Below are 71677 nucleotides of genomic sequence, written 5' to 3'. Positions count from 1 at the left end.
GCAATGGGATATATTTATGTACCGCCGGTGGGTTCCAGGCACCCACCCATGCTGTGGGTGCACACGGAATTCTCATTGCGCAGTTGTACCTGCCTGGGACTATTTATAAAAAAACGTGGTCTGACTGGGGCATGCAGACACCTTGACAGAATGAATAGTGTGTGGCACATAGGTTCCCCATTGCTATGCCCACGTGTGCAGCTCCTGATGGCGGTGGCACAGGATTATATTTCTCATTGCTTCTGTACAGCATTGTGGGCTATCGCCACGCCCCTTTTATAGAGGGTCGCTGCCTAGCCGTGCCAACCCTCTGCAGTGTGTGCCTGCGGTACCTCCTCATGGCAGACACACTTATAAATAGACATGAGGGTGGTGTGGCATGAGGGCAGCTGAAGGCTGCGCAGGGACCATTTGGTGTGCGCTGTGGACACGGTGTTGTGCGCGCGGGGGGGGGGGGCAGCATGTAACCCAGGGGAAGTGGCAGCGGAGTGTCATGCAGGCAGTGATTGTGCTTTGTTGGAGGTAGTGTGGTGCTTAGCTAAGGTATGCCTTGCTAATGAGGGCTTTTCAGAAGTAAAACTTGTTGGGAGGGGGGGGGGGCACTCTTGCCGCTATTGTGGCTTAATAGTGGGACCTGGGAACTTGAGATGCAGCCCAAGATGTAGCCCCTCGCCTGCCCTATCCGTTGCTGTGTCGTTCCCATCACTTTCTTGAATTGCCCAGATTTTCACAAATGGAAACCTTAGCGAGCATCGGCGAAATACAAAAATGCTCGGGTCGCCCATTGACTTCAATGGGGTTCGTTACTCGAAACGAACCCTCGAGCATCGCGATAATTTCGTCCCGAGTAACGAGCACCCGAGCATTTTGGTGCTCGCTCATCTCTAGAGCTCAGTTAACCATTTGCACATATATAAGTACACACACACACACACACACACACACACACAAACACACACACATATATATATATATATATATATATATATATATATATATATATATATATATATATATATATATATATATATATATATATCTCCACCTAGTATTATACACCTTTAAACAAATATTGTGTACATACTTAACTTTCTCTGACTTTCTCTCTCCTTATCACTTTAGCACTTTCTAGCAACCCTTGGTCTTCCAAGGCACCCTTCTTGGTCCTAAAGACCTCCTCCCATTCCCCATATTGTAATCTACCGTGTGGGTCAATGTCACACATTTTCATAAGAGTTTTCTTACAGTTTACAAATTGGGACCCTTGTCTCTCCTCCACCAATTGATCCGCACGGCGGCGGCCCATAAGGGGATCCGTCTTCTTTAATAAGGTCTTACGCATATTAGAACAACAATAATAATAATAATAATAATAATAACACGCTCCATAGAGTGCATCCTTCTGACCCGAATTGTTAGCCCATTATATACGGCAAAACAACCAAAGGCATCTTCTTCTATGGAACCAGTCCCAAAGAGTGCATCCCTCTCAGCTAAACCATCAACAACTAACTAAACTAAAACAAAGGGTTCCTTCGTCTGTGAGACCAAATGAAAAGAAAAAGAGAAAAAAAAATTCTGCAGATACAACAAACAACCTTCACTATCATTAAAACACTACGGACTTCAAAGTACAAATAGACTACAGACTAGTTTCTGGGTGAGCAATTGGTGTGCTTATCACGGTCAGTGGTCCGTGACGGCAAACCTGAAGCCCACAAGTTACCGTGTAGAACTCTTAACCCAAGCCGTCCGGTCACAAAACACAGATAGTCCCTCCTGCTGCAAGACTCTCAGTGTAAAGCACAACATAAATATATGCTATGCCGGTCTTACCTGGAGTTCTGTAGTGTTGATCAGGCTCGGTTTGCAGCAGGACGGCTTCCCCGTGGCGTAGATCCGGGTAGACAGGGCTGCACGGCTCTGGTTTTACCCCCCCCCCCACCTTGTTGGGCGCCATTTGTCAGGGAAAATTCTGCGTACAGCACCAATCAGGCCCACCCCAATGCCCCGCTGCCGGCGGTAAAGAAGAGACACCACACGGGGGGCGGAGCCCGACCTCCGAGCGTGATGGCTGCCTGAGTCCAGCGCTCCGACTGCGAGGTGTCCCCACAGGGTCCTATCATAAGCTCTTCACAGCGGACATGCCGAAAACGGGGAAGGAGAGGAGCGCAGAGCAGCTGAGCACACCGCGGGCGCTGAAGAACCAGGTCGGGATGCAGCGCTTCTTAAAAGAACGGGACTCGCGGTCACCGCGCCAGCCGGCCAAGATGGCGCCGTCCCACGAGGCTGCTTCACCGGCTCATAGTAAGGAGAGGGGAGGGGAGTCCTCATCTGAAGAAGAGGAAGATAACAAAGCCATTTCAAAAGGCTTTATGAAGCAGCTTCTTGCTGACGCCCTGAAGCCCCTAATATCAGACCTATCTGAAATAAAGGAGGATGTGAAACATCTGGGGCGCAGGGTTGAAGACTTGGAGGTTTCTTCCTCCGCCATCACTTCTCACACCCGTGCTCTGACGCAAGTGTTGAAGGAACAACACGAGCACCTGAACCGCGCCATAATTGCCCAGGAAGACTTAGAAAACCGAAACAGGCGATACAACGTCCGCATAAAGGGGCTCCCCGAGTCATACGAGGCGGACTCCCTCCTTAAGGTAGGAGCTGAAATCTTCAAACGTCTTCTAGGACCTGAGAAAGCTCTACATATGGGTATAGAGCGCATTCACAGGGCACTTAGACCCCCTCCTCCCACAAATGAACCTCCCAGGGACATTATTTGTAAAATGTTCTCTCACCAAGACACCCTGGCTATTTTAAATTCTGCGAGAGGACACAAAGGATTAAAGTTTGAAGGGCACGCACTGCAGTTCTATCAGGACCTAGCGCCCTCAACTCTGTACAAGAGGAGACTCCTACGACCGTTACTTGAAGCCCTTAGGGCTAAAGACTTACGTTACGCCTGGCTGTTCCCTTTTCGACTTGGGATTACCGTAGGTGGGCGCAGGCTCTCTATAAGAACCCCAGAGGATCTGCCCAAAGCCTGGCCCCTGCTGGATATACCACCTCTCGACCTACCGTATTGGCTCCCGCTTCCAGGGTTCCCGAATCTGCCAAAACTCCCCCAGCCTGATGCTTGGCAACCAGCCTCTAATGCAAAGTCTCCTAGAGGGAAGCGAAAGAAGGCAAAGGAAACCATCAACAACGAGGACACTTGAAGCTCCCGTATGTTACTGTTATTGTTTGCCTTTTTACAGGCTATACACATACGGCCTGGTCATGCGCCATTAAGAAAGCGCCCGTGTTGACCCAAGCCGGAGTTTCAAGCTTCCCGGCTCCCGACCGACCTCGTCCTCACCGAAACGGTTTTGTATAGTCACTATATAGTGACGCAGCATGTTTTTTTAATATGTTTATCATGTTATAGTTGACTCCTCCGCTACTATTGCATCCCTCTCTTGTCTAACTCGAGATGGGATCCAAGACCTTATACCCCCCTTTACGGCTGTCCTTTCTAAAGGACCCTGTTGGACCCCTGCAGTTCAGGCTGTCCATAGTTGATCGGACCTTATCTGAATAAGGGTCGACCAACCCGCCTCACACCCATCTTACCCTCCCCCCCTCCACTTTCTCACGAATAGACGACCCAGTCGACGTGAGACCCTGCAGTTCTCTCCATCTGGAGGGAATAGCCTAGTTCACTCGTTTATACGTGTTTTATAGTCTACCTCCCTCCCTTCTGTCTCTGTTAAGTAAGTCCCCCCCCCCCCGGCTCGTCCCAGGTGCTCCCCTTCTTCCCTCCCCCTTCCCTCCACCCATCAGTCTCGGGTACCCAGTTAGGTGAATCCCAACGCGGGAGGTGTAGTAGTCTTTTATCTGCCTACGACTGACGCTTCTCTTTTTCCACGCTATCCAGAGTCAGGTGTGCTAGAGTTTACATTAGCATGAATGAACCACTGAAATGGACCACGTGGAACGTGAAAGGACTGAATTCCCCATCCAAAAGGCATCACATAGCGTTGCTGCTGAGAAGGTACGGTACTAAAATTGCATTCCTACAGGAAACCCACTTCAGGGGAAATAGACATTTATCACTCCCTGGAAAACATTTCACGCAGGCATACCACAGCACGCATCCGACATCCGCCGCTAGGGGAGTTTCTGTATTATTCCATCATTCGGTAACTTTTACTTGTGAAGCCCAACACTCAGATGAAGAGGGAAGGGTCCTCTTTTTAAGAGGCAAACTTCTAAACCAAAAAGTGACGATTGCTAATTTGTATGCTCCAAACGCGGGGCAGGTGCCCTGGTTGCTGGGACACCTCGAGACCTTAAAGCATTTCGCAGAGGGCCCAATTCTCCTGGGAGGTGATCTAAATTTGACTCTAAGTCCCATTCTCGATTCATCGACTGGAAGGTCCCACATCTCTCAGACTAAACTTAGAAGACTGTACCGCAGTCTCTCGGAGTTGGGTTTGGTAGATGCTTGGAGGCATTTCAACCCGTCCACGAAGGATTTTACCTTTTATTCTCATGTACACCTCTCCTTTCAACGCCTCGACTATCTTTTTATTTCCTCGTCCCTATTAAACACCGTCAACGGTGCTAAAATAGACCCCATCTTAATTTCGGACCATGCTCCACTTCACATCAGCATAGACCTCATCCCACCTTCTCCTCGTGAATGGAGATGGAAATTAAACCCCTCGCTTCTGGACGCAGAAGAGGATAAACAATATCTTCAGTCCCGATTAGAAGAATTCTTCCAACTAAATAAATCTCCAGAGGTTTCAATCCCAATGACATGGGAAGCTCACAAGGCCTACGCAAGGGGCTTATTAATTGTGCTAAGCTCTAGAATTAAAAAAAAGGCAACAAAAACAGACAGATGAAAAGCTCCAGCAAATTACTAAACTAGAACAAGCCGTAAAAAGCTCTCAATGCAAGGCCTCATTAGACAAATTAATTAGCCTCAGGAAGGAGCTGAAAAGAGACCTCGATTCAAAGTACAATAAAAAACACCTACATTTACAAAAAACAGTTTATGTACAGGGCAATAGAGGGAGTAAGTGGACCTCTGCTCTTATCAAAAAAGCTCAGAAAAGAAATTTCATTAGTTCATTAAAGACCAACATGGGCGGGTACCGTCACATCCTCTGTGGACATAGCAGCGGAATTCCAAGCCTACTACTCCCAATTGTATAATATTTGCCAATCCCTCACCCAGGAAGAGAGACAGATAGCGCACACACAGATTCAGGCTTTTTTGAGCGAGTTGGACCTCCCTTGTCTAGACGAGGATGCAGCTGTAGCCCTGACGATACCAGTTTCTTCTCAAGAGGTAGAGGACCTCCTGACTTCATCCCCTTCGGGTAAAAGTCCCGGCCCCGATGGACTACCTGCCGCGTATTACAAAGCCTTTAAATCATGCCTGACTCCTCATTTAACGGAACTATTTAACTCCCTACTCCAGGGAGATTCACTGCCCAAACAAGCGCAAGAAGCGCACATTACATTAATACATAAGGAGAATAAAGACCCTGAAGCTTGCGGAAGTTACAGGCCTATATCTCTAATTAATTTTGACGTGAAGATGTGGGCTAAACTTCTCGCTAAAAGATTGGAAAGGTATATCCCATCCCTAGTAAACGAGGAGCAGACTGGTTTCATTAGGGGCAGAGAAGGTAAAGATAACTGTATCAGACTTCTACATGCAATAAGACACGCGCAAACATTAAACATCCCTTTGGCTTTGGTCGGCTCTGACACTGAAAAAGCCTTTGGCCGAGTCAATTGGCTATACATGCAAACTGTTCTCTCCCAATTCAAAATACCTCCCACCTTCATTACCGCCATTTTTTCTCTCTACGCCGTCCCGTATGCCAGACTTAAAATAAACTAAATCCTTTCGCCCCCCTTTAATATCAGTAACGGTACACGACAGGGGTGCCCCCTATCTCCCTCGCTATTTATCCTTGCCCTAGAGCCGTTCTTACAGAAGATCCGATTAGATTCAGGTATCCGGTGTCTAAAAGTTGGCCGGAGGACCCTCTCACTGGCAGCTTACGCAGACGACATTGTCTTTCTAGTCACGAACCCAGAGGAGGGTCTGCCGCGCCTCACCACTCTCTTAGAGGAATTCGGGACCTTATCTAACTTCAAAATAAATTATTCAAAGTCAAAGGTCCTGAGTGTCTCGATCTCATCTAACCGCAGTCGGGCACTGAAGACAAATTCACCTTTCTCATGGGCAACAGCAGACATTGAATTCCTGGGTATACGACTGACTAAAAAAGCAGAGGATCTGTTCTCGGCCAATTTTTCTCCTCTCCTGCCTAGAATAAGAAACTTGCTGCATTCATATGACTTCCCTTTCCTTTCATGGTTAGGGAGAAAAAACATTCTTCAATCTTACGTTATGCCAATTTTTTTTATACAAAATGCGACTTCTCCCGATCTACATTCCCAAGTCTTTTTTCAAGTCTTCAAGTCTTTGCGCTCAATTGTCTTGAACTATGTTTGGAGGGGCAGAAGACCGAGAATAGCCCACAGTTTGCTAGAAAGGAGAAGGACAGATGGAGGTATAGACTTGCCTAACCCAAGAGATATATACTTGTCGACCCAACTAAGTCATTGGATGGAGCTAGTACATCCAGTCAAAGACCAGCTAGTGCATGACCTCGCACTGGCCTCTTACGGCCCCACCCTCCTTCAGGATTTATGGTTTCCTAAGCAGATCTTACGGAGACGGGGAAAGGTCAGTCCCCTACAGAAGGGAGCTATGGAGGCCTGGTTTAGGCTGGGGGGGGGGGGGGGAGTTGGCCCCCACCCCCTCTCCTCTCACCCCTTTAAACGCTTTACACATGACAGTGGGTCTTCAGCTTGACCCCTGTTCTGCTGGCAGCTGGCAGATTTTGTCCGATAAAAAAATATCAGACTTACAGACGAGGGCTCACTTGCCCCCCTCGGATATTCTGGGGGAACTATTACCCGGACATAAGCTACCTTTTCTAATGACAGCACATATTACACATATCATGAAAAAATTTTTGTATCTGCATAGATCGACCAGACCTCTAACTAATTTTGAGAAATCTCTTAACGACAAAAACGTTTCCAAGAGGAAACTGGCTGTCATCCGTAAACAGTTTGTCTCACCACCACACAACTCTAAACCAGTGTTCATCACCTCCTGGGAGAAGGAGCTCAAGATCTCCCTTTCGGAGAGCGACACGAGGGTCATACTCAGAAACTCATTTGGCACCTCCCTCTGCGTCACTTCGCAGGAATCACATTATAAGTTGCTATCTAGATGGTATAGAACTCCCCAGTGGCTCTCGGACCACAAACTTACATCTCAGAACTCCTGCTGGAGGTGCGACTCCGCAACGGGTTCATATCTACATCTGTGGTGGGAGTGCCCGGTGCTGACTCCTTTCTGGAAAGGTGTGGGATGCGTGCTGAGCAAACTTGCTCCAGGGTTAGTCCTTTCCCCTGAGGTGGTATTACTGTGGAAGCCGTCAGCTACCTTCCATCCGCAGAAACACAAATTAATAGCACACTTGATTGATGTTGCTAAGTCTCTCATCCCCCTTCTCTGGCGTAGTAAGGACCCCCCTTCCCTGGTTAAGTGGAGAGAGAGGGTGGATCTCCTATCGAGCCTGGAGGAGCTGACTAGCTACGCCAGAGGTTCCCATGAGAAATCCCTAGAAACCTGGAGCCCATGGCGTTCTATCAGGACAGCTCTGTAATAAAATAACAGGACCCTCCGAGTGTTTTTGGGAGGGACACCCGACCATCCTTCACCATGTTGAGCCTTGTTTCATGTTCTCCCCGCCTATTACATAGAGACCCTCCGGCTTAGCCCGCACGACTCGTAGGCTGTACCCCCAGCCGTCTTAGTCTTCTTCGTTCGGATTCTCATCATTCGCAGAGATAGATGAAGCACGAGACTATCCCCCCTCCCCCCACATTCCCCCCCTAACCTTCCCCCTTTGTTTCGTTACCTACTGTACCTGTCATCCTGTGTTTGAAGTTAATCTTGATGTTCTTTGGTGGCATCCCGGCCAGGGCGGCCGCCCTGAAGAGTGATATGTCTCCCCTAGCGGCTCTTGCCACTTTGTTGTTGTGATCGTCTCTAAACTAATAACGAGCGTTGTGCGTTTTCATTTGATCTCTTATGCACGTATGTAATTTTACTTTCATGCCACTTGAGACATTATCTTATTGTCTGTTTTCTGATTGTTGAAAAATTCAAAATGTCAATAAAAATTGGATTAAAAAAAAAAAAAAAAGAAGAGACACCACACACGGAGGTCTGGTATAGTTCCTCACACGGGGACATGACTGCACGCTTTATTACAGATTACATGGGGTCTTATACCCTTTGGTCACATCACTAGGAATGGGTAATGGTCTCATTGGCTCAAATTCACCGCATAACCATATATGTAAAATCCGGATTTCCGGCCTGAGACAGTGAAAGTTATATACGTAGTTGAACAGTCGTTATCTAGATATGGCGCTTCTGGGAAAACAGCCAAGCACGCGGCCTTCGTGTCCGATTCTTCTTTGCGGTGTTTAAGATACATTTTGTCTTCGCCTTGCAAGGCCTTTGGAATATCTGATGTAAGGCGACAGATTAAGTTTTTTCTCATTTGGAATTGAATAGAACTTGCATATAGGTATAAAAGCATAAAAAAGATATGGCAATATATACATATACCCACACACTGTCTTCAAGAACCCCAACGGTCCTTCTTAGGGCTACATCTGACCGTGTGCATTTTACTGGGTGGATGATGGGAGTTGTAGTGCTTCCATTTTAGTATTACACAGCTAGGCCTGTTTGCAGCCTGTCGTGTTATTTTTTTCTGGCTGCAGTGTGCAGTAAAATACCACTCTCACGATAAACAGTACTGTAATATCACCGGGCTATTGCGAAGTACTTCAGCTCAGCCGCTGTGCAGAGCGTCTCATAATACCCTTTCCTTGGTGGGGTTGAGATCGCCGCAGTTACCAGCACTCTCCACTGGCTTTACAGTCTTTTCCCACTCCACACAGCCTCTATTATCTACAAGTCTCTGCGAGCAGTAAATTACCCCTAGGTATCAGCACAAGACAGCGGGTTACTTTTTTCAAGCCACAGAAAAGAGCCTCCACTATCTACAAGTCTCTGTGTGCGGTGAATTAAGACCAAGTTGCCAGTGCTGTACAGTGGGGTAATTTATTTCGCCCCTGCTTTATTCGTAATCCGCCATGATGAGGAGTAGGTGTAAGGGTTGAGGAGGTGGGCGCGGACATCCAAGTGAGGGTGTGGGCACAGGCCGAGTTCCTGGCCCAGGTGAATCACAGCCGGCTGCTGCGGGATTAGGAGAGAGGCAAGTTTCTGGGGTCCCCAGCTTCATATCACAATTTATGGGTCCATGTGGTAGACCTTTATTACAAACAGAGCAGTGTGAGCAGGTCCTGTCGTAATGGGCAGAAAGTGCATCCAGCAATGTATCGACCGCCCAGTCTTCTACGCCGTCCACTACTCCCAGATAGGGACTGCAACTCTGATTCCTCTGGCTGCAACTCCTCCTTTCTCCCAGCCTCCTCACTCCATGAAAATGACATATTATGAGCAGGCAGACTCCCAGGAACTGTTCTCGGGCCCCTGCCATGAGTGGGAAAAAATGGTTCCTCTCTCACCTGAGGAGTTTGTTGTGACTGATGCCCAACTTTTGGAAAGTCCCCGGGGTCTGGATGATGAGGCTGGGGACTTCCGGCAACTGTCTCAAGAGCTTTCAGTGGGTGAGGATGATGATGATGATGAGACACAGTTGTCTATCAGTGAGGTAGTAGTAAGGGCAGTAAGTCCAAGAGAGGAGCGCACAGAGGTTTTTGAGGAAGAGCAGCTCGACGATGAGGTGACTGACCCTACCTGGTTTGCTAAGCCTACTAAGGACAGGTCTTCAGAGGGGGAGGCAAGTGCAGCAGCACTGCAGGTTGGAAGAGGCAGTGGGGTGGCCAGGGGTAGAGGCAGGGCCAGAGCGAAGAATCCCCCAACTGTTTCCCAAAGCACCCCCTCGCGCCAAGCCTCCGTGCAGAGGGCTAGGTGTTCAAAGGTGTGGATGTTTTTCAGTGAGAGCGCGGATGACCGGTGAACAGTGGTGTGCAACCTGTGTCGCGCCAAGATCAGCCGGGGAGCCACCACTACCAGCCACCCCACCACGAGCATGTGCAGGCATATGAGGGCCAAGCACCCCACAAGGTGGGACGAAGGTCGTTCACCGCCTCCGGGTCACACCACTGCCTCGTCCCCTGTGCCCCAACCTGCCACTCAGATCCACCCCGCCGCTCAGGACACAGACACGTGCGCCTCCCGGCCTGCACCCACACCCTCAGCTCCACTGTCCTCCACCCCATCCAGCAATGTCTCTCAGCGCAGCGTTCAGCTGTCACTAGCAGAAGAGTTGGAGCAAAAGCGCAAATGCGCTACCACACACCCGTACGCACATGCTGTAAACGTGCATATTGCAAAATTAATCAGCCTAGAGATGCTGCCGTACAGGCTTGAGGAAACGGAAGCTTCCAAAACACGATGGTGGTGGCGGTCCCGCGCTACTCGGTCCCCAGTCGCCACTATTTTTCCCGGTGTGCCGTCCCAGCCCTACACCAGCACGTCTCCCGCAACATAAATTGTGCCCTCACCAACGCGGTTACTGGGAAGGTCCACTCAACCACGGACACGTGGACAAGTACTGGCGGGCAGGGCCACTATATCTCCCTGATGGCACATTGGGTAAATTTGGTGGAGGCTGGGACCAAGTCAGAGCCTGGGACCGCTCACGTCCTACCCACACCCAGAATAGCGGGTCCTACCTCGGTGCTGGTATCTGCGTCGGTCTATGCCACCTACTCTAAACCCTCCTCCTCCTACGCAACCTCTACCTCTCATTTAAGAAGTGTGAGCAGCACGTCGCCAGCAGTCGGTGTGGCGCGGCAGTACAGTGGTAGGCAAGCGTCAGCAGGCCGCGCTGAAACTACTCAGCCTAGGTGACAAGAGGCACACAGCCCACGCACTGTTACAGGGTCTGACAGAGCAGACCGACCTCTGGCTTTCGCCGCTGAGCCTTTAACCGGGCATGGTCGTGTATGACAATGGCCATAACCTGGTGGCGGCTCTGCAGCTCGGCAGCCTCACACACGTGCCATGCCTGGCCCATGTCTTCAATCTGGTGGATCAGCGGTTTCTTAAAAACTAGCCTCACTTGCCTGACCTGACCAGCTCGTCTGCGCACATTTCTGCAAGTCCACCATGGACGCTGCCACCCTGAGGACCCTGCAACATCGGTTTAATCTGCCAGAGCACCGACTGCTGTGCGACATGCCCACATGGTGGAATTCTACGCTGCACATGTTGGCCTGGCTCTATGAGCAACGTAGAGCAATAGTGGAATACCAACTCCAACATGGGTGGCGGAGTGGTAGTCAGCCTCCCCAATTCTTTACCGAGGAGTGGTCCTGGGTGGCAGATATCTGCAAGGTCCTTGGAAACTTTGAGGAGTCTACCCAGATGGTGAGCGGCGATGCTGCAATCATTAGCGTCACCATTCCTCTGCTATGCCTGTTGAGAAGTGCCCTGCAAAGCATAAAGGCTGACGCTTTGCGGTCTGAACAGGAGACGGGGGAAGACAGTATGTCACTGGATAGTCAGAGCACCCTCATGTCTATATCTCAGCACGGTTTGGAGGCGGGGGAGGAGGGGGGGAGCCTCAGGAGGAGGAGGGTGAAGAGGCAGCTGGGCCTAGTGCAGAGGGTACCCATCCTGCTTGCCTCTCATCTGTTCAGCATGTATGGCCTGTGGAGGAGGAGGATGATCCAGAAAGTGATCTTCCTAGTGAGGACAGCGATGTATCGTGTACAGGTACCCTGGCACACATGGCTGACTTCATGTTAGGATACCTTTCTCGTGACCCTCGCGTTAGACGCATTCTGGCCACTACGGATCACTGGGTGTACACCCTTCTCGACCCACAGTATAAGGAGAACCTTTCCACTCTCATTCCCGGAAGAGGAAAGGGGTTTGAGAGTGATGCTAAACCAGAGGGCCTTGGTGTACAAACTGATGGTAAACTCCCCATCTGACAGCGCTAGCGGCAGAAGGCGCAGTTCCGAGGGCCAAATAGCAGGGGAGGCGCAGAGATCAGGCAGCATGTACAGCACAGGCAGGGGAACACTCTCCAAGGCCTTTGCCAGCTTTATGGATCCCCAGCAAGACTGTGTCACCACTCCCCAGTCAAGGCTAAGTCGGAGGGAGCACTGTAAAAAGATGGTGAGGGAGTACGTAGCCGATCGTACCACCGTTCTATGTGATGCCTCTGCTCCATACAACTATTGGGTGTCAAAGCTGGACACGTGGCACGAACTTGCGCTGTACACCCTGGAGGTGCTGGCTTGCCCTGCCGCTAGCATCTTGTCAGAGAGGGTATTTAGTGCAGCTGGGGGAATCATCACGGACAAGCGCACCCGCCTGTCAACTGCCAGTGCCGACATGCTTACACTCATAAAGATGAACAAAGCCTGAATTTCCCCAGACTTCTCTTCTCCACCGGCGGAAAGCAGCGGTACCTAAAGATTATTTTCGCTGCAACCATATAAAAAAGCATTCCCTGTCACCAGAAAAAAAGGGGGGGATTAGCTTTGCCAATCACTCTCGGATATTAGTCCTCCTCCCCCTGAAACAACATGTCATCATGCTGAACTGCCAATTTTTCTGCGTCCCAAAAGGCTCTGCTTACATTTTTGTTTTTACAATTGTTCAACGTTTCAAAAGTATTGGTACTTTACCAGAACCCCCCCCCCCTCCCCCCACTGGGCTGCCTCCAGGCTCCTTTGCAAATTAAGCAATAGCGAGCTGTATCTTTAAAAAAAAAAATATTTCTGGGTTTCACCTGCCTCTCGGTTGATACATTTTCAGAGGTACACTTGTGCTCTTGTTACACTAATTTTTCTGGCCTTCGCCTATACTGTTATCTAACTATTTTTTTCCGGACTTCGCCTACACTAATGGTACACCAATGTTTCAGGGGTTCGCATATACTTCTGCTACAGAAATGTTACTGGGGTCTGCCTATACTGTTACTACAGAAATGGTACTGGGGTCTGCCTATACTTCTACTACAGAAACGTTACATGGATCTGCCTATACTGCTGCTACAGAAATGTTACAGGGGTCTGCCCATACTTTTGCTACTGGAATGTTACAGGGGTCTGTCTATACCATTGGTGCACAGAGTCTTCCCATTACAGTGTTTTACCTATCTGGCCCCAAAACACTGACTGACTAGGGCATGAATTGTGGGCTGAGGCCAACATGTATTTTCTCTCGCGTTACCACAGTTATCCGCGGCACTGGTTTGGGCCAAACAAGAGGAGCGATACTGCACAAATAAGACGTTCACAGCTGCACTAGCATTGAAGTCCGCTCTATGCCCGCCATTGCTGAGGGTTTGTGCAGAGGCCTATGTCATGATGGAAATGCAACTGTGCCAGGTTGGGCCCGTGGAACTTGGCCCTGGTTAATCCAGTCTTTGGAACGGTGAAAGCAACCGCAACAAATTAAATGAGACGTTCACTGCTGTACTAGCATCGGAGTCCGCTCTATGCCTGCGATTGATGAGGGTTTGTGCAGAGGCCTATGCCCTCGGTGCAGTGAAAGTCTGCCATGTTTGGGCACTCTGATTTCTTCATGGTTCATGTCTTGGGATTCCTTGGACTCACCTATGCTGTGGGTGCACACAGACTTCCCATAGCGGTGATTTACCTGTCTGGCACAAAGACACTGACTGACTTGGGTAGGGGGCAGAGTGCAGATGGCTTTCCCCTTGCATTGTCAATGAGGTATCTGACACCCAAACACAATGAGTAGTGTGTGGACACATGGAGTCCCCACTGCTATGTCATTGGCGGTACCTTGGGTCACACAAAATGGAGGCTGGGACCAAGACTGACCCAGGGCCCGCTCACATACTTCCCACGCAGAGTATTGCTGCATTGTGGAAATGTGTAGAAGTGTTGGTCTTGCACCTGAGTCCCATTTATGCCCACGTTTGCGACTCCTGACAATTTTGCGACGGAGGTGGCACGGGATTGAAATTCAAAAAGGGTTGCTGCCTGACCCTGCCAACCCTCTGCAGTGTGTGCCCCCGGTTCCTCCTCATCTCAGACGCAATTATAAATAGGCATGAGGGTGGTGTAGCTATGAAGCGAGCGTGTGGCATGAGGGCAGCTGAAGGCTGCACAGAGAAACTTTTGTGTGTGCTGTGGACGCCTCTTGTGGCAGGCTCTTGTCCCCATTGTGGCTTAATTGTGGGACCTGGCCTACTTTCCACCACACAAAGATTTCCATTCCTTTCCTCGAAAAACTTTAATGCCCCCTCCTGCATGTTTAGTGCCATTTTTTTTTTTTTTTTTTTAGCCACTAAACACGCAGGGGAGGCATTACCACTTCCTGCTGAGACGTTCCAACCCCGTGCGCATCTACAGCAGTGAGTGGCTGGCCGGATCAGGTGAATGCTGAGTACTTAAACTGTTGCCGCCCGCGACTCGCCTCAGATGCATGCTGGCAGAGTTTAGAGATAGAGCTGCTGAGATAGGGAAAGTGTTAGTGTAGGGATTAGGTAGCAGTTAAGCAGGGACCCTGACTACATGAACCCAACAGTCCTTTCTAGGACTACTCTTATTGTGTGCTTTAGCATTTTGGCTGGCTGGGACCAGTAGTGCACCATTTTTTTATTTTTTTTCCAAGCATCCCAGCTGTATTCTGCCCACTGTTAGAGGTTTTATGCTGTGTACTACTAGGGGTTTATATTTAGTTTTTGGGAGGCTCTAAGTGTTGTTGCTGTATTGGAGCATTCTGTATCTTACAGTCTATGCATGCTTTGAATTAGCCCTAGTTCTCAGCACTATACAGTGGGTTATTTTTTTCTGGCCCAGCTCAAGGCCTCTCAAATTTACGAGTCTCTGTGGGCGGTGTATTAGGAATAGATTTCAGTGCTTTACACTGCTTTAATTTTTTTCTAGCACCGCATTGAGCCTCTCATATCTGCCAGTCTCTGTGGGCGGTGAATTAGGCCTGGATGTCACTGCTTTACACTGGTTCAATAGATACGTGGCACAAACTGGTGCTGTATGCCCTGGAGGTGCTGGCCTGCCCTGCCGCTAGCATATTATCAGAGAGGGTGTTTGGTGCTGTTGGAGGGATTATCACGGATAAGCGTACCCGCCTGTCGACTGAGAGTGCCAACAGGCTTACACTCATTAAGATGAACAAAGGCTGGATTTCCCCTGACTTCTCTTATCCACCGATGGGGAGCAGCGGAGCATAAAGATTATTTAAGCTGGAACTAAAGAACCATGCATCCTATATCACCCCCAAAAATGGAGGGAAGTAGCTTGGTCTATCCTTCTCTGATCTTCCTCCTCTTCCACCTTCTCCTAAACCAGCATGACATCACGCTAAGCAGCTAATTTTTCTACGGGCAAAACGGCTCTGTAAAAACTATTGTTTTTTTTGTTTTTTTTTCGGAGGGCTAAACACATTTTTCAGGGGTACACCTGTACTCTTGGTACACTATTTTTTCAGGCCTACACCTTTACTCTTAGCAAACTATTTTATTTTTTTCGGGCGTCGCCTATACTCTTGCTAAACAAATGTTTCCAGGTGTTCGCCTGTACTCTTGGTCCACCAATTTTCCAGTGGTTCGTCTAAACTCTTGTTAGACAACGGTTTCCCAGCGTGGTGTTCAGCTATCTGACACATACACAGATTGAATTGCCTTGCTTTGCCCATTAACATTTCTTCATGTTTCATGTTGTCTTTGGAGTGATGAAATGAACCGTAACTGATTTTCTGGCCCTGAACAGAGTCTCTCAAATCCCCAAGTCTCTGTGTACAGTAAATTACTACTTGGTATCATCGCTTTACACTGGTTCATTTTTTTTCTGGCCTTGCTCAAAGCCTCTCAAGTCTATAAGTCTCTGTGGGTGGTGAATTAGCCCTGCTTCTCAGCGCTATACACTAGTTAATTATTTTCTGGCCCTGCTCAAAGCCTCTCAAATCTACAAGTCTCTGTGTGCGGTGTATTAGGAATAATTTTCAGTGCTTTACACTTCTTTAATTTTTTTCTAGCACTGCATTGAGCCTCTCATATTTACCAGTCTCTGTGGGCGGTGAATTAGCCCTAGGTATCAGCGGTATACATTGATTTTTTTTTTTTTCTGGCACTGCTCAGTCCTTTACCCTACACAACGAGGATTAGGGGTAAGGGTCGAGGACGTGGACGCGGGCATTAGAATGAGGGTGTGGGCACAGGCCGAGGTCCTTGGCAGGGTGAAACAGTGCCTGCTGCTGAGGGATTGGTAGAACGCCGCTTATCTCCACTCCCCAGCTTCATGTCATATTTTGCAGGTCCGCATGGTAGACCATTATTTAAAGCACAGCAGTGCGATTAGGTACTGACGTGGATAGTGGATAACACCTCCAGTACTTTATCCAATACCCAGTCTCCCACACAGTCCACTCACGCCACCCAAGGGACTGCACCTCTATATCCTCAGGCTGCTCTTCCTTCCTCCCAGCCTGGTCACCCCAGGAAAAGGGGAGTTTTTGTTGAACAGGCATACACTCAAGAACTCTTCCTGCGTCCCTGCCCTGAGTCTAAAAAAAAAACTGGTTCCACAGCAATGTGAGGAGTTTGTCGTAACCGATGCCGAAAATGTGGAACTTTCACAGACTCAGGGTGATGAGGGTGGGGACTTTGAATAACTGTCTCAAGAGCTATGTGTGGATGATGAGGATGAGACAATTGTCTGTCAGCAAGGTGGTTGTTAGGGCAATAAGTCTGAGGGAGGAGCAGACTGAGGAGTAAGAGGAAGAGCTGATGGACGATGAGGTGACTGACCCCACCAGGCTTGCAAACCCCACTGAAGACAGGGCTTCAGAGGGAGGGGGGGGGGGGCAAGAACAAGCAGCAGAGCAGGTTGCAAGAGGCGGTGTGGTGGCCAGGGGGAGAACCAGCTCCATAGTAAATAATCCACCAACTGTTCCCCACAGCACCCCCTCGTGGCAAGACTCAATGCAGAGGGATAGGTGTTCGAAGGTCTGGAGGTGTTTTATTGAGAGCGCAGACGACCGACGAACAGTGGTGCGAACCTGTGTTGCACCAAGATCAGCCGGGGAGCCACCGCTACCATCCTGACCACCACCAGCATGCACAGGCATATGATGGCTAAGCACCCCCACAAGGTGGAAACGCAAGCCATTCACCGCCTGCGGTTCACACCACTGCCTCTTCCCCAGTGATACATCCTGGCACTGAGATGCAACCCCCCTCCCAGGACGCAGGCAGGAGTGTTTCCCGGCCTGCACCCACACCCTCACCTCCACGGTCATCCACCAATGTGTCCCAGCGCACCAGCGCAGCGTTCAGCTGTCGCTAACCCAATCGTTGGAATGAAAGCGGAAATACGTGGCCACCCGCCCACATGCACAATCTTTAAACGTGCATATCACACAGCTACTTAGCCTGGAGATGCTGCCATGCAGGCTAGTAGAAATTGAGGCTTTCCGCAACATGGTGGCGGCGGCAGTCCCTCGGTACTCGGTCCCCAGTCACCACTATTTTTCCCTGTGTGCATGCCCGCCCTACACCAGCACGTCTCACTCAACATAAACCGTGCCCTCACAAACGTGGTTACTGGAAAGGTCAACTTAACCACCTACACGTGGACAAGTGCTGGCGGGCACATTGGGTGAACTTCGTGGAGGCAGAGACCGAGTCTGACCTTGGGTCTGCTCATGTGCTACTCACACTGAGGATTCCGGGTCCTACGTCCGTGGAGGTTTCTCTGGATTGGGATAGAAGAGGCACACCACCCAAGAGCTGTTGCAGGGTTTGACAGAGCAGACAGATCTGTGGCTTTTGTGCTGAACCTCCAACCAGGCATGGTCGTGTGTGATAATGGGCGTAACCTGGTGGCGGCACTGTAGCTTGGCAGACTAACACAAGAGCCATGCCTGGCCGACGTGCTAAATCTGGTGGTTCAGTGCTTTCTGAAAAAAACTACCCCCATTTGTCTGACCTGCTCAGCAAGGTGTGTCGCGTGTGCGCCCATTTAAGGAAGTCCACCACAGATGCTGCCACCGTCAAGACACTGCAACATCAGTTCCAGCTGCCAGAGCACCGACTGCTGTGCGACGTGCCCACATGCTGGAATTCTGTGTTGCATATGTTGGCCAGGCTGCATGAGCAGCATAGAACCATTGTAGAATACCAGCTGCAACATGGCCGGCGGAGTGGTAGTCAGCCTCCGCAGTTCTTCACAGAGGAGTGGGCTTGGATGGCAGACATCTGTCAGGTTCTAGAAAACTTTGAGGAGTCTACACAAATGGTGAATGGTGATGTGGCCATTATCAGTATAACCATCCCGCTGCATTGCCTGCTGAGAAGTTTGCTGCTAAGCATAAAGGCCGACGCTTGGCGGTTATGACAGGAGATGGGGGATGGCAGTATGTTGCTTGATAGCCAGACCACCCTCATGCCTGTTTCTCAATGCGTATTGGAGGAGGAGGGGGTGGAGGAGGAGGAGGAGAGGGATGAGACTGCCGCCCACACTGCATAGGGTACCCATGCAACTTTCCTCACATCTGCTCAGCGTGTATGGGCTGAAGCGAAGGAGGAGGACGAGGATCATGAAAGTCATACTCTTAGTGAGGACAGTGATGTGTTGCGTACTGGGACTCTGGCATACATGGCTGACTCCACGTTAAGCTGCCTTTCCCGTGACCCTCACATAAGATGCATTATTGCCAACCAGGATCACTGGCCGTTCACCCTTCTCGACCCACGGTATAGTGAGAAGCTTTCCACTCTCATTCCCGAAGAGGAAAGGAGTACGAGAGTGATGCAATACCACAAGGACTTGGTGGAAAAGCTGATGCTAAACTTCCCATCTGACAATGCTAGTTGGAGAGGACGTACTTCAGTGGGTCAAGTAGCAGCTCTACACAACTATTTGGTGTCAAAACTGGACACGTGGCACAAACTTACGCTGAACTCGGGGACCATGCACCCTCTATCACCCCCAAAAAGGGGAAAAGTAGCTTGGTCTATGCCTCTCTGATCTTCCTCCCCCTCCTCCTTCCTCCTCATCACGCTGAACAGCCAAGTTTTCAGAGGGCCAAAAGCCTCTGTTAAAACTAAATTTTGTGAAGGGCTGCATCCAGGCTCTGTTACAAATTAAGCAACTATGAGCTCTATCTTTAAAAAAACAAAAAAAAAAACAGTTTCTGGGTTTCACCTGCACTCTGGGTAAACCAATTTTTTTTCAGGGTTACACCTGCACTCTTGGTACACCAATTTTTCAGGGGTTCGCCTATACATTTGGTAAAGACATTTTTTCAGGTGTTCGCCTGTACTCTTGGTACAGAAATGCTTCAGGGGTTTGTCTATACTCTTGTTACACAACGGTTTCCCAGCGTGGCGTTCAGCTATCTGACACATACACAGAATGAATTGTCCTGCTTTGCCCATTAAAATTTCTTCATGTGGGGGGCGGAGCATGACCGCTGAGAAGAATGGCCGCGTGAGAGTACAGCTCCCTCGGCAAGACTCCCTTTTAGGACCCTCAGCAGCTTCCAGCAGCGCAGAAATGAGAAGAGTCGGGAAGGAGAGGGGCATGGAGCCCTCAGGGACGCCGCAGACGAGCAGAGGACAGGCGGATATGCAGCGCTATCTAAAGGAGAAGAGCTCCCGCTCTCCGCTGTTCCCAGCTAAGATGGCGCCGGCCCAGCTTTCGGCCGCAGCACACAGTAAGGAGGGGGAGGAAGGGGCTGCCTCGGATAGCGAACATGGTGAAGCAGTGTCCAGAGGCTTCATGAAAGACCTCATTATGAATGCCCTGAACCCCATTATGACAGAGCTGGGGGAGATCAAGGAGGATATTAGGCACCTGGGTCGACGAGTGGAGGACTTGGAGACTTCCACCTCCTCCATTATTACACACGCTACAGAAGTGGCGCACACTTTACGGGAGCACCACAACCATATCAACAAGGCCCTCTTGATGCAGGAGGACTTAGAGAATAGAAACAGACGCTCTAATATACGCATCAAGGGGCTGCCGGAGTCGTGGGCTACGCACTGCCTTCCCAAGGTGACTAAAGAAATTTTCTCACTCCTCCTCGGAGCTGAGAGGGCAGCCCCTATCATGATTGAAAGGATTCACAGAGCCCTTAGACCCCTCCCGGCTAATACAGAACCGCCACGGGATGTCATATGCAAAGTCCTTGCCTTTCAAGACGCATTTGCTATCTTAAGGGCAGCCAGAAGCCACAGAGACTTGAAATATTCTGAGGTACCTATACAGATCTTCCAAGACTTGGCCCCGTCTACCTTAGCAAAGCGCCGCCTTCTCCGCCCGCTCTTGGATGCTCTGAGAGAAAGGGGAATTAAATATGCTTGGCTGTTCCTCTTCGGCCTGGGTATATCACACAAGGGCTGAAGGCTTAATATCCATTACCCAGAAGATCTCCAGGCATGTTGGCAGTTTCTAGAGATGGAGCCGCTAGATCTTCCCTGCTGGCTCCCACTCCCGGAGCTACCCAAATTCACAAATCTTCCATCCATAACCGACTGGAGTACGGCGGGCCCAGCCAAATCACCTAAGTGGAAGAAGAAGAAGAGTCGAGACCCCACTCCGGCAGGCGAATGAGGATCTGCTCCAGCCCGCTTATTATCTGGGCTAGAAATCTTCCCATCTGACCTCTGAGGTCCTGGTGCCACAGCTGGATCGAACGAGTTCAGGTCCACACAGGGACAATGGCGAACTTTGGGATCATTTCCCTCTTCCCCTTTCTTTCTTTCATTTGGAAGCACCGCCGCCCCGTGGGTGATCCCCTCGCAGACTCACTAGCTCGTCAGCTTATAGCTAACATGTTGTTTCCCCCCCTGTGCTCCCCCACCCCCTCTCTTCTGACTTAATCAAGTCAAATTTCATAGTTAGATTTATTCTGTTAACTTTAAACGGTCCTTAGGAGTCGTTCAGGGCAGGTATAGTGCAACTCGGTCTCCATCTGGTTAGCCCGTGAGCTCCAGTTTCCACTCTTGTGGTGAACACCGCCTTGGACGCCACCCCCACTGACCATCTCCGGAGGAATTGGTCTTTTTCATCACAAATACTTTGTTTTCATTGTAGCGTTACTATCCTTTCTGTGTCTTCCACCTTCCCTTAGTGTTTGCCCCCCCACGGCCCTCCTTCCCTTTTTACTGACAAAGTGCACTTTGTTTTGTTGAGCATTTTGATTCTCTTTACAACAGCACGTCTCTCGGACCCTCTATGCCCCCTCCGCCACCTGCTGGGGATGACCACTTCCGTCTCTCCTCTTTCAACGTGAGAGGACTCAATTCTCCCTTCAAAAGACACAACGTAGCGTAACTACTACGAACATATGGCGCCAAGATCACCTTCCTACAAGAGACCCACTACAAGGAGGGTAAGTGCCTATCGTTGCTGGGCAGACAGTTTCCCCAGGGCTTCCACAACCCTCACCCGACATCCGCCTCAAAAAGGGTGTCCATTTTGTTCCATAGATCCATTACTCCATTACATTTAAGTGCGAGGCACAGCATACTGATGGAGAGGGCAGAGTCATCTTTCTAAGGGGACGCATAAATAACTTCCAGATTACCCTGGCCAACCTTTACACTCCAAATTCTACTCAAGTGGCGTGGCTGGTCGGGCAGTTGGGGATCCTCAGGGAATTCGCGGTAGGTCCCATTTTTCTGGGAGGGGACTTAAACCTCACGGTAAATCCTCTGCTCGACTCGTCAGTCGGACGTTCCCAGATATCACATCCTAAACTGAGACGCCTGCTACGTTGCTTCTCGAAGATGGGATTGGTGGATGCATGGCGCCAGTGCTCACCTTCCGCCAAAGACTATACCTATTTTTCACATGTCCATGCCTCATTTCAGAGGCTGGATTACATCCTTATAACCTCTAACCTCCTCCCTCTGTTAATAGACTCTTCCATCGCTCCCACCACTATCTCTGACCACGCGCCGTTACACGTGGACCTGAGACCTCTATGCAGCTCCCCCTGGGAGTGGAGATGGAAGCTGAATGCTTCTCTCCTGGACTCCGCGGAAGACAAAGCCGCGATCTCTAATCAATTAAAAGAATTCTTCGAGCTTAATGGGTGGCGGTGATCAATCAGTCCCAGTGGTGTGGGAAACGTACAAGGCATTTATCAGAGGGGTGCTGATAGCTTTAGGTTCTAGGAAAAAGAAAAGCCAACAAAAATATATAGATGACCTACTGAAGCAAATCGCCAAATTAGAATACACTACCAAACTCTCTGCTAGTAAAGAAAACCTTTCCAAACTCTCCACCTTTAGAAAAGAACTGACTCTCTGCTTAGAATCAAGATTTAACAAAAAGTGCCTATACCTCAAACATATAGCCTTCGCCCAAGGTAATAGAGGTAGCAAATACATGACAGCTATGATCAAGAAAGCCCACACTGGGGCGTGGCTTGGGGAGAACCCGAGACGGCCGTGTCTAGCTAGACTCCGCTCGGTACCATCACTCAGCGTCGGTTAAAGCATACCGGAGGGCTCGCTATCACCGTCATTGGCAAGGAGAAGTGCCAGGGAACATGGCAGTGACTAGACGGAGGACTTCTAAAGCCCAGCCGACGCGCCTGGAGGAGTTCTTTGTGCCGCGCGCTCCTCTCCCTGTCATGGCGGCGGAGGAAGAAGATGCAGCGGCGGCTGACACTCCGGTAAGAGGATCCCCTGAGTCCCGGGAATTGCAGCCCCCAGGCGACCTGACAAACCCCAACGCCAGGGAACAGCAGGGAGGACTGGGACAGAGGGAAAAACAGATTAAAGGAGACTTTAAGCAGAAGTCAGACCTCCCCACCGGCCGCAGCATGAAAAACAAAATGGCGGTGACGCCATTACAGGGAAGTCAGACGTCCTCTGCCTCCAGCAGCCCCGCCAAACAGCGTCAGAAAATGACAGAAGGGGGGGATGAGGAAAGCTTGGAAAATGCTTCCTCCGTGCCTGCATTAGATGGCAAAATAAATAATCTAGCAGCCACAGAAAGACCCGCCTCAGAATTATATATTAAGGAGGCTATCCTGGCCTTAAGGCACACGATCCAGACCGACTTGAAAAGTCTAACCCAGCATGTGGACTCCTCGGTGCTGGAAGTCAATAACAGAATTAACAACACGGAACATAAAATGGAGGAGATGGTCAAATCGCATAATGCCCTCATCGATGCCCATTACGACCTTGAAGGCCTGGTTACTAAATTACAGAATAAAATAAATGACTTTGAGGACAGAAACCGGCGTAATAATGTTAAGATAAGAGGTGTTCCTGAAAATATCGCGAATTCTGACTTGATGGATTATGTTGTCCGCAGGAACTTAGGATCGATAGGGCGCACAGGCTTCCATTGCCTAAATTTTTGAGGGAAAATAGCCCAAGGGACACTATTGTCCGTTTCCATTACTTCAGCACAAAAGAGGCCCTTATGATCTCTGCAAGGAAATTGGGGGTATTGCCAAGCCCGTACACAGATATCCACCTGTTTATTGACTTGTCTCAAGCCACGATGGAAGCGAGGCGTAGTTTTGCAGGAGTGACTTTGGCCTTGAGAGAGGCGAAAATTCTGTATAGATGGGGTTTTCCCACTAAGATCATCGTGCCAAGCTGGTTCACCCTTTTATGGAGCCCGACCGTAAAAAGTTTGCGCAGATTTGAGTGATGTTCCCCACTCTCCCGCGAACTGTTGCACCCCGAAATAAGTCTGCAAGTGTTTGCTTGCTTAATTCTTTTAAGTATGCTCTACTGTGCTCTTCTGACCGCTGATAACATGCTAATATGTTCTCTAATTGTTTTCTATGGTTTTATCTCCCTTTGTTTATCTAGAAATGGTATTTCTAGTTTTGTTTACAGTTTCTTTTCAGGCATCTCTTATTATGATGGTTCTCTAGCTCCTAGCTCCGCACAGCTATTGACAGGAAAATGGCGTTGAAGGTGCTATCTCTGAATGCCAATGGATTGAATTCCCCGATCAAAAGGAAGGCTGTGTGGAAAGAGGCGCTCCATCACAACGCTGACCTTGTATGTATCCAAGAAACACATTTACTTGCAACAGACTGTTCCCATATGTCGCATAAGAAATTTCCCCAAACGTTATTTGCATGTGCACATAGGAAACACGCGGGGGTGATGATTGCGGTTAGAGATTCCACAACATTCACAGTCGATACCCAAATGTGTGATCCTAAGGGTCGTTATATAATACTAGTGGGTACTTTGAGGGGCTCGCAAATTACATTAATAAATATATATGCCCCTAACACGAAACAAGTTCACTTTCTAAATAAACTGATGAAAAAAGTACACAAAATTGCAAAGGGCCCACTTGTTCTGTGCGGGGACTTTAATTCGGTGCCTGAGAGCAGAATAGATTCCACCCATTGTCACAAAAGAAGGGACCCCCCCCGTTGGGTTGCTGGATGCGTGAGAAGGCCCTGTTTGACACTTTCCGCTGCTTAAACGCATCGGCAAGAGAGTTCACTTTCTATTCCTCTCGCCATAGGACGTTCTCACGCATCGATCTGTGCCTGGTGGATAAACAATTGATTACCTCTGTATCGGAGGAGGCCATTGGAACAGCCACATGGTCGGATCACGCCCCTACAATTACGTCAATTCACATAGGCAGCCCTCATAGGGGTGCAAAAATGTGGAAAAATAATCTTTTTCTCATGAAAGTCCCTGAATATAAAAAAGAAATTATAAAAAACCTAGAGGAGTTTTTTGACATGAATGACACCCCTGACGTAGATTCCAGCACTCTTTGGAACGCCCATAAAGCGTTCATAAGAGGGGTGTTTATACAGTTAGGCGCCAGGTATAAAAGACTGAAACGCGATAAGACTGAGTCCCTGATGACAAGCATTCAATCCCTCGAAAAAGAATTACAGACTTTCCCCTCCACTTCTACCCACAACAAATTACTCCATACACGACTGGAACTCCGCAAAACTTTGCAAGGTGACTTCGAAAAAGAAGTCTCCATAAATAAAGCTAATTTATACTCGTCAATAAATAAACCAACAAAATTGATGGCCAACCTGACAAAAAAAAAGGTAGTCAAATCTAAAATCCCCTTTGTATGGAACTCAAAAAGGAGAGACTTCAAGATTTCCCACCCGAAGCAAATCGCTGATAGATTTAGCTCTTACTACAGCGATTTATATAACCTGAAAGGGGATGTATCCACAATTCAACCACAAAAGGAGATGATAGAGAAGTTTCTTAACAGGTTAAATCTTCCTAAAATTTCTAACTCCCAGAGAGCTGAATTAGATAAAGAAATGTCTCTGTCAGAAGTCTTGGACACTATTTCAATAATGAAAAATCAGAAAGCACCCAGCCCCGACGGCTTTTCAGCCGAATACTATAAACTATTCCAGGGCCTGCTGTCCCCACACCTAGTACGCCATTTTAACCTAGCTATGCAGAGGGGTACTTTCCCAGCAGAATCCCTCTTAGCTACTATTGTAGTATTACCTAAACATGGAAAAACCCCTGATGATCCGTCTAACTTTAGGCCAATTTCACTGTTAAATGTGGACGTAAAGATATACTCTAAAACTTTGGCGAGGAGATTGTTGGAAGTCCTCCCAGAGGTTATCCATCCCGATCAGGTTGGGTTTGTGAAGGGTAGACAGGCTTCAGATGCTACGCGTAAAATAATAAACCTCCTCCATTCTCTGAAATCCTCACGTCTCCCAGCGATCATGGTCGCTTTAGACGCCGAAAAGGCTTTCGACCGCGTCCACTGGGACTACGCATTCATGGCCCTGGAGAGGTTTGGCATGGGTGAGGGAGTACAGAGAGCTATTCGAGCCTTGTATTCCACGCCCTCAGCCAGGACTCTAGTAGACAGGACTCTGTCCGAGCCGTTTAAAATAACTAACGGCACGAGGCAGGGTTGCCCGTTGTCTCCTATACTATATGTCATTTCGATTGAACCTTTGGCCGAAGCTATTAGAGCATCATTAGAAATAAGAGGGATCCCTCTAAACCTCCGCCAACACAGGGTCGGGTTGTTCGCGGATGATGTGATTCTGACCTTGACGAACCCCCTAAGCTCTCTAAGAGCAGTCCATCACATCTTGCACGAATTTAGTCAAGTCTAGCAATATAGACTCAATATAGATAAGTCCATGATTATGGGGATAAACGTCTCTAAGGATTTGAAAGATTCTATAAAAAAGGAATTCCCCTTTGAATGGCGGGACAAAGACCTCCCATACTTGGGAATAAGCCTGTCTCCCGACACAAACGACCTGGAGAAAACTAACTTTCCCCCATTACTGTCCTCCATACAGAAGGAACTGGACAGACTGGCAAAACTTGGTCTGTCATGGTATGGTAGAGTCATGATATTTAAAATGTTACTCTTACCCAAGATACTATATGTCTTTCGAGTCTTGCCGATTGATGTCTCTCCAAGTACGTTATCTAAACTCCAAAGACAAATATCACACTTTATATGGGAAGGAAAGAAGGCCCGCCTGGCTTTACCTATATTGGCCATGCATCGGTCCAGGGGTGGAGCGGACATTCCAAACGTGGAGAAATACTTTAAGGCCTCGCTCCTGAATCAGTCCAGAGGCTGGCTTTTACAAATAGACAAAATGGGGTGGGCAGGTATAGAAAGCAACTTTGTAAGGCTTAGTTCATGCAGACCACTGCTTATGGCGGCGTCCTTGGAAGCCATGTCGTACCGCACGGACCCAATAAATAATCTGAAAATTCATACAAAAAATCTTTCCCCTACTACCTCTGCCTCCCTGAGAGTTTGGAGGGAATTGACTGTAAAGCTAGCCACATACGATAAGTTGGAGTCTCCACAGATCCCTTTAGAGACACTGGGTCTGTTCCTCCCAGACTTGGACTTGGGGCACTGGAAAGCCAGAGGTGTGTTAAACGTATCAGATCTAATGGTGGGGAATGCATTGTGGCCCTTCGAGAGGCTCACATCTCGGTATGACCTGCGCCCACAAGACCTATATAGTTATACAAGACTTGCCCATTTTTTACATAAATCACAAGTCCATCTGATTAAAATCCCTCACGAAGTCATAAAACGAATCTCTTCCAACGCGGTGTTGGAGAGGTCTGAGACCAGACTCTTTTATGATATACTAACATGTAACAATACTTTATCCAAAAGAGTTCATATGCTTAATTGGGAAAAAGAACTGAAGAAGACCATTCCAATAGATAACTGGCATAACGCATTTAAATTAGCGGGAAAAGCTACTAAAGGGATGGGGATTTTGGAAGTACAAATTAAGGTCAATATGCGTTGGTACTACTCACCGGCATTAATTAACAACAGATTCCGAAAAGGGGATGGAGCTTGCTGGAGAGAGTGTGGAGGCAGAGGTACCCTTTCCCACATTTTCTGGTCGTGCCCTAAACTGAAGGCCTACTGGCGCGAAATATTACATTTACTAGACAAGACCTTACATATTCGGGTCTGCAGGGGGGCAGAGCAGATTCTGCTGCTGGTGGGCTTGGAGGAACTAGCCCAACCGTTCAAAAAACTGGTGGGACATGCCTTGATGACGGCAAAAGCCTTAATTGCGAAACACTAGCTGAAAGTAGATCCCCCGCTATACCAGGAGTTTGTGGATAGAATGGCGGAACAGAAGGTATTTGAAAGATGGTTGGCGTTCAGAGAAAATAGCACTCTGAAGTATGAGGAGATGTGGAGCGTGTGGAGAGAACCCATCTAACTAGGTATAAATGTTTATCTCATGATGCCTTTCTTTGTTTCTTGGTTGCTTTGTTTTTACTGTGTTATGTCTCCCTTGGCAAAGCGCAATATTTCTCTACGTATATTCGTACTATGAGTCGACGAGACCAAGGTTTCGCAGATTCTCAGGAGACTCGTTCCCTAATTCTTTACGGTATTTGTTTTCTTTATTATAAAGAGGAAATGCTAGATCTTTAGACAGAGTGATGTACTAATGTTTGCACATTGCCATGTGTTGATATTCTGTCTTACAAATGCTTTGATTGATGTCCATGTGATTTCTTTATTCCTCAATAAAAATCTAATAAATAAAAAAAAAAAAAAAAAAGAAAGCCCACACTAAGAACCAAATTGACGCAATAAAAACTCATTCAGGCTCCCGAGTCACTTCATCCAGCTGAATTCCAACATTTCTACTCCCAACTCTATAACTTACGCCCGCAGCAGGACCAAAATGATATGGGTGAATCTAATAAACAATTAAAGGACTTTCTAAATAAGCTATCCCTACCCAAATTGGACTCGGAGACAGCCAACCAACTTCTGGCCCCCGTAACAGAAGCGGAGGTCGACAAAGTGATAAACTCCCCCCCCCCCCCCCCCCGGGCAAAAGCCCAGGTCCGGACGGCCTTCCCCTTATATATTATAAATCTTTTGGATATCTGGTGGATAGGGAGCAGGCCGGCTTTGTGAGGGGGAGGGAGGGGAGGGATAACTGCATCCGCGTCCTGCACGCAATGCACTATGCCCACTCAAAAAGAATTCCACTCGCCTTAGTAAGTACTGACGCCGAAAAGGCTTTTGACAGAGTTGATTGGCAATACATGAAATCTGTCTTACTCCACTTCAACCCCCCCCCCCCTCCTTTGTCGCGGCCATCTTCTCCCTGTATGCCGAACCCTTCGCTAGGTTGAAAATAAATAATATCCTCTCACCCCCTTTGAAATAAAAAATGGCACACGCCAGGGTTGCCCCCTTTCCCCTACTATATTTATACTGGCCCTGGAACCCCTTCTCCAGTATATCAGGATGGACCAGGAGATACGGGGACTAACAGCGGGTGATTGTTCTTTGTCCGCAGCTGCCTTTGCAGACGACATCATCTTCTTAATTACTAACCCTGAAACGGGCCTTCCCAAACTCACTGCCTGCCTGGAATATTTTGGGACTCTTTCGAACGTTAAAATAACTTTTACCAAATCTACAGTACTCAATGTCTCGATCCCAAGAGCTCGCTGTGAGAACCTGATGTCCGGCTCCCCTTTCTCCTGGTCCAATACTGCAATTGACTTCCTGGGAGTGAAGTTGACAAGGAAGTTAGATGATCTCTTTGCAGCCAATTTCCCCCCATTAATCACTAAAATTAAAACTCTGTTACATAACTACGACCTCCCCTATATCTCCTGGTTTGGGAGAAAAAACATAATAAAATCCTACATACTCCCAATAATGATTTATCAAATCCGGTCCCATCATCCATCTCCCAGCTAATTTCTTCAATACTATCCGCAAGATGCTTACCAAGTTTATCTGGAGACAAAAGAGCTCCAGACTGCCTTACAGCCTTATGACGAAGAGAAGAGAGGAAGGAGGAATGGGTCTGCCAAACATTTCTGACTTCTATACCGCGTCTCATATTAACTACTGGTTGAGACTGACCGTGCCATCAGGAGACCCCTCCTGTTTCAGATGACTACTGCCATGTACGGACCCTCTTTAACGGAGGTCCTGTGGTTCCCTAAAAAAGCTGTCTATAGAAGCAGGAAATTCAACTTGCTCCTGAGGGGACCCAGTGAGGCCTAGGACTCACAGGCTGAAGTATTGGCCCCGATACCCTCCCCAGTCTCCCCACTGTGCATTCTTCCCACTCTTATGGGCCTACCGTCAGACCATTGCACGGATAGGCTCTGGCAAAAATTTGGTAGCAAACCTCTGAGCGAGCTACAGTCCCTGATTCACTTGAACCCTAGGGAGATAGTGGAGACTCTACTGCCTGGCCAGCCACTGCCCTTCCTCCAACAGGCCCAAATAGAGGGTGTAATTAAGGACTTTAAGAAGACTTCCATATCCACAAGACCCCTCACAGCCTTCGAGAGGGCGGTAGGGGTGAGGAGTTTGTCCGCCAGAAAAATCGCATCCCTTCGCAAGCTATGCTTTCCGCCCTCCCTAACCTACAAGCCTGCGTTCCTCTCCTCATGGGAGAAGGAACTAAGCATAACCCTGTCCACCTCGGATACCCAACTAATTCTAAAGCTTGCATACGGGCTATTCTCGTGCATCATTAACCAAGAAGCCAACTATAAGCTACTAGCTCGCTGGTACAGGACACCGCAGTGGCTGACCGACCACAAGCTAGCGGCCACCAGCACATGCTGGAGATGTGAGAATGACACAGGTACATACCTCCATATTTGGTGGTCCTGTCCTCTCCTTTCTACCTTCTGGCAAAAAATAACAGACTCTCTTAAAAGAATACTACCCAACTTTACACTAACACCAGAGGTGATGTTTCTGTGGAAGCCCTCGGGTGACTTTAACCCCCTGAGGCACAGACTACTAGCACACGCAATCGGCGGGGCCAAGGCACTTATCCCCCCCCCCCTTGTGGCTGCAAAAGTCTCCTCCCCTCTTCTCTCAGTGGAGGGACAGAATGGATCAGACCTACAACCTGGAGGAACTCTCCAGTTGGTCAAAAGGCTCACATGAGAAATTCTTAGAGACATGGGGTCCCTGACGTAGAATATGCTCTGAGCTTCCACTCTAGACCCTCAGAGGAGGAGAGACTGAAGTTGTGCTTTCGGTTAGGATTATTTCGAGAGGACCCCCCGGGAGGGAGAATGCCCCCCCCTCTTCCCGGACATCCCCCCCCCCCTCTTATGTATGTCATTGTTTGTTTACCTGTTTTGTCTAGACATAGTCATATATACATATATATATATATATATATATATATATATATATATATATATATATATATATATATATATATATATATATATATATATATATATATATATATATATGGCAAAGCAGAACCAACACTATATGCCGTGATTCCCGCCTGTTATTTTACCGCTGGACTCATAATTCTGACTTGTCTGTTTGTTTACCGTAAGTACTTTGTTTAAAACTCAATAAAACTTGGATTAAAAAATAAATAAATACATTTCTTCATGTTTCATGCTGTCTTTGGAGTGATGAAAGGAACTGTAACTGATTTCATGAGACTTTCACAGAAGTACTAGCATCCGAGTTTGCTTTAAATAGCCTGAGTGGTTTGGTTTTGGTCTGATAGACACCCGCACATCCAATCTCTTGCCCAAATATTCAACCTACACTTCAGACATATTGCCAAATTATGTCCGTTCCTCACCACAGACACGCTAAAAACACTGGTGGTTGCACTCAACCACTCCTGACTCGACTGCTGCAACTTGCTTCTCATCAGCTTCCCCCGCACCAGACTCGCTCCAATCCATACTAACCATGGCAGCTAGGCTCATTTTTCTATCCAGCCATTATTCAGGCACCTCTGCACTATGCCAGTCGCTGCATTGGCTGCCCATCCGCTGCAGAACTAAATTTAAACTCCTCAACCGCACCCACAAAGCTGTGCATGGTGCCGCACCACCATGCATCACCTCCCTCCTTTCCGTACACCACACAGCCCTCTCACTCCCATCCGTTAACACACTCAGACTAAACACCCCTCTAATACAAACCTCACATGCTCGCCTTCAGGACTTCACCAGAGCAGCACCCATCCTCTGTGTTATTAGACCACACCGGTACCGATCTGATGACCTCGTTGCCAGGTGCCAAATTGGTAGATACGGAAGCCCGTGAGGAGAAGATTTGCTAGCAATTATCAATCAATAGTGTCCTGAAATGTAAAGTGTTAAGTTTCAGAATGCAATAAGTTTATGTTTCTTACCTTGTATTGGACTATTGACCCTTAAATAGAAGACTGAAACCTATGCTTTGTAGTGCCGGGAACTAGGACTTTAAGATAAGAAGTCAACAGACAAATTAAATAAGGCTGAGCTATGTTAACAGAGAAGACACACAACTATTGCAGAAATGTTGTCTATTGCAACAGCAATATCCTGACTTAGGTAATTCTGTGTCTGAGACGGGCCTTAAGAGCTTTGAGAATATTTGGTAGATGTCAATAAGTCTTATGATCAATAAGTATTTTCACCTTTGTAACAGTAAGCTACGTAACACTAATCTTTGTACCAAGCAACATTTGGATACGCCCTCTTCTTCCTGTATAAGAGTTGGCAATGTTCATAATAAAGTAGAATTTCATTGAGATTCTCATTGGAGAAGTGTCTTGACATAACATGGAGTGATTTCATGCTATTGATAGATAATTGTTCATCACAAGCTTCCATATCTACCAATTTGGCACCTGGCAACAAGGTCATCAGATCGGTACTGGTGTGGTCCGATAACAATAGCATGAAATCACTTCATGTTATGTCAAGACTAGAGATGAACGAGCACCAACATGCTCAGGTGCTCGTTGCTCGAGTCAAACTTTCCGCGATGCTCGAGAGTTTGTTTTGAGTAACCAACCCCATTGAAGTCAATGGGCGACTCGAGCATTTTTGTATATAACCCATGCTCCGCTAAGCCTTTCTATGTGAAAATCTAGAAAACCCAAGAAAGTGATGGAAACAACACAGAAACGGATAGGGTAGGCGAGGGGCAACATGCAGGGCTGTATCTCAGGTTCCCAGGTCCCACTATTAGGCCACAATAGCGGCAAGAGTGGGCACCCCCCCTTACAATTTTTACTTCGGACAAACCCTCATCAGCAAGGCATACCTTAGCTAAGCACCACACTACCTCCAACCAAGCACAAGCACTGCCTGCGGGACACACTCCTGCCTCTTCTCCTGAGTTACATGCCCCCCCCCCCCGGGTTACATGCTGCCTAACCCAACACCCCCCCCATCCCGTGCCCGACCCTGCGTCCGCAGCACACACAAAAGTGTCCCTGCGCAGCCTTCAGCTGCCCTCATGCCACACGCTGGCCACATAGCCACACCGCCCTCATGTCTATTTATAAGTGTGTCTGCCATGAGGAGGAACCGGAGGCACACACTGCAGAGGGTTGGCAGGGCCAGGCAGCGACCCTCTTTAAAAGGGGCGGGGGGGGGGGGGGATAGCCCACAATGCTGTAGAGAATCGATGAGAAATTGACGTTCAATCTTCATTCCAATCTTGTGCCACCTCTGTCAGGAGCTTCAAACGTGGGCATGAGTTACATAGCTATGGGGAATCCATGTGCACACACATTATTCATTTTGTCTAGGTGTCACATAGCTCAATCGACACTGCAAGGGGAAAGCCATCTGCACTCTGCCCCCTACCCAAGTCAGGCAGTGTTTGTGTGCCAGACAGGTCATATACTGCGATGGGAACTAAGTTTGCTCAAACAGCATGGGGAGGTCCTAGGCAACCCAAGACATAAACAATAAATAAATCAGAGCGGCCAAACATGGCAGACTTGCACCGCGCCGACGACATAGGCCTTGGCCCAAAGCCTCAGCCATCATAGGCAGGAAGCGGACTTTCACTGCACCTAGGACATAGGCCTCTGCACAAACCCTCAGCAATCGCGGGCCTACTGCGAACTCCAATGCTAGCGTAGCTGTGGACGCCTCATTAGCGCTGTATTGCTCCTCTAGTTTGTCCCAATGCAGTGCCCCGGATAGCTGAGCTAACGTGAGATAAAACACAGGTTGGCTTCGGCCTGCACTGCATGCCCCAATCAGTCTGGGTAATTTTTGGGGGGGGGGCATGTACGGTGAATACCACGATGGTAACACTTAGTGCACCCATAGTATGCACAGACCCCCGTAATACTCCTGAAGCAAAGGTATAAGCTGACCCCATTAACAGTTATGCTGCAGAAGTCCAGGGAGACCCTATTAACACTTCTGTAGTAATAGTATAGCCGCACCCCAGTAACATTTCAGTAGCTGCAGTATAGGCAGAGCCCAGTATCAGTTACATTTCAGTAGTAACAGTATAAATGGACCCCAGTAACATTTCAGTAGCTGCAGTATAGGCAGAGCCCAGTATCAGTTACATTTCAGTAGTAACAGTATAAATGGACCCCAGTAACATTTCAGTAGCTGCAGTATAGGCAGAGCCCAGTATCAGTTACATTTCAGTAGTAACAGTATCGACAGACCCCTGTAACATTTCCGTAACAGCAGGATAGGCAGAGCCCAGTATTAGTGGGATTTTAGTAGTAACAGTATAGACAGATTGACAACACCTATGTGGAAAAGCTAGTATTTTCTGAGACAAGAGAGGGGCATTTGATTGCAATGACAATGATACTCAAGGTACTGAAAGTCTGCACTCCTCCTCATCTCAAGCTGAAATATGGAAAGGCTTCATTCATATGGTTTCCGTTGTCCATTTCAAAGTGTTAGCAAATAGCAATCCAAGTTTCCGGCTACTACCACACATCTTTCTTAGGAATTACCAAAGATGATCACAGGTAAAGGCCTCAACATCAGTCAGTCCAAAATCATTCAGGGAGTATGTGGTTCTCAGCTGGCCTGCTTCCACCAAGGATCGGTGCCTGCTGTTACTCTGTCCCTTGCCCTGCAGGGATGCTGTGTTCTATAGTCACCTGTATTCCGACCTCAGCTGTACGCTTATCTTTGGACTTAGCAGTGGCAACAAGTTGGAAGCCACCATTGCTCTACCAGTCGGCAGAAAGGTTCAGCTAGGGATAACGGACTAGTACCACAGTTTTATTTAGTTGGTTTTTGGAATGTGGCCAGGATGAAGTTGTGGAGTGTCGACCTAGTAGCGCGGTTGTATTTAGTTGGTTTTCGGAATGTGGCCAGGATGAAGTGGGTCGTGGCGGGGGAGGGGGGGGGTAGCGATGGTGGTTGGGGGCATTCTTATTGTGTCTGTCGTTTTAGGTAAAATTCTTGGACTGCCGCCAGACGGACCACTGCAAAAGCATTTGCCAAGAATATTTTCATTGTTGTAGGAGGAGGAGGGGAATGTTTTTGAGGCAGTACGTGTCCTGTACACGTGTCCGTCGTTATATGCACCTTCCCAGTAACCGCGTTGGTATAAAAATTGCCGCGACTGTGGACCTACTAGCGCGGCCTCGCCGCCATCATGTCTTAGGAAAGCCTCAGTTTCCACAAGCCTGTAACATTGCAGTAGCAGCAGTATAGGCAGAGCCCAGAATTAGTAACATTTCAGTGATAAGCGTATAGACAGACCCCAGTAACATTTCCGTAGCAGCAATATAGGCAGAGCCCATAACATTTGAGTAGTAACAGCATAGGCAGACCCCAGTAACATTTCATTTGCAGCAGTGTAGGCAGACCCCTGTAACATTTCAGGAACAGAAGTATAGGCAGACCGAAGTAACATTTCTGTTGCAGAAGTATAGGCAGACCCCATGTAGCATTACTGTTGCAGAAGTATAGGCAGGCAGACCTGGGTGACATTTCTGTAGCAAGAGTGTAGGCCAACCCCGGACACATTGGTGTACCATCAGTGTAGGCGAAGGCCAGGAGAATTACTTGGATTACAGTGTAGGTGAGGGCCCAAAAAATTGCTGTACCAACAGTACAAATGTACCCCAGAAAAATTGCTCAACCAAGAGGGCAGGTGAAACCCATTAATATTTTAGCTTATTGTGTCTTAATTTGTAACTGAGCCTGGAGGCAGCCCTGTTAAAAAAAAATTGGTTCATGTTGAAGTTTCAATGCTTCAGTTAGAAAAGTCGAAATATTGTTAGACAAAAGTTATATGAGCCCTTTGGGCCGCAGGAAAACTGGCAGTTCGGCGTGCTGACAGGATGTTTTAGGAGGAGGAGGAGGAGCAGGAGGAGGAGGATTAATATCATAGACAGATTGACAAAGGTAAATGACCCCTTTTTTACGGTGATAGAGAAGAGTGCTTTTATCTGCGGTTGCAGCAAAAAGATTGTTTAGGTACTGCTGCTCTCCGCTGGTGGAGAAGATAAGTCTGGGGGAATCCAGGCTTTGTTCATCCTTATGAGTGTAAGCATGTCAGCACTGGCAGTTGACAGGCAGGTACGCTTGTCCGTGATGATTCCCCCAGCTGCACTAAACACCCTCTCTGACAAAACGCTAGCGGCAGGGAAAGCCAGCACCTCCAGGGCATAAAGTGCAAGTTCGTGCCACGTGTCCAGCTTTGACATCCAATAGTTATATGGAGCTGAAGCATCACGGATGACGGTGTTACGGTCGGCTACGTACTCCCTCACCATCTTTTTACAGTGTTCCCTCCGACTCAGCCTTGGCTGGGGAGTCGTGACGCAGTCTTGCTGGGGAACCATAAAGCTGGCAAAGGCCTTGGAGAGTGTTCCCCTGCCTGCGCTGAACATGCTGCCTGATCTCTGCGCATCCCTTGCTACTTGGCCCTCAGAACTGCGCCTTCTGCCGCTAGCGCTGTCAGATGGGAAGTTTACCATCGCTTTTTCCACCAGGTCCTTGTGGTATTGCGTCACTCTCTAACCCCTTTACTCTTCGGGAATGAGAGTGGAAAGGTTCCCCTTATACCGTGTGTCGAGAAATGTGTACACCCAGTAATCCGTAGTGGCCAGAATGCGTCTAGCGCGAGGGTCACGAGAAAGGCAGCCTAACATGGAGTCAGCCATGTGTGCCAGGGTGCCAGTACGCAAGACATGGCTGTCCTCGCTAGCAAGATGACTTTCAGGATACACCTCCTCCTCCTCCTCCACAGCCCATGCATGCTGAACAGATGAGAGGCAAGCAGCATGGGTACCCTCTGCAGTGTGCCCAGCTGTCTCTTCCCCCTCCTCCTCCAAAACACGCTGAGATATAGACATGAGGTTGCTGTGACTATGAAGCGACATACCCTCTTTCCCTGTCTCCTGTTCCGACCACAAAGCATCAGCCTTTGTTCTTTGCAGCAAACTTCTCAGCAGGCATAGCAGAGGAATGGTGACGCGAATGATTGCAGCATCGCCGCTCACCATCTGGGTAGACTCCTCAAAGTTTCCGAGGACCTGGCAGATGTCTGCCATCCAGGCCCACTCCTCGGTAAAGAATTGGGGAGGCTGACTACCACTCCGCCGCCCATGTTGGAGTTGGTATTCTACTATTGCTCTACGTTGCTCATAGAGCCTGGCCATCATGTGCAGCGTAGAGTTCCACCGTGTGGGCACGTCGCACAGCAGTCAGTGCTCTGCCAGATTAAACCACTGTTGCAGGGTCCTCAGGGTGGCAGCGTCCGTGGTGGACATGCGGAAATGTGCGCAGACGCGGCGCACCTTGCCGAGCAGGTCAGGCAAGTGAGGGTAGTTTTTAAGAAACCGCTGAACCACCAGATTGAAGACGTTGGCCAGGCATGGCACGTGTGTGAGGCTGCCGAGCTGCAGAGCCGCCACCAAGTTACGGCCGTTGTCATACACGACCATGCCCGGTTGGAGGCTCATCGGCGAAAGCCAGAGGTCGGTCTGCTCTGTCAGACCCTGCAACAGTTCGGGGGCCATGTGACTCTTGTCACCTAGGCTTAGTAGTTTCAGCACGGCCTGCTGATGCTTGCCCACCGCTGTGTTGCCGTGCCACACCGACTGCTGGTGACGTGCTGCTCACACTTCTTAATTGAGAGGTAGAGGTTGCGTATGAGGAGGGGGGGGGGGGGGGGGGGGTTAGAGGAGGTGGCATAGACCGCCGCAGATACCAGCACCGAGGTAGGACCCGCTATTCTGGGTGTGGGTAGGACGTGAGCGGTCCCAGGCTCTGACTTGGTCCCAGCCTCCACCAAATTCACCCAATGTGCCGTCAGGGAGATATAGTGGCCCTGCCCGCCAGTACTTGTCCACATGTCCGTGGTTAAGTGGACCTTCCCAGTAACCACGTTGGTGAGGGCACGATTGATGTTGCAGGAGACGTGCTGGTGTAGGGCTGGGAGGGCACACCAGGAAAAATAGTGGCGACTGGGGACCGAGTAACTCGGGAGCGCTGCTGCCATCATGTTTTTGAAAGCTTCCGTTTCCACAAGCCTGTACGGCAGCATCTCCAGGCTGATTAATTTTGCAATGTGCACGTTTACAGCTTGTGCGTACGGGTGCGTGGTGGCGTATTTGCGCTTTTTACTCCAACGCTTGTGCTAGCGACAGCTGAACGCTGCGCTGAGAGACATTGCTGGGTGGAGTGGAGGGCAGTGGAGGTGAGGGTGTGGTTGCAGTCCGGGAGGCGCAAGTGCCTGTGTCCTGAGCGGGGGGGGGGGGTTGGATCTGAGTGGCAGGTTGGGGCACAGGGGGAGGCGGTGTCCCGGAGGCGGTGAACGGCCTCTGCCCCACCTTGTGGGGTGCTTGGCCATCATATGCCTGCGCATGCTGGTGGTGGGGAGGCTGGTAGTGGTGGCTCCCCGGCTGATCTTGGCGCGACATAGGTTGCACACCACTGTCCGTCGGTCGTCTGCGCTCTCTCTGAAAAACATCAACACCTTTGAACACCTAGGCCTCTGCAGGGTGGCTTGGCGCGAGGGGGTCCTTTGGGAAACAGTTGGGGGAGTCTTCGCTCTGGCACCTGCCTCTACCCCTGGCCACTCCACTGCCTCTTCCAACCTGTCCTGCTGCTGTACTTGCCTCCCCCTCTGAAGAACTCTCCTCAGTTGGCTTAGCGAACCAGGTGGGGTCAGTCACCTCATCATCCAGCGGCTCTTCCTCCGAATCCTCTGTGCGCTCCTCCCTCGGACTTACTGCCCTTACTACTACCTCACAGATAGACAACTGTGACTCATCATCATTGTCCTCCTCACCCACTGAAAGCTCTTGAGACAGTTGCCGGAAGTCCCCGGCCTCATCACCCGGACCCCGGGAACTTTCCAAAGGTTGGGCATCGGTCCAACAAACTCCAGAGGTGAGAGAGGAAGCATTATTTCCCAATCAAGGCAGGGGCCCGAGAACAGTTCCTGGGAGTCTGTCTGCTCATCAGAATGTGTCATTTTCATGGAGTGTGGGGGCTGGGAGGAAGGAGGAGCAGCAGCCAGAGAATTGAGAGATGCAGCAGTGGACGGCGTAGAAGACTGGGTGGTCGATAGATTGCTGGATGCATTTTCTGCCATCCACGACAGGACCTGCTCACACTGCTCAGTTTCTAATAAAGGTCTATTAAGTAGACCCCAAAATTGTGATATGAAGCTGGGGACCCCAGAAACTTTCCTCTCTCCTAATCCTGCAGCAGCCGGCTGCAATTCACCTGGACCAGGAACTCGACCTGTGCCCACACCCTCACTTGGACCTCCGCGTCCTCGACCCTTACCCCTACTCCTCATCATGGCGGATTAAGAATAGAGCAGGGCCAAATAAATTACCCAACTGTACAGCACTGACATAGTAACATACATAGTAACATAGTATTTAAGGCCGAATGAAGACAATGTCCATCTAGTCCAGCCAGTCTATCCTACTGTGTTGATCCAGAGGAAGGCAAAAAAACCCCAAGGCCAGAAGCCAATTAGCCCTTTTGGGGAAAAAATTCCTTCCCGACTCCCTAATGGCAATCAGACTGTTCCCTGGATCAACCCCCAATAGTTTCTACCTGCCTGTATACCAGGATTGACATTTAACCTAATATTTATATCCTGTAATATCCTTCTTCTCCAGAAAGACATCAAGTCCCCTTTTAAACTCCTCTATGGATTTTGCCATCACCACTTCCTCAGGCAGAGAGTTCCACAGTCTAACTGCTCTTACAGTAAAGAATCCCCTTCTATGTTGGTGATGAAACCTACTTTCTTCTAGACGTAGCGGATGTCCTCTTGTTACCGTCGTGGTCCTGGGTGTAAACAGATCCTGGGAGAGATCCATGTGTTGTCCCCTCATGTATTTATACATGGTTATTTGGTCGCCTCTTAACCTTCTTTTTTCTAGAGTGAATAGTCCCAATTTTGATAGCCTCTCTGGGTATTCCAGTCCCGTCATTCCATGTATTAGTTTAGTTGCCCTTCTTTGAATCCCCTCAAGCACTGTGACATCTTTCCTGAGCACCGGTGACCAGAACTGTGCGCAGTATTCCATGTGAGGCCTGACAAGTGCCTTATATAATGGAAGGATAATGTTCTCGGCCCTCGCCCCTATACCTCTTTTAATGCACCCCAAGACTTTATTTGCTTTTGCAGCAGCTGACTGGCATTGGTTACTCCAGTTTAGTCTATTATCCACTAATACCCCCAGATCCTTTTCCATATCACTTTTCCCTAGTGGTACCCCATTAAGTGAATATTGGTGACATCCGTTCCTCCTGCCCATGTGCATAGTCTTACATTTATTAACATTGAACTTCATTTGCCATTCTCTCCCCCAGCCCCCGGCTTATCCAGGTCTGTTTGTAGCCGCACATTGTCCTCCGTTGCATTAATTATATTGTATAATTTTGTGTCATCTGCAAATATTGATATTTTGCTGTGCAGCCCCTCTATCAGGTCATTGATAAATATGTTGAACAGAGTGGGGCCTAATACTGAACCCTGTGGCACCCCACTAGCGACTGTGGCCCAATCAGAGTATGAGCCATTTATTACCCCCTCTGCTTTCTATCATTGAGCCAATTTTTTACCCACTTACACACGTTTTCGCCCACTCCGAGCTGCTTCATTTTGTATATTAGCCTATTATGTGGCACGGTATCAAAGGCTTTAGAGAAGTCCAGATATACGAGATCAATAGACTCTCCCAGGTCCAGCCTAGAGCTTACTTCATGGTAGAAACTGATCAGATTTGTCTGACATGAGCGACCCTTCATGAATCCATGCTGGTGAGGAGTTATTCCCTTAATCTCCTTGAGGTACTCATCGATGGCGTCTCTCAGAATCCCCTCGAAATTTTTTCCCGTTACTGAAGTGAGACTTACTGGCCTGTAGTTACCAGGCTCACTGTTGCTCCCTTTTTTGTAAATTGGAACCACGTTGGCAATGCGCCAATCCAATGGTACTACACCGGTCTTGATAGTGTCTAGAAATATTAGGTATAGCGGCCTAGCTATCTCGTCACTTAGTTCCCTTAATATCCTTGGGTGTAATCCATCTGGGCCCGGCGATTTATCAATTTTAGTTTTCTTTAGACGCTTCCGCACCTCCTCCTGCGTTAGGTATGATATATTTTGTGAGGGGTTCATTTTATTCCCCTGCATCTCGTGTGGCATTTCCTTTTCTTTGGTGAATACTAGAGATGAGCGAACACCAAAATGTTCGGGTGTTCGTTATTCGGAACGAACTTCCCGTGATGCTCGAGGGTTCGTTTCGAACAACGAACCCCATTGAAGTCAATGGGCGACCAGAACATTTTTGTATTTCGCCGATGCTCGCTAAGGTTTTCATGTGTGAAAATCTGGGCAATTCAGGAAAGTGATGGGAATGACACAGTGACGGATAGGGCAGGTGAGGGGCTACATGTTGGGCTGCATCTCAAGTTCACAGGTCCCACTATTAAGCCACAATAGCGGCAAGAGTGCCCCCCCCCCCCAACAACTTTTACTTCTGAAAAGCCCTCATTAGCATGGCATACCTTTGCTAAGCACCACACTACCTCCAACAAAGCACAATCACCGCCTGCATGACACTCCACTGCCACTTCTCCTGTGTTACATGCTGCCCAACCGCACCCCCTCCCCCCCCACAGCGCACACCAAACTGTCCCTGCGCAGCCTTCAGCTGCCCTCATGCCACACCACCCTCATGTCTATTTAGAAGTGCGTCTGCCACGACGAGGGACCGCAGGCACACACTGCACAGGGTTGGCACGGCTAGGTAGCGACCCTCTTTAATAGGGGCGGGGCGATAGCCCACAATGCTGTACAGAAGCAATGAGAAATATAATCCTGTGCCACCGCCATCAGGAGCTGCACACGTGGGCATAGCAATGGGGAACCTATGTGCCACACACTATTCATTCTGTCAAGGTGTCTGCATGCCCCAGTCAGACTGGTTATATGCACCTTAACAGTAACCGCGTTGGTGGTAATGTGGTGGTGACTGCGGACCTAGTACCACGGTTGTATTTTGTTGGTTTTCGGAATGTGGCCAGGATTAAGTGGGCCGTGGCGGGGGGATGGTGGGGGGGGGGCTCTCTTGTAGTGTCGGTAAAGGTGAAATTCTTGGACTGCCACCAGACGAACCAATGCAAAGGCATTTGCCAACAATGTTTTCCCTGTTGGAGGAGGAGGGGGATGTTTTTGAGGCACTACGTGTCCTCTCCACGTGTCCGTGGTTATATGCACCTTAACAGTAACCGCGTTGGTGGTAATGTGGTGGTGACTGCGGACCTAGTACCACGGTTGTATTTTGTTGGTTTTCGGAATGTGGCCAGGATTAAGTGGGCCGTGGCGGGGGGATGGTGGGGGGGGAGCTCTCTTGTAGTGTCGGTAAAGGTGAAATTCTTGGACTGCCACCAGACGAACCAATGCAAAGGCATTTGCCAACAATGTTTTCCCTGTTGGAGGAGGAGGGGGATGTTTTTGAGGCACTACGTGTCCTCTCCACGTGTCCGTTCCATGTAAGCAATAGTAGCACTCAAGACAGGCCCCAGTAACAATTCTGAAGCAGCAGTATAGCGGGAGCGCAGTCTTCGTTCCATGTAAGCAATAGTAGCACTCAAGACAGGCCCCAGTAACAATTCTGAAGCAGCAGTATAGCGGGAGCGCAGTCTTCGTTCCATGTAAGCAATAGTAGCACTCAAGACAGGCCCCAGTAACAATTCTGAAGCAGCAGTATAGCGGGAGCGCAGTCTTCGTTCCATGTAAGCAATAGTAGCACTCAAGACAGGCCCCAGTAACAATTCTGAAGCAGCAGTATAGCGGGAGCGCAGTCTTCGTTCCATGTAAGCAATAGTAGCACTCAAGACAGGCCCCAGTAACAATTCTGAAGCAGCAGTATAGCGGGAGCGCAGTCTTAGTTCCATTTCAGTAGCCTTAGTATAGCCAAGGCACAAGTGACATTTATGTAGCTAAAGTGTAGGCCAACCCCACACACCTTTCTGTACCATGAGTGCAGGCGAAGAACATAGAAATTACTATGATTACACTGTAGGTGAGGGCCCCCAAAAATTGGTGTACCAACAGTACTAATGTACCTCAGTAAAAATTGGCCATGCCCAACCAAGATGGCAGGTGAATCGCTTTGGTTAATGTGGCTTAAGTGGTAACTAGGCCTGGAGGCAGCCCAGTGTAACGAAAAATTGGTTCAAGTTAAAGTTCCAACGCTTTTAAGCTAATTGAAACTTATAAAAATTGTTCTGAAAAATTATTTGAGTGAGCCTTGTGGCCCTAAGAAAAATTGCCCGTTCAGCGTGATTACGTGAGGTTTCAGGAGGAGGAGCAGGAGGAGGAGGATGAATATAATACACAGATTGATGAAGCAGAAATGTCCCCGTTTTGGATGGTGAGAGAGAACGTAGCTTCCATCCGCGGGTGCAGCCTACGTATTGCTTAGGTATCGCTGCTGTCCGCTGGTGGAGAACAGAAGTCTGGGGAAATCCAGCCTTTGTTCATCTTGATGAGTGTTAGCCTGTTGGCACTGTCGGTTGACAAGCGGCTACGCTTATCTGTGATGATTCCCCCAGCCGCACTAAACACCCTTTCCGACAAGACGCTAGCCGCAGGACAAGCAAGCACCTCAAGGGCATACAGGGCTAGTTCAGGCCACGTGTCCAGCTTCGACACCCAGTAGTTGTAGGGGGCAGAGGCGTCACCAAGGATGGTCGTGCGATCCGCTACGTACTCCCTCACCATCCTTTTGCAGTGCTCCCGCCGACTCAGCCGTGACTGGGGAGCGGTGACACAGTCTTGGTGGGGAGCCATAAAGCTGGCCAGGCCCTTAAAGACTGTTGCACTGCCTGGGATGTACATGCTGCTCGATCTACGCACATCCCCTGCAACATGGCCCTCGGAACTGCGCCTTCTGCCACTAGCGCTGTCGGCTGGGAATTTTACCATCAGCTTGTCCGCAAGGGTCCTGTGGTATAGCAACACTCTCGAACCCCTTTCCTCTTCGGGAATCAGAGTGGGCAGGTTCTCCTTATACCGTGGATCGAGCAGTGTGTACACCCAGTAATCCGTCGTGGCCAGAATGCGTGCAACGCGAGGGTCACGAGAAAGGCATCCTAACATGAAGTCAGCCATGTGTGCCAGGGTACCAGTACGCAACACATGGCTGTCCTCACTAGGAAGATCACTTTCAGGATCCTCCTCCTCCTCCTCCTCCTCAGGCCATACACGCTGAAAGGATGACAGGCAATCAGCCGGTGTACCGTCAGCAGCGGCCCAAGCTGTCTCTTCCCCCTCCTCCTCATCCTCCTCATGCTCCTCCTCCTCCTCCTGTACGCGCTGAGAAATAGACAGGAGGGTGCCCTGACTATCCAGCGGCATACTGTCTTCCCCCGCCCCCGTTTCCGAGCGCAAAGCAGCTGCCTTTATGGTTTGCAGGGAATTTCTCAAGATGCATAGCAGAGAAATGGTGACGCTAATGATTGTAGCATCGCCGCTCACCACCTGGGTAGACTCCTCAAAATTACCAAGGACATGGCAGATGTCTGCCAACCAGGCCCACTCTTCTGAAAGGAATTGAGGAGGCTGACTCCCACTGCGCCGCCCATGTTGGAGTTGGTATTCGACTATAGCTCTACGTTGTTCATAGAGCCTGGCCAACATGTGGAGCGTAGAGTTCCACCGTGTGGGCACGTCGCACAGCAGTCGGTGCACTGGCAGCTTAAAGTGATGTTGCAGGGTGCGCAGGGTGGCAGCGTCCGTGTTGGACTTGCGGAAATGTGCACAGAGCCGGCGCGCCTTTACGAGCAGGTCTGACAAGCGTGGGTAGCTTTTCAGAAAGCGCTGAACCACCAAATTAAAGACGTGGGCCAGGCATGGCACGTGCGTGAGGCTGCCGAGCTGCAGAGCCGCCACCAGGTTACGGCCGTTGTCACACACGACCATGCCCGGTTGGAGGCTCAGCGGCGCAAGCCAGCGGTCGGTCTGCTGTGTCAGACCCTGCAGCAGTTCGTGGGCCGTGTGCCTCTTATCGCCTAAGCTGAGTAGTTTCAGCACGGCCTGCTGACGCTTGCCCACCGCTGTGCTGCCACACCGCGCGACACCGACTGCTGGCGACATGCTGCTGCTAACACATCTTGATTGTGAGACAGAGGAGGAGGAGGAGGAGGAGGAGGGTGCTTTAGTGGAGGAAGCATACACCTCCGCAGATACCAGCACCGAGCTGGGGCCCGCAATTCTGGGGGTGGGTAGGACGTGAGCGGTCCCAGGCTCTGACTCTGTCCCAGCCTCCACTAAATTCACCCAATGTGCCGTCAGGGAGATGTAGTGGCCCTGCCCGCCTGTGCTTGTCCACGTGTCCGTAGTTAAGTGGACCGTGGCAGTAACCGCGTTGGTGAGGGCGTGCACAATGTTGCGGGAGACGTGGTCGTGCAGGGCTGGGACGGCACATCGGGAAAAGTAGTGGCGACTGGGAACTGAGTAGCGCGGGGCCGCCGCCTCCATGATACTTTTGAAGGACTCCGTTTCCACAACCCTATACGGCAGCATCTCAAGGCTGATGAATTTTGCTATGCGGACGGTTAACGTTTGAGCGTGCGGGTGCGTGGCGGCGTACTTGCGCTTGCGCTCGAACACTTGCGCAAGCGACGGCTGAACGGTGCGCTGAACTACACTGCTGGATGGGGCCGAGGACAGCGGAGATGAGGGTGTGGGTGCAGGCCATGAGGCGGTAGTGCCTGTGTCCTGAGAGGGGGGTTGCATCTCAGTGGCAGGTTGGGGCACAGGGGGAGAGGCAGGGGTGCAAACCGGAGGCGGTGAACGGCCTTTGTCCCACCTTGCGGGGTGCTTGGCCATCATATGTCTGCGCATGGTGGTGGTGGTGAGGCTGTTGGTGTTGGCTCCCCGGCTGAGCTTTGCGCGACAAAGGTTGCACACCACTGTTCGTCGGTCGTCAGGTGTCTCTGTGAAAAACTGCCAGACCTTAGAGCACCTCGGCCTCCGCAGGGTGGCATGGCGCGAGGGGGCGCTTTGGGAAACACTTGGTGGATTATTCGGTCTGGCCCTGCCTCTACCCCTGGCCACTGCACTGCCTCTTGCAACCTGCCCTGCTGATGCCCTTGACTCCCCCTCTGAAGACCTGTCCTCCTGAGTAAGCGTTGCACACCAGGTGGGGTCAGTCACCTCATCGTCCTGCTGCTCTTCCTCCGAATCCTCTGTGCGCTGCTCCCTGGGACTTACTGCCCTTACTACTACCTCACTGCAAGACAACTGTGTCTGATCGTCATCGTCCTCCTCACCCACAGAAAGTTGTTGAGACAGTTGGCGGAAGTCCCCAGCCTCTTCCCCCGGACCCCGGGAACTTTCGAATGGTTGGGCATCAGTGACGATAAACTCCTCTGGTGGGAGAGGAACCGCTGCTGCCCAATCTAAGCAGGGGCCCGAGAACAGTTCCTGGGAGTGCTCCCGCTCCTGAGCAGGTGTTATTGTAGTGGAGTGAGGAGGCTGGGAGGAAGGAGGAGCAGCAGACAGAGGATTCGGATTGGCAGCAGTGGACGGCGCAGAACTGCGGGTAGACGATAGGTTGCTCGAAGCACTTTCTGCCATCCAGGACAGGACCTGCTCACACTGCTCATTTTCTAATAACCGTCTCCCGCGTGGACCCATTAATTGGGCGATGAATGTGGGGACGCCAGAAACGTGCCTCTCTCCTAATCGCGCAGCAGTCGGCTGCGACACACCTGGATCAGGAGCTTGGCCTGTGCCCACACCCTGACTTGGCCCTCCGCGTCCTCGGCCGCGTCCACGTCCTCTAGGCCTACCCCTACCCCTCAGCATGCTGTATTACCAGTGATTTGATTTCACAGGCAGGAAATAAATTGGCGCAAGACTGCAGGCCAAATATAATTTTTGCCCTTTTTGGAAAACGAAAGGCCCCACTGCCTCTAGTGAATGAATTATCTAAGTTTAATAACTGTGCTGTGTCCCTGCTTATGTGTCACAGAACGTGAGGGTAGCAGAGTTATTATAACTCTGGCAGAGCAGGTATTTTTTTTCCCAATTAAGGAAAGCAAATGGCGAAGCCAGCAGTAAAGCGTAGCTGGGTGCGTATGATTTAGCACTGTTCTTCACGCAGCTCACACGTCTCCACCGCCCGTAAGGACGGACAGAGGCTGGACAAATAGATTTGTTTTCAGTTTTTTCCCACCAAAAGGCAGCACTGCGTATATTCAATGAACATGAGAAGTTTAATAACTGTGCTGTGTCCCTGCTTATGTGTCACAGAACGTGAGGGTAGCAGAGTTATTATAACTCTGGCAGAGCAGGTATTTTTTTTCCCAATTAAGGAAAGCAAATGGCGAAGCCAGCAGTAAAGCGTAGCTGGGTGCGTATGATTTAGCACTGTTCTTCACGCAGCTCACACGTCTCCACCGCCCGTAAGGACGGACAGAGGCTGGACAAATAGATTTGTTTTCAGTTTTTTCCCACCAAAAGGCAGCACTGCGTATATTCTATGAACATGAGAAGTTTAATAACTGTGCTGTGTCCCTGCTTATGTGTCACAGAACGTGAGGGTAGCAGAGTTATTATAACTCTGGCAGAGCAGGTATTTTTTTTCCCAATTAAGGAAAGCAAATGGCGAAGCCAGCAGTAAAGCGTAGCTGGGTGCGTATGATTTAGCACTGTTTTTCACGCAGCTCACACGTGTCCACCGCCCGTAAGGACGGACAGAGGCTGGACAAATAGATTTGTTTTCAGTTTTTTCCCACCAAAAGGCAGCACTCCGTATATTCTATGAATAATAACTGTGTTGTGGCCCTGCCTATACAATTCTTTCCCTGCAGTATCAATGGAGGGTGGAATGCTCTGCAGAGGCGATTTTGAGAAGCCCAAAAAAAATGCAGCACAGCTAACAGCAGCCTGGACAGTACTGCACACGGATAAATATGGCCCTAGAAAGGACCGTTGAGGTTCTTGAAGGCTACACTCACTCCTAACACTCTCCCTGCCTATACACCACTTCTGTTCCTAATGCCGGGTGCAACGGTCTGCAGAGGCGATTTTGAGAAAAAAAAAAATGCCACTGCTAACAGCAGCCAACACACAGCTATCAGTGGCCCTAATAAGGACCTTTGGGGGGTCTTGAAGCCTACACTAACTACCAATTCTTTCCCTACAGCAGCTCCGGTACAAACAGCACTGTCCCTCATCTAACTCACACGGCATCTGAGCCGAACCGCGGGAGGGGCCGACTTTTATGTTCGGGTGACACCTGATCTTCCCAGCCACTCACAGCAGGGGGGTGGTATAGGGCTTAAACGTTGCAGGGGGAAGTTGTAATGCCTTCCCTGTCTTTCAATTGGCCAGAAAAGCGCGCTAACGTCTCAGGGAAGGAAGTGAAAGTAACCAGAACACCGCATGGTGTTCGTTACGAATAACGAACATCCCGAACACCCTAATATTCGCACGAATATCAAGCTCGGAAGAACACGTTCGCTCATCTCTAGTGAATACACATGAGAAGAAACTGTTTAGTAGATTTGCTTTCCCTTCGACAACTGGGCCTTAATTCACTGCACACAGAGACTTGTAGATAGCGGAGGCTCTATGCTGTGACTTGAAAACATTTACCCGCTGTCTTGTGCTGATACCGAGGGGTAATTTACTGCTCGCAGAGACTTGTAGATTATAGAGGCTGTGTGGAGTGGGAGAAGACTCTAAAGCCAGGGGAGAGTGCTGGTAACTGCGGCGATCTCAACCCCACCAAGGAAAGGGTATTGTGAGAGGCTCTGCACAGCGGCTGAGCTGAAATACCATGCAGTGGCCCCGGTAATATTACAGTACTGTTTAGCGGTGAGACCTCTGTCTAATGCACTGCAGACACAGAACGGTATAACTGAAGTCGTTTGCTGTAGGCTAGGAAATGTAAGAGTGCAGTTTCATGGTGATAGCTGGTTGTACGGCACTGCAGGCTGAGAACGCCTATTACTGAAAGGCTGGGGACAGGCCTAGATGCGTAATACAAAAATGGATGCACCACAACTCCCAGCAGGCCACAACTAATGCACACGGTCAGATGCAGCCCAATGGAGGAGCTTTGGGTTTTTTTTAGACAGGATCCTACTCTAACACTTTCCCTATATCAGCAGCTCTTTCCCTATACTCTGTATAATACACTGCAGACTTAGAACGCTATAGCTGTAATGGCGTGCACAGACCGGCGGGGAGGGGGGGGGGGTGCACTACTGCTCCCAGCCAGCCACAACAGTAATACACACGGCCAGATGTGGCCCTAAGAAGGACAGTTGGGGTTCTTGAAGACAGGATCCTACGCTAACCCTATATCAGCAGCAGCACTGTCCCTATACTCTCCCAGCGTGTGTCTGAGGCGAGCCGCGGGCGGGACCGCTTTAGGTACTCGGCGGTCACCTGATCTCGCCAGCCACTCACTGCTGGGGTGTGGGATAGGGCTGGCGTGCCACAGCAGGAAGTGGTAATGCCTTCCCCGCATGTCTATTGGCTAGAAAATGACACGAAACATGCAGGGAAGGACATGGAATTGACTGGAGGACCGTGTGGTGTTCGTCTCGAGTAACGAGCATCTCGAGTACCCTAATGCTCGGGCGAGTGTGCTCGCTCATCTCTCGTTATTACCTTAATTATATCAATGTGGATTCTATCATTTATATTGATTACATAGTACAGGGTGGAGCACGGTAATTTGCTAATTTGGGAGTGAAATAAAAAAATAATGAACTTGTAAAAACGTTATTTTATATTTTATTTACATTGAACAGTAGTGGAATTTCAAGACGTTCTCTCCACCGGATTCTTCATAGGGAACTGAATTTTCCCCCGTATACAATGTGCGTGGTCCAACAATTGTCAGCACGGGGTTATGTTACACGACGAACATCTTGTGAAGACATGCTTGCATCCATACCTCGTGACGCAATTGTGTTCTTTTCTGCTGAGGCCCATGTTCACCTCAGTGGGTGTGTAAACAAACCAAACATGCGGTACTGGAGCGATACAAACCCCAGAGAAGTTCACCAGAGACCTCTGCATTCGGACCGCGTCACTGTGTGCTGCGCCTTATCACGAGTAGGCATCATTGGCCCTTACTTTTTTCCGGCAACTGTGAATTCCGAACGTTACTTAACTATGCTGCAGGATTTTTTCCAGCCAGCACTCGAGGCAATGCAATTAGAGGATACATGGTTTCAACAAGATGGTGCCACTGCACACACAGCGAGGGTTACCAGGAATGTTTTGAGGCAAACGTTTCCTGAACGGCTTATCTCTGAGGGGTGATCTTAACTGGCCGGCACGCTCACCAGACTTAGCCCCATGCAATTTTTTTTCCTTTGGGGTTACCTGAAGTCTAAGGTGTATTGCAACCGTCCCAACACCCTGGAAGACCTAAGGAACAATATTGACGCTGAGATTGCCAGAATACCAGTCGACATGCTTGAAAGAGTGCATGAGAACTTCAGAAAACGTATGCAGCAGTGTGTGGATAGCGAAGGTCAACATTTGCCAGATACAATATTTAAAACCAAATAATTTGTAAATTCCACTACTGTTCAATGTAAATAAAATATAAAATAAAGTTTTTACAAGTTCATTATTTTTTTATTTCACTCCCAAATTAGCAAATTACCGTGCTCCACCCTGTATATCCAAAGATAGACAGACAGACATAAAAAAAACACATTGCATGCTAATGAGCCCACCTGTCTGGCAGTTGACTGTGCATTGTGATGTCCTCAATCTGGTGTGACACGGGCAGTACAGAATGATGAATACTAGAGCTTGGTGGCCATCTGAAGTCAGTCTCCACTTCGGACGGGTTACAGATTAAACAGTATTGTATTGTCGTAAATGTGCCCGGTCATATCTCCGCTTGCTGCATGCTGTGTGCTATATTGTTGCAGCGTGTGCATCTTCCATGCTGGCACTTATAGGATCCTGCCGGTGGGGTAGATAAATTGCCCCTATGTTTTTGATGTGTCCTTACAGAATACTATATTGGGCCTGGGGGTTATGGTATCTATTAGGCAAATATCACTTTTAAGTATCTCCCAGTGTTTACTGAAGATCATTCTAAAGGCCCATTTAGACACAACGATTATCACTCAAAATCCACGCACACGGCAGTTCATGGGACAGTTTTGAGCGTTCGCTTTGCATAAGCGTGTAAATGAAGGCTCAAGCTGTATGCAGAATACAAGCGGGACCGCTATCTTCTCCATACTGCTGTTGTCTTCTCGGAGCGCTCAGCTGATATCCCGCTAAGAATGCAGCATGCAGCATGGATAAGGCTCATCGTTGTCTTTCAGCTAGCTAAATGGGCCTTTATTGAAACATGTCTGCTTGTTGTAGCCAGTATAGCTACTAGGGAAGGACAATCATTTTAATTAGAGATGAGCGAACGTACTCGGTAAAGCACTACTCGTCCGAGTAATGTGCTTTATCCGAGTACCTCCCCGCTCGTCCTGAAAGATTCGGGGAGCGACGCGGAGCGGGGAGCTGCAGGGGAGAGCGGGGAGGAACGGAGGGGAGATCTCTCTCTCCTTCTCTCCCGCCCGCTCTCCCCTGCTCCCCGCCGCAACTCACCTGTCAGCAGCGGCGCTCCCCGAATCTTTCAGGACGAGCGGGGAGGTACTCGGATAAAGCACATTACTCGGACGAGTAGTGCTTTACCGAGTACGTTCACTGATCTCTAATTTTAATAAGACGCTTTCTTATTGAGGGTAGGGGAGGCGAGGAGAGGGAGAATAGTGCCCGTGTAGTCATGCATGCCATGTATTTTATGTGGATGTGCCGTGCTAAGGGTCTAGTACTCTGTTGTATGCATTGCACAGCTGCAGCATGTAAGGGGCTAATGTCTGAAAGTGGCTGGAATATGTCTGCAAAAGAGTACCAATATCTGTACCGTCACACGATGTCTGCCTTCTATAAATGCGGGTGATTGAGGTGTAGTTGGAGTCCATCCTCTTCAACGGTTAGGAGTGAAGGGTCCTGTTGTACCCTGATGCTGTTGGGGCATGGTGGTCTGGACGCAGGTCAAGACCTGTTGCCTTGTTATGGAGGACAGGGGTTAATGCACCATGTGAAGAGACTGCTGGTGCTGCCTGTCTTTGATGCATGCTAGATTAGTCATGCCTAGGAGTAGGGTGATGTTGTGTTGTTTTCCATTCACTCTGCCAGTTCCCATGTGCATAGTGGCTATATATTCTCACGCCTCCCCTTGCTCAGTGCTGCTTATTCTGTTCCATAGTGGAGTCCCTGGAGTTTGGAGCTCTTCTGTGCTGGGTGTATTTCTACTTGCAGAGGAGTAGCTGTGGGTTCCTTTTCAGTTGCATTTCTGTTTTTCATTTCTGTGTTGCTTTGCTGTTCGGTTCATCTCTCCAGGGGTCCTTTCAGGGACAGACAGGGCCCAGGAGGAAGACCGTGGGGCCGTCTCTATCGAGGCTACTACTCTTCTTTAAGGCGGGGCCCCTTCACCTCCCTTACTAGGTTAGGGCCAGGCTTCATCCTCCCTGTAGCGGTGCTACCATTCAGCATAGCATGGTGTGCGGCTCGTTCCTACAGCGCATGCGTTCCCTGTCGCCGTGCTGAGTGTGTTACCCTGGTGTCGCACAGGCTTTTCATCAGGGTTATGCATTTCAGTTGTGGTGCACACTGTTCTTCGGTGCATATCTATCTACTAGAGTAGTTGTGAACATCACCCTGCGCCGGTGCTGAGCGCAGTGCTTGTGAACCATTGGGGCGTCACACCCGCAGCAGTCAGGAACACGGCGATCCACGGGCAACCATATATATCCTGGCAATGGTAATGATCTCACCTATGTTGACTCATGTTCAGTCTATGATCTATTAGTATACCCAAGTCTTTTCCTTAGATAAGTGTACATTTCAGTCACTTTGGTTGATGCCTGTTAGACAGCCATTCCTCAGCCTCAGGCGGAGAGGAGAAGAAACGTGTCCGGTCCCCATCCACCACTCGCAGTCGCACAGGATATGCCATGGAGTATGGCAGCTGGAGATCTCAGAGTTGCCTTTTGATCCCAAAGAAGGGCGCTCTCTGCTTTTGTAGATCTGCCGAGAAGTCCGGGAAGATGGATTTTGCAGCATTGTTGCATCTGAGAGGGCCTCCTGTTCTGGCAGCTTGTAGGATCACCTCTCTATCCCAGGAATTGAGCAGCTTTGCCAACAGGGGTCTAGGAGGAGCGCCCGCCTGGTATAGGTGGTTTCATGGGTACTCGGTGTGCGCGCTCCACCACAAAGACCTGTGTGACAGGGAAGCATTCAGGTAGTCTCCGTCGCATGATCCCCTGCGGTCTCTGCCCCGCAGTGTGTTTTGGCAGGCCCACAACACAGATTATTCCGCCGTGAACCATTTCCCAAGCCGCCCGCCTTTTGTTTCCAGATTTCTGCTTTTGGCGTAAGCTCTCGCACAGTCGCTGCCGTCGGGGATACGGTATCATCCAGCACAGAGATCCTGTCCTCTGTACTAGTGACCCGGTTGGTCTCTTAGATTCTGGGTGGCTTGTCTCAACAGGCTCACATCCATTCGGATCTCGTGGATTTTACCCGTAAGGGCAGCAGTAGCTGTCTGCATCGCTGATAAGAGCCGATTGGACAGTCATTGCAAAGTCTGAAGCAACCCAGCAAGCGAACTCAAACAGGCGGTTGGTGCAGAGGCCACGTCTCCTGATGCAGATGATGTCGTAGGCTCCGTGTCGGGGGGTTCCCCCCTCGCAAACATCTTTAGTTTATCACTGGGAGAGTTCTGTCTAGTGGGTCCCATAGCAGAACCACTTCTGTGTTTCCTGCCTTTGTAGGGGATTTTGCAAATTGCTTAAAGCTCCTTAAGTAGACCTGTAAAGGCCCCTAAGACATAAGGAGTATACAGCAGTGCCTGGCAGCAGTCACACAGGGAAGTCGTTCGGTTTGCACTTCATTGATGACTGTAATGAGGGACTCCGGGTCTTGAGAATCTGCAGAGTGTTGCACAGCATGGTGGCCACAGCAGAGGAGGAGTAATGCTGGTGCTTCTTGGGGTAGCAGTAGAAGTGCCACTGTATGCCCTGTGCCGGGGACTGTCACAGGTTATGGGGCCTCCTTGTTATACACGGTGCCCTGATGTTCCTGCCGCCCACAGCTGTCTGTTGTGGCTCCTGAGTGTCTCTCTGCTCCGGCAGGGGAGCGCTGATGCAGCAGAGCTCTAGTACTCCCCTTCACCGAAGCCTCCCTGCGCGCTCTCCCCTCGCCCCCACGTGTTTGTGGCAGCAGCTGCACTGCTCGCTTTACAGGAGGGATTCACGCTCCAGCGGCTCTCTGCTGCCTGGCCCTTGTCTCCGTCACCCCTCCTCCGTCTTCTCTCCCACTGCTTCAGGAGCTGCCAGGCCAGTCGGCTGCACAAAATGGCAAGGGCTCTTGTATTCAGCCAATCAGCAGGGAGAGGGGATGGGCCTTCACGCTAGACAACTAAAAGAAACGCCCCGCAATGACGGCCCTGATCAGTAGTTCCCTCTCTGGTCCGCAAACTGTCTATATAGACAAGGGCTCTGCGCTGAGCAGCTATCGCTTTCTGCTTACAACGTAGAAGATGTCTGGTCGCGGTAAAGGAGGGAAAGGTCTTGGGAAGGGCGGCGCTAAGCGGCACAGGAAGGTGCTCCGTGATAACATCCAGGGCATCACCAAGCCTGCCATCCGCCGTCTAGCTCGCAGGGGAGGCGTCAAGCGTATCTCCGGCCTCATCTATGAAGAGACTCGCGGCGTCCTGAAAGTCTTCCTGGAGAACGTGATCCGCGACGCCGTCACCTACACCGAGCACGCCAAGAGGAAGACCGTCACCGCTATGGACGTGGTGTACGCGCTCAAGCGCCAGGGCCGCACTCTCTACGGCTTCGGAGGTTAATAATTCTGCTCTTTCTCCATACCACAAAGGCTCTTCTCAGAGCCGCCCACCTCTTCCAAGGAAAGGCTGTAATACAACTCCTTGTGGGGGGTTGCCGCTGATTCAGTCTGATTGCCAGTCTGATAATTGGAATGTCCCAGGTGAAGGAAGAGCTTCCTGACCCGCGCGTACTTCAGGCTCTAGTCCCTTTTCCCTCCTACCGTTAGAGAGGAGGAAGCAGGCTGCGGCGCACTGATTGTATGCCCTCCTTGGACTAAAGCATACGGCCTGCCCGCTAATCCGTGTAATGCTACCATATTGGAGGCGTCCTGCACGGCCGTCCTCTCATATAGAAGTGCTGCAATGGGTCTGTTAACCCTTCACCGCACTCATTAATTCAGGCCCAGCTCATCGCGTATTATTAACATAACCTGCCTGCCCTAAATAGGTTAAGGGGTTTAAAAGCGTGCCGTGACCGCAGCCTGAAGCGCACCCTGACGGGGAGGCTGCTACACCCCGGCTGTATCATGTCAGAGCGCATAGACCATCACCGCTGCTGACGACCCCACAAGGAGTTGGATTACAGCCTTTCCTTGGAAGAGGTGGGCGGCTCTGAGAAGAGCCTTTGTGTTATGGAGAAAGAGCAGAATTATTAACCTCCGAAGCCGTAGAGAGTGCGGCCCTGGCGCTTGAGCGCGTACACCACGTCCATAGCGGTGACGGTCTTCCTCTTGGCGTGCTCGGTGTAGGTGACGGCGTCGCGGATCACGTTCTCCAGGAAGACTTTCAGGACGCCGCGAGTCTCTTCATAGATGAGGCCGGAAATACGCTTGACGCCTCCCCTGCGAGCTAGACGGCGGATGGCAGGCTTGGTGATGCCCTGGATGTTATCACGGAGCACCTTCCTGTGCCGCTTGGCACCGCCCTTCCCAAGACCTTTCCCCCCTTTTCCGCGACCAGACATCTTCTACGTTACAAGCAGAAAGCGATTGCCAACCAGCTCAAGCGTCCTCCCTTATCTACGCGACGAGCGGACCAGATTGAAAACAGCAACAAATGACGCAAGTTTAGGCGTTCCTATTGGGGCAATTACATGTTGGCCACTCCCCTCTCCTTGCTGATTGGTTTAACACAGAACCGTTTGGAATTTTGAATTTACCGCATTTCTTAACAGTTTCCCGGCCGGTTATCAATCTCATTATGCGGTATTAATTAGTATAGTTTTGTGTATTGCTGTCTTTCTTCTTCGTACAATGAGATAATATCCACATAAATACATGCTCAACACTAATCCCTTCCCGGCCCACAGGCACAGATAGATGCCTCATACGGACACGTTTGATCAACCACGTTCATAACAGTCTGCCGGGGACTCAAATCTCTTTCTACTACATTTGAAAGATGAGAGAATGGCATGAATTAATTGAGGAACTGACTAGGTCACTGAAGGGGTTAACAGACCACCTCCTGCTGACGAGAGAACATTATTGGGAAGAGGCGGCACCAGGGTACACGGCGGCGCACCCGAGTGGGGAATCGGAAGAATGACAGCGGAGGACAGGATGCAGCTCGTTTGAGGAGGATTTGGTGGCTCTGAAAAGAGCCTTTGTGTTCCATGCGGTGCCCAGAGCAGATCTAAGCCCTCTCTCCGCGAATCCTGCGGGCCAGCTGGATGTCTTTGGGCATGATGGTGACCCGCTTGGCGTGGATGGCGCACAGATTGGTATCCTCGAACAACCCTACCAGGTAAGCCTCGCTGGCCTCCTGCAGGGCCATGACCGCTGAGCTCTGGAAGCGCAGGTCAGTCTTGAAGTCCTGGGCGATCTCTCTCACCAGGCGCTGAAAGGGAAGCTTACGGATCAGCAGCTCGGTGGACTTCTGGTAGCGACGGATTTCACGGAGAGCCACTGTACCTGGACGGTAGCGGTGAGGCTTCTTCACTCCGCCGGTGGCAGGAGCGCTCTTCCTGGCGGCCTTCGTAGCCAGCTGCTTGCGGGGAGCTTTCCCTCCGGTGGATTTACGAGCGGTCTGCTTGGTTCTGGCCATAGCTCTACTGTAGAGATGCCCACAGATGTGATATGATGGGAGCCGTAGAAAGAGCAGAGCCTTTATACCCTACTTGCTCTTCCCTATTGGCTCTTAGAAACAACGCCCCCTACATCTCATTGGCTTTTTCAAACAAACCACTAGCCCGCCAAAACGCTTGATGCCCGCGACCAATCAGCGTTCGGCAGAGGCTGGCCCACCTCACCCTATCAGGCCACTGCATGATAGGTACGGGTGTCTGTGAAATCATGTTCTCAGCTGCTTCCCTGCATTGATATGTCCGCAGAAACACGCACTCCACGCTGCACGGCAGTCTCCCCCATTAGAAGCTGCGCTGATTTTATGGGAAATGCATTAGGTCGGCGAGTCCCCTCCCCCTTCACACTCAGCCCGGCATCCATACACGCGTTGTATAGGTCACACTCCCCAACAGGAACGGGGATGATGCGGCGACAATGTCTCGTATTACTCCCCCTCTACAGCCTCCCCCTCGCTCTCTAGACTCCCAACTGATATGAAGTACCCTGTAGCCGCTATGGGGCCGCTGCTATCTAGAACAGAATTCGAGGCAGTGATAATACAGCTCTGCGGTGAGAAGGTGGCGGCTCTGAAAAGAGCCTTTGTGGGGTAAATGCATGGGCGGCTTCAGCTTATTTCTTAGACGCACTCTTCTTGGCTTTAACAGCCTTCTTAGCCGGACTCTTGGCAGCTTTGGGTTTGGCCGCCTTCTTAGCCGGACTCTTCGTCACCTTCTTGGGCTTTGGGGCGGCCTTCGGCTTTGAGGCTTTCTTCGGGCTCTTGGCCACTTTCTTGGCGGCGGCCGCTGCAGGTTTCTTTGCTTTTTTCGGGCTTTTGGCCGGAGCCTTCTTGGGCTTCTTAGGAGATTTCGCCGCTTTCTTGGCTCCAGCGGGCTTCTTGGGCTTGGCCGCAGACGCTGGCTTCTTTTTGGCCGGCTTGTCCTTAGGCTCCTGCTTCTTGTTCAGCTTGAAGGAGCCGGAGGCGCCGCTGCCTTTCACCTGGAGCAGGCTGCCCTTGGTGACCAGAGACTTGACGGCCAGCTTCAGGCGGCTGTTATTCTTCTCTACATCGTACCCTCCGGCAGCCAGAGCCTTCTTCAGGGCGGCTAGAGACACCCCGCTGCGCTCTTTAGAGGCGGACACGGCTCTGACGATCAGCTCCGACACGCCGGGACCGGAGGACTTCTTGCTTTTCTTGGCGCCCCCTGCGGCGGATTTCTTCGGCTGCTTCTTGGATTTGGCAGCCGGTTCGGCGGCAGGAGGAGCGGCGGCTGGCGCGGTTTCTGCCATTGTGTGCTGCGGAAATCAAATAATAAAACTCTCCTGGAAGAGAAACTCTGAGAGCGGCGCTGGTGGCGCCTCTTATATGTACAGCGGCCGCGCTCTGATTGGCTCGTGAGCAGGCCCGTCCTGCGCTGCTATTGGCTGACACTGAGCACAGCTACTGCCTTATCCCATCCGGGCCTCCTCTCCGCTCCGTTCTCCTCTTGTGCTTCCCTGCCCGGAATAAGAGTCCGTCACCGGTCAGAACCGGACAGGAGAGCTCGCTTTCAACGTGACTCCTCACTCTCTGACATCTCATGCAACCGTTTATAGCCGCTGCTGGCGGAGGTTCCGGGGAGGAGCGGAGAGGAGGCCACGAGATCTTCGCCATAGTTCTCCCGATCTGCACATCACCGCGTATCTGCGGAGATAAAACCGCTGCGGGAGCGCCTTCCCTCTATTCCCGGCCCTTGTCACCATCCCCGGGATCTACTCCACAATCCCCATCGTGCAGAAGCTGATTGCACAATATGAGGACGACCAGGAGCTGCCGAGAGCCCAGAGGTGTAGCACAGGCGGCGCCTCCGCTCACTGCCAGCTCCCGGGTGCTGAATGTATACTGTATATACTGCAGACTTCTCTATACTGCGGCGCAATGTAAGATGAGGAAATCCAGTACCCCCCTGTACACTCAGACGATCGGGAATGTCACACGTTATCGTCCCTTTAATACCCCGGACATGATGGGTGTGGTTGTCCACAAGAAGAAGCGATTCTTCTTCTCTGCAGGTGCATCTCCTCCCGCGGGCTGCTGTCCGTTCTATATCATCCCAGGGATATCATGTGCTGGACGTGACGGCCATTGCATCGGCTCTGTAGTTCCCATCAATCGTTGACGGTGAAGATGGAACTTGGGATTCTGCTGAAGAGCGGTGGCATCTAACAACGCTCTAATCGGGATGTAGATCGCCAAGAAATGACGCCTGAACAAAGCCTTCTACCCGCGGGTCTCCTGCAGCCGGCGATGGCCTGTCAGTCACTGATGTCCGAGAGGAGCAGTGATACAGCGGGACTCTCAGCGCCAGATCCAGTGCCACAGTCGGTGACATCGTACAGAACCCGCAGGGAGGGTTGCACTGTAGATCCCCGGGGCAGCAGATGTTGTACAGTGTCCGCTGGGATTCCTACGGGAGAGCGTGTTGGTCCAGAAAGCTGAAGGACCACCGGTACTGTGAGACCCCCGCTTCCCCCACAACCCCGTCCTCTATACCCTTCCAGATCGCTAATCAGCTCTTCTATTTAGCGCCCAAGGAGGCGACCCAGAAAGAGAGCAGTGTCAGGGGCAGCTAGTGGAGCTCTTGTAGGCAAGCCGCTGCTCCGGCCGAACAGCAGCTCACAGTCATCGGCAGAGCTGGCCACCAGCGGCGCCATGGGCAGCGAGAGCGGGGTTCGCCGTGGCAGCGGCGCCAGTGCCATCGGTATACGGGAGCGGAGGCCAGCGCGTAGGGTGACAGCGGCGCCGGCTGCTGCGGCCGACGGGGACAGGAGCTGGGAGCAGACAAAGCTGTCCAGCGAGCGCCCGGGGGGAAACGAGAGTAGATGTCAATCCGGCGGGGAGATGTGTGAGACAGGACCAGAGATGGGAATCCGCCTGGGAGATATGTGAGCTTGCCAGGGGAATGGGCGGTACATGTGGGGAGGTGTGTGTGCGGCAGCCGGTCCACCGTCGTGCCCCTCGCCTAGACGTACCATCTAACTCGGGGCTCCCAACCCATGTTTCCACCCTTACATCCGCTGGAGACATAATGCACCAGGGCCGCTCAGCTGTAAGTGAATAGGAGCAGCGCAGATGGTACGGCATCAGTACAACTGTAGCTGAGCTCCGTCTCCCGGCCGGCCTCCAGCTTCCTTCTCAGTGCAGTAGGGTCACTCCGGCTTTGCTGCACCTCATGCCCTCCCATGAACCCTCCTCCGGGCAGGTGTGAGGGGAGGGGGCAGCGCTCTCTAGGACGGGCTCTCCTAGCTGCCTCGGACGCTGCTCTTGTTCTATGTCTATGTGATGCCTCCGTGGGGAGGAGGGGATAATAAATACCATCGGGTGCCATCAAGAAGCTTCACGGAAGACAGCTCCCTGTCCGGGCTGCCCCATGCGTGACTTCCCACGGGACACCGGCCTAGCTATGTACATTTAACCCTTAACCCACTAGTCTCCGGTCACTGTATCTACCTGCAGTCATACATGTAAAGGCAGTAGCCGCAGTACACAGTGCGGCCGGTGGGTCAATAATCTGCTCACAATGAACAACATGGACATACAATGGAGAACAATACAATAAATGAGTTCTGAATGTACTGTTTATGTAAAGGTCACCGTGTCCGTACAAAGGGTCTAGTGTTCTTGTGTCACATTGTGTGCAAGTAGTAGCGGTAAAGGGAAATAGTTAGGCTGATAGCTTGTCACGGAGTGTTGTTCAATCTTTGGCAATCTGGTCTGATGCCCCAATAATAGTCGGCCCTGATATATGCACCCCGTCTACCCTGATACCCTGCCTCCATGACCTTCACATCTTGGTGGGATCGTCCACCTTGCTCATGGCTGAGGGCACCAAGGTTTTCCGGGAAGTTACCATGATGGCTGAGCAGAAAATGCCCCTCGATGCTGATGTTGTAGCATTGTGTAGCTCCAGACAAACTCCGGACAAACCCTCATTAGCAAGGCGCACTTTAGCTAAGCACCACACTACCTCCAACCAAACACAAGCACTGCCTGCGGGACACACCGCTGCCTCTTCTCCTGAGTTACAGTATAGTCAGACCCCAGTAACATTTCAGTTTCAGCAGTATAGGCATAGCCCAGTATTAGTAACATTTCAGTAGTAACAGTATAGACAGACCACAGTAACATTTTAGTTGCAGAAGTATACACAGACCCCAGAAACATTTATGTAGCAGCAGTATTGGCAGACCCCTGTAACATTTCTGCAGCTGAAGTATAGGCAGGCTCCTGTAACGTTAATGCAGTTACGCTCATCTCATTTGGCCCAAACAAGTTTCTCCGATAACTGTAGTAACACTAGAGAAAGCACATGATGTGCATTGCTGATCCCCTGACCCCAAGCGGGAGGAGGTGGCATTACAAGGCCAAGACACCATGACCAGGACCTGCTATAGTCTGTGTGGGAAGCACGTTAGCGGGCCCAGGGTCAGGCTCGGTTCCAAGCCTCCACCTTTGTGACCCAAGGTGCCCTGAGTTACATAGCAACAAGAAATCCATGTGACACAACATAGATAGCTCAACACTGGAAGAGGCAGTCTTTGAGTTCCTTGGCCTAGCCTATGCTGTAAGTGCACAAAGATGGTATTACACAGGAAGTACTCGGAGTGCCCAACCATGGGAGAGTGTCGCCCCGCCAAGCAACTTGGCCTCGGACAGCAATTCAGGCCTAGTCAGCCACTGTACTATTTGTGCCACATAGGTAAAGCACCGCAATGGGAAGACTTAGTGCACCCATAGTATAGGCAGACCGCTGTAACATTCCTGTAGCAAAGGTATAAACACACCCCAGGAACATTTCTGTAGCAGCAGTATAGGCAGACCCCTGTAACATTTCTGTAGCAGCAATATCAGCAGACCCCTGTAACATTTATGTAGCGGAAGTATAGGCAGACCCCAGTAATATTTCTCTAGCAGCAGACCCCTGTAACATTTATGTAGCAGAAGCATATGCAGACCCCAGTACCATTTTTGTTGCATCAGTATAGGCTGTGAGGAAGGAGGAGCAGCAGCCAGAGGATTCAGAGTTTCAGCAGTGGACGGCGTAGAAGACTGGGTGGTCGATACATTGCTGGATGCTCTTTCTGCCATCCACGACAGGACCTGCTCACACTGCTCTGTTTGCAATAAAGGTCTACCACATGGACCCACAAATTGTGATATGAAGCTGGGAACCCCAGAAACTTGCCTCTCTCCTAATCCCACAGCAGCCGGCTGGGATACACCTGGACCAGAAACTTGGCCTGTGCCCACACCCTCACTTGGAACTCCGCATCCTCGCCCGCATCCACATCCTCGACCCCTACCCCTCAGCATGGTGGATTACGAATAGAGCAGACACAGACCGCTGTAAATAATTATGGAATTATATGCGTACAGTTTCACGCAGAGAGCGGAATCGTAACGCTAACTCCAGGCAGAAAAAAATGGAAGCAATGCAATAGTGATGCACCAGAACTCCCACCAGGCACCCAGTAAAATGCAGACGGTCAGCGGTAGCCCTAAGTAGGAGCTTTTTGGGTTTTTTTTGGTAAAAGAATACAGGCTGGATAGTGTGTATATCACGTTCCCTCTACCAGTTGCTGTGGCTGTATGATGTGCGTCTCTAATTCACTGCAGACACAGCCCGGTGTAAATAATCTTGGAATTATGTGCGTAGACTTTGTCACTGAGAGCGGTATAGTAAGGCAAACTCCAGGCAGAAATCAATAGTCAGGAAGGCCTCAAACAGGCCTAAGTGCAATAGTGTGGGACTACAACTCCCATCAGACAACCTGTAAAATGCACACGGTCACAGGTAGCCCTAAGAAGGAGCTTTTATATATTTATTTTTATTTTAAAAAAAGAATACCGGCTATATAGCGTGTATATGACTTTCCCTCTACCAGGGGCTGTCGCCGTACGTTGTGCGTGAAGTTGACCACAGACACAGAGCGGTGTAAAAAAAAAAATTGGAATTATTGGCGTACAGTTGGAGGCTGACAGCGGTATTCTAACGCTAACTGCAGCCAGAAAAAAAAATTATACGGAAGGCTGCAAACAGGCCTAGCTGTGCAATAGTGATGGACTACAACTCTCATCCGACAACCTGTAAAATGCACACAGTCACAGGTTGCCCTAAGAAGGACCGTTGGGGTTCTTGTACACAGGATCCTACACTATCACTCTCCCTATCTCAGCAACGCTGTCCCTATACTATGCAGTACAGACTGCAGCCTGAGAACGCTATAGCTGTAATGGGGCTACACGCCCGATATACAAAAAAAAAAGCAAAACTGCTACCAGCAGCCACAACAGTAATGCAGATGGTCAGATGTGGCCCTAAGAAGGACCGTTGGGGTTCTTGTACACAGGTTCCTACACTAACACTTTCCCTATAGCAGCAGCAGCACTGCCCCTGATCTCTCCCAGTGTGTGACTGTGGCGAGCCGCGAGCGGACCCACTTTAAATACTCGGGGGTCACTTGATCTTGCCAGCCACTCACTGCAGGGGGGTGGGACAGGGCTGAAACGTCACAGGAGGAAGTTGTAATGCCTTCCCTGCATTTCTATTGGCCAGAAAATGGCGCAAAACTTTCAGGGAAGGAAATGGAATTGAATCGAGTACCGCGTGGTGCTCGTCTCGAGTAACGAGCATCCCGAGTACGCTAATGCTCGAACGAGTATCAAGCTTGGGCGAGTACACTCGCTCATCTCTAAAGTTAACCCCTCAGTGGCCACGCATTTTTGTTTTTGTTTTATTTTTTCCCATTTTCGTTTTTCCTCCTCCCTTAAAAGAAATAAATTAATAAAAAAAAAAAAAAGAACTAACTAATAGAGATGAGCGAGCACACTCGTCCGAGCATTAGGGACCTCGAGATGCTCGTTACTCGAATTGAATTGACTCGAGTACCATGCGGTACTCGAGTCAATTCCATTTTCTTCCCCACATGTTTAGCGCCATTTTCTAGCCAATAGACATGCAGGGAAGGCAATACCACTTCCTCCTGTGATGTGCCAGCCCTATCCCACCCCCCTGAAGTGAGTGGCTGGCGAGATCAAGTGACTGATGAATATTTAAAGCGGCCCCGCCCGCAGCTCGCCTCAGACATACACTGGGAGTGTATAGGGAAAGTGCTGCTGCTACTATAGGGAGAGTGTTAGTGTAGGATCCTGTCTTCAAGAACACCAATGGTCCTTCTTAGGGCCACATCTGACCGTGTGCATTACTGTTGTGGCTGCTGGGAGCAGTTTTGCACTTTTTTTTCTTTTTTTATCTTGGGCTGCAGTCGATTATGCAGAGTATAGGGAAAGTGCTGCTGAGATAGGGACAGTGGTAGTGTAGGATCCTGTCTTCAAGAACCCCAACGGTCCTTCTTAGGGCTACATCTGACCGTGTGGATTTTACTGGGAGGCTACTTGGAGTTGTAGTGATTCCATTTTAGTATTATGCAGCTTGGTGGGGTTGAGATCGCCACAGTTACCAGCACTCTCCACTGGCTTTACAGTGTTCTCCCACTCCACACAGCCTCTATTATCTACAATTCTCTGCGAGCAGTAGAGCCTCCGCTATCTACAAGTCTCTGTGTGCGGTGAATTAAGGCCAGGTTGCCAGTGCTATACAGCGGGGTACTTTATTTAGCCCCTGCTCTATTCTTAATCCACCATGATGAGGAGTAGGTGTAAGGGTCGAGGACGTGAACATGGACGTGCAAGTGAGGGTGTGGGCACAGGCTGAGTTCCTGGTCCAGGTGAATCACAGCCGGCTTCTGTGGGGTTAGGAGAGAGGCAAGTTTCTGGGGTCCCCAGCTTCATATCACAATTTATGGGTCCATGTGGTAGACCTTTATTACAAACAGAGCAGTGTGAGCAGGTCCTGTCGTGGATGGCAGAAAGTGCATCCAGCAATGTGTCGACCACCCAGTCTTCTATGCAGTCCACTACTCCCAGATAGGGACTGCAACTCTGATTCCTCTGGCTGCAACTCATCCTTCCTCCCAGCCTCCTCACTCCATGAAAATGACATATTCTGAGCAGACAGACTCCCAGGAACTGTTCTGGGGCCCCTGCCATTAGTGGGAAAAAAATGGTTCCTCTCTCACCTGAGGAGTTTGTCTTGACCGATGCCCAACCTTTGGAAAGTCCCCGGGGTCTGGGTGATGAGGCTGGGGACTTCCGACAACTGTCTCAAGAGCTTTCAGTGGGTGAGGATGATGATGATGATGAGACACAGTTGTCTATCAGTGAGGTAGTAGTAAAGGCAGTAAGTCAGAGGGAGGGGCGCACAGAGGATTCGGAGGAAGAGCAGCTGGACGATGAGGTGACTGACACTACCTGGTTTGCTAAGCCTACTGAGGACAGGGCTTCAGAGGGGGAGGCAAGTGCAGCAGCAGGACAGCTTGGAAGAGGCAGTGGAGTGGACAGAGGTAGAGGCAGGGCCAGAGCGAAGAATCCCGCAACTGATTCCCAAAGCACCCCCCCCCCCCCGCGCCAAGCCTCCGTGCAGAGGGCTAGGTGTTCAAAGGTGTGGATGTTTTACAGTGAGAGCGTGGACGACCGCTGAACAGTGGTGTGCAACCTGTGTCGCGCCAAGATCAGCCGGGGAGCGACCACTACCAGCCTCACCACCACTAGCATATGCAGGCATATGCTGGACAAGCACCCCACAAGGTGGGACGAAGGCCGTTCACTGCCTCCGGGTAACACCACTGCCTCGGCCCCCAACCTGCCACTCAGATCCAACTCAGGATACTGGCACGTGCGCCTCCCGGCCTGCACCCACACCCTCACCTCCACTGTCCTCCACCCCATCCAGCAATGTCTCTCAGCGCAGCGTTCAGCTGTCCCTAGCACAAGCGTTGGAGCAAAAGCGCAACTCAGCCACAACGCACCCGTATGCACAAGCTGTAAACGTGCACATTGCAAAATTAATCAGCCTGGAGATGCTGCCATACAGGCTAGAGGAAATAGAAGCTTTCAAAAACATGATGGTGGCGGCGGTCACGCGCTACTCTATCCCCAGTCGCCACTATTTTTCCCGGTGTGCCGTCCCAGCTCTACACCAGCACGTATCCCGCAACATAAATCGCATCCTCACCAGCACGGTTACTGGGAAGGTCCACTTAACCACGGACACGTGGACAAGTACTGGCGGGCAGGGCCACTATATCTCCCTGATGGCACATTGGGTGAATTTGGTGGAGGCTGGGACCGAGTCACGTCCTACCCACACCCAGAATAGCGGGTCCTACCTCAGTGCTGGTATCTGCGGCGGTCTATGCCACCTCCTCTAAACCCTCCCCCTCCTCCTCCTTCTACGCAAATTCTACCTCTCAATTAAGAAGTGTGAGCAGCACGTCGCCAGCAGTCGGTGTGCGCGGCAGCACAGCGGTGGGCAAGTGTCAGCAGGCCGTGCTGAAACTACTCTGCCTAGGTGACAAGAGACACACGGGCCCCGAACTGTTGCAGGGTCTGACAGAGCAGACCAACCTCTGGCTTTCGCCGCTGAGCCTCCAACCGGGCATGGTCGTGTATGACAACGGCCGTAACCTGGTGGCGGCTCTGCAGCTCGGCAGCCTCACACACGTGCCATGCCTGGCCCACGTCTTCAATCTGGTGGTTCAGCGGTTTCTTAAAAACTAGCCTCACTTGCCTGACCTGCTCGGCAAGGTGTGCCGCGTCTGCGCACATTTCCGCAAGTCCACCATGGACGCTGCCACCCTGAGGACCCTGCAACATCGGTTTAATCTGCCAGAGTACTGACTGCTGTGCGACGTGCCCACACGGTGGAATTCTAGACTGCACATGTTGGCCAGGCTCTATGAGCAGTGTAGAGCAATAGTGGAATACCAACTCCAACATGGGCAGCATAGTGGGAGTCAGCCTCCCCAATTCTTTACTGAGGAGTGGGCCTGGTTGGCAGACATCTGCCAGGTCCTTGGAAACTTTGAGGAGTCTGCCCAGATGGTGAGCGGCGAGGCTGCAATCATTAGCATCACCATTCCTCTGTTATGCCTGTTGGGAAGTGCCCTGCAAAACATAAAGGCTGGCGCTTTGCTGTCGGAACAGGAAACAGGGGAAGACAGTACGTCGCTGGATAGTCAGAGCACCTTCATGTCTATATCTCAGCGCGTTTTGGAGGCGGAGGAGGAGGGGGGGGAGGAGGGGGAAGAGACAGCTGGGCACACTGCAGAGGGTACCCATCCTGCTTGCCTCTCATCTGTTCAGCGTGTATGGCCTGTGGACGAGGAGGAGAAGGATGATCCAGAAAGTGATCTTCCTAGTGAGGACAGTGATGTGTTACATACAGGTACCCTGGCACACATGGCTGACTTCATGTTAGGATGCCTTTCTCGTGACCCTCGTGTTAGACGCATTCTGGCCACTACGGATTACTGGGTGTACACACTGCTCGACCCAAGGTATAAGGAGAACCTTTCCACTCTCATTCCCGAAGAGGAAAGGGGTTCAAGAGTGATGCTATACCACAGGGCCCTGGTGGACAAACTGATGGTAAACTTCCCATGTCAGACCGCTAGCGGCAGAAGGCGCAGTTCCGAGGGCCAAGTAGCAGGGGAGGCGCAGAGATCAGGCAGCATGTACAGCACCGGCAGGGGAACACTCTCCAAGGCCTTGTCCAGCTTTATGGCTCCCCAGCAAGACTGTGTCACCACTCCCCAGTCAAGGCTAAGTCGGAGGGAGCACTGTAAAAAGATGGTGAGGGAGTACGTAGCTGATCGTACCACCGCTCTATGTGATGCCTTTGCTTCATGCAACTATTGGGTGGCAAAGCTGAACACGTGGCACGAACTTGCGCCGTACGCCCTGGAGGTGCTGGCTTGCCCTGCCGCTAGCATCTTGTCAGAGAGGGTGTTTCGTGCAGCTGGGGGAATCATCACGGACAAGCGTACCCGCCTGTCAACTGCCAGTGCCGACATGCTTACACTCATAAAGATGAACAAAGCCTTGATTCCCCCAGACTTCTCTTCTCCACCGGCGGAAAGCAGCAGTACCTAAAGATTATTTTCGCTGCAGACGGATAAATAAGCATTCCCTATCACCAGAAAAAAAGGGGGGGATTAGCTTTGTCAATCACTCTTGGATATTAGTCCTCCTCCTCCTACTCCTCCCCCTGAAACAACATGTCATCATGCTGAACTGCCAATTTTTCTGTGGCCCAAAAGGCTCTGCTTACTTTTTTTTTTTTTGTTTTACAATTGTTCAAAGTTTCAAAAGTATTGATACTTTACCAGAAACCATTTTTTCCCCACTGGGCTGCCTCCAGGCTATGTTGAAAATTAAGCAATAGCGAGCTGTATCTTTAAAAAAATATTGGGGGGCGTGGCCTGACTGCGGACAAAGACGGACGCCATCCTTTGAGCACCACTCTGATATAAACCTCCACAGCAATTAGAAAAGCACCAGCGGGACTTCCCTCCGCCACAAAGACGTACCTGAACCTCCTGTCGTCCCGATATGACCCAGCGCAAGCCTTCAAAGGCGCCCCCGCAGCCTCTTCCCGACTTCTTCTCTGCCCGCAGAGGCAGAAGAGCTCCGGCGACAGCGCCCCCCCCCCCCCCCCCCTCCTCGGACGAACCTAGCAATGCTGCTATCGGCTCTCCCCAGAGGCAAGCTTCATCAGCAGAGAGTCCCAACACCGACCGGAGGGATGCATGCCGACTTCTAATCCTGGGAGAGGTGAGTGAGACATCGGCAGCCATCACACGCAGCCCCACTCTCCCAGCCAAGATGGCGCCCAGCCACATGTCACACTCAGAGGACAGTCGTTCACCCTCAGCTAGCCCTGAAAAGGGGAGATAGAGGCTAGCGGAGGCAATAAACATATCTTTGCCCCCACCCAATACCGCAGAATTTTTAGAAATGGTCCCAACATCAGACCAACCTGCGTCGGAGGCCTTTATAAAGGAGATGATGCTCGCTCTAAGGAGCACTATAAGAGAAGATCTCCACACATTCTCGTCATCATTCAGCTCCACCATAAATGAGATTGAGGAAAGAACCTCCCATATAGAAAATTAAATGGAGGAATTAACTAAATCTCACAACTCCCTGATTGATGCACACTACTCTCTGGAGGAGGAGGTAGACCAAATTAAAGTTAAGATGGCGGATCTGGAAGATCGCAACAGACGCAATAATGTAAAATTTAGGGGCATCCCAGAAAAAGTCAGCCCAGCAGATTTGAAGGACTTTCTGGTGCAATTAATGAAAAAACTCCTGCCTTCTACTCCAGATCAGGAACTCATAATTGATAGGGCACACCGTCTGCAGAAACCGAAATTCCTTCACGACAATGTCCCACGTGATGTCATAGCGCAGATCCATTTCTATCACATCAAAGAGGCACTCATGTTTGCCTCCCGCAAAATGACTGATCTACCTCCACAGTTCTCAAATATTAAATTATTTGTGGACCTATCCGCCGCTACCATAGGAAATCCTTCTTCCGTATAACCTCATCCCTCAGGAAAGAAAAAAATTCCTTACAAATGGGGCCACCCCACCAAACTTATACTCCACAAAGAAGGCACTACATATGTATTTAACAAGCCAGAAGAAGGCGAAAAAACCCTCATCTCGTGGGGCTTTCAGCTCACCGAAGAACCCCAAAATAAATCCGCCGCTCATCGTCCGCTAGAGCGTTCAGGAGAGAATACGCAACCTCGCTCACCTCGCTGATTTATATATTCCCCCGCAAAACCTGGAGGCTTATTTCTCTCTCCCGTCGGGCGAACTTTTTACCCCCCCATAACCACGCAGGATCACAAACCTGCGAGAACAGCTCAATATGGGCAGCTGTTCCCAACAATTTTCTGGCTATTAAACACAGCATCCAGAAACAGTTGTATATCTGGCCATACTAGTTGGCGTTTGTGGCCAGCTATCTCTGTTATGATTGTTCATGTTGTCTTTCCCTTCCCCAACCCAACAACAGTCAGCAAAAATCCAAGGTTCCATAAGTACAACACTCAGCAGCTTCCTAAAAAATGGTGTTAAAAATATCTTCACTCAATGCAAAAGGGCTTAACTCTCCCTATAAGAGGTCAGCAGTCTGGAGAGATGTGATGCATGAAAAGGTCGACATCATATGTCTCCAGGAATCACATTTCGTCGCGGCAGCACATCCTCCCTTTCTCCACAAGACATGTCCCAATATCTTTTTATCCTGCGCTGAGAAGAAGAGAGCGGGGGTTATAACTGCAATTAAAAAAACCATAGATATAGATCTCACCGAAAAGATCATAGACCCCCAGGGTAGATATGTTATCTTAGTAGGTCTATTTAACGAGGTACAAATGACTCTAGTAAACATATATGCCACTAATTCCTCGCAGATCTCGTTTTTAAGCAAGATCCTTAAAAAAAAGTACGTAAAGTCCAAAAAGGAAAACTTATCATATGCGGCGACTTCAATATCATCCCTGACAAACAACTTGACTCAACCAGCACCGCCTATCACCCACCCTCGCCCCATGGCTTCACAAACGAGCACTGTTCGACTCTTATAGATGTTTCAACTCCACATCTAGGGAGTATACCTTTTACTCCCCTCGCCATAGATCCTTCTCAAGGATCGACCTATGCTTGGTGGACATATTGACATTAGCGGGAGTTAGAAGTGCAGACATTGGTAAGACTACATGGTCAGACCACTCCCCTATATATCTTACGTTTGAGACATCCAATCCTCTCCGCCCACCTGGGAACTGGAGAAACAATATCTCCCTCATGAGGATCCCTGAATTTAATAAGCTGATCAAAGAATCCCTGACAGAATACTTCTTGTTTAACAGGAACCCAGACACAGATGTCCTCTCCACATGGTGTGCCCACAAGGCATACATGAGGGGCATAATGATTAAGATTAGCTCTCAATATAAAAAAAAGAAACAACTCCAAATAAACAATATCCTAGCACAAATTGCTAATACTGAGCAAAAAATTCAAATCTCCCCCTCAATTGGGCTCCACAGGGAACTAATGTATCTACGCCATAAACTTCGCCAAGAATTAGTAGAAGACTACGTCAAAACTCTAAATTTCTCAAAAATGAATTATTACACAGCGTATAATAAGCCTTCTAGAGTAATGGCTTGGATAATAAAACAACGCCAGTCACCATCCAAAATTCCTTATCTGGTAAGGCAGGATGGATCGGGAACGAAAATAATACATCCACAAAAAATAGCGGATGAATTCAGTCTGTTCTATTCCAATCTGTACAATTTGAATAAAGATGGCTCCACCCCTCAACCAGATATCCAGCAAATCAATAATTTCCTGGGGAAAATAACTCTCCCTACTGTCGCGGAGGACCAACTAAAGTCATTAAACACCCCTATCTCTCCTGCGGAGATCTTGGAAACAATTAAGACACTGAAAGCACACAAGGCTCCAGGCCCGGACGGTTTTTCAAATGAATATTATAGAGACTTCGCTCCGGACCTGGCCCCTTGTCTAGCCGAAACATTCAACAAAGCAATGCTCAGTGGTAGCCTACCGGAGGAAATGTTGAGAGCCACTTTGGTCACAATTCCTAAACAGGGAAAAACCCTGAATTCTCCAGCAAACTTTAGGCCAATTTCATTGTTAAATTGCGATACAAAAATATATTCAAAAGTATTAGCCCAATGCCTACTAAAACTCCTTCCACAGATTATTCATAGCGACCAGGTCGGGTTTACGAGAGGTAGGCAGGCGTCGGACGGCACCAGAAGAGTACTGAATCTTATGGCAATGG

General features: G+C 50.0%; 4 protein-coding genes across 4 annotated transcripts; 1 reads left to right on the top strand and 3 right to left on the bottom strand.

Annotated features, from left to right (window-relative positions):
- The first annotated feature begins 54546 nt into the window (after nt 1-54546).
- Nucleotides 54547-54872, top strand: LOC136577801 (histone H4). Its single transcript, XM_066577725.1, has one exon. It carries the CDS (start codon nt 54547-54549, stop codon nt 54856-54858), a length of 312 nt encoding a protein of 103 aa, XP_066433822.1. The 3' UTR covers nt 54859-54872.
- Nucleotides 54873-55442: 570 nt separating this feature from the next.
- On the bottom strand, nt 55443-55801 carry LOC136577800 (histone H4). Its single transcript, XM_066577724.1, has one exon. The coding sequence runs from the start codon at nt 55799-55801 to the stop codon at nt 55490-55492; it is 312 nt and encodes a 103-aa protein (XP_066433821.1). The 3' UTR covers nt 55443-55489.
- Nucleotides 55802-56472: 671 nt separating this feature from the next.
- On the bottom strand, nt 56473-56883 carry LOC136578106 (histone H3). The gene has a single exon (XM_066578009.1). The coding sequence runs from the start codon at nt 56881-56883 to the stop codon at nt 56473-56475; it is 411 nt and encodes a 136-aa protein (XP_066434106.1).
- Nucleotides 56884-57533: 650 nt separating this feature from the next.
- Nucleotides 57534-58190, bottom strand: LOC136577799 (histone H1B-like). Its single transcript, XM_066577723.1, has one exon. The coding sequence runs from the start codon at nt 58188-58190 to the stop codon at nt 57534-57536; it is 657 nt and encodes a 218-aa protein (XP_066433820.1).
- Between the last annotated feature and the right edge of the window lie 13487 nt (nt 58191-71677).

This window comes from Eleutherodactylus coqui, chromosome 8 (assembly GCF_035609145.1).
Source record: "Eleutherodactylus coqui strain aEleCoq1 chromosome 8, aEleCoq1.hap1, whole genome shotgun sequence".
NCBI lineage: Eukaryota > Metazoa > Chordata > Amphibia > Anura > Eleutherodactylidae > Eleutherodactylus > Eleutherodactylus coqui.
The sequence above is the reverse complement of the archived record's forward strand: the minus strand, read 5'-3'. Positions and strand labels throughout refer to the sequence as shown.

Excerpts from the sequence above, each read along its gene's own strand:
- LOC136577801 (XM_066577725.1), top strand. The coding sequence starts at position 54,547 with ATGTCTGGTCGCGGTAAAGGAGGGAAAGGTCTTGGGAAGGGCGGCGCT.
- LOC136577800 (XM_066577724.1), bottom strand. The coding sequence starts at position 55,801 with ATGTCTGGTCGCGGAAAAGGGGGGAAAGGTCTTGGGAAGGGCGGTGCC.
- LOC136578106 (XM_066578009.1), bottom strand. The coding sequence starts at position 56,883 with ATGGCCAGAACCAAGCAGACCGCTCGTAAATCCACCGGAGGGAAAGCT.
- LOC136577799 (XM_066577723.1), bottom strand. The coding sequence starts at position 58,190 with ATGGCAGAAACCGCGCCAGCCGCCGCTCCTCCTGCCGCCGAACCGGCT.